General features: G+C 37.8%; 1 protein-coding gene, 1 long non-coding RNA gene and 1 pseudogene across 2 annotated transcripts; 2 read left to right on the forward strand and 1 right to left on the reverse strand.

Moving 5' to 3' along the window:
* The first annotated feature begins 24,116 nt into the window (after positions 1–24,116).
* On the forward strand, positions 24,117–24,440 carry LOC145792021 (uncharacterized). The gene has a single exon (XM_082872498.1). The coding sequence runs from the start codon at positions 24,117–24,119 to the stop codon at positions 24,438–24,440; it is 324 nt and encodes a 107-aa protein (XP_082728624.1).
* An 802-nt stretch (positions 24,441–25,242) lies between these two features.
* LOC114302420 (cytosolic sulfotransferase 15-like) lies at positions 25,243–39,327 on the reverse strand (annotated as a pseudogene).
* Positions 39,328–39,422: 95 nt separating this feature from the next.
* Positions 39,423–58,506, forward strand: LOC145791144 (uncharacterized). Its single transcript, XR_014330853.1, has 2 exons — positions 39,423–39,740; positions 58,128–58,506. It is a non-coding gene; the product is annotated as an uncharacterized LOC145791144 (long non-coding RNA).
* The last annotated feature ends 13,583 nt before the right edge of the window (positions 58,507–72,089 follow it).

Here is a 72,089-nt window from a genome sequence, read left to right on the forward strand (position 1 = left end):
TGGAAACGCAGTTCGATGGTCATCCTCGAGAAGTATAAATAGTGGAGAAGGCCCCAGAAAAGCCCCCAGACTCAGATCCAAAAAACCAGTCTTATTCTACTTATTTTACATTTTCAGTTTTACATTTCTAGTCTTACATTTCCTGTACTTTAAATTCCTGCATTGCACTTCGTTTATAGGAGTAGTTTCAAGTAGATTGTTGCTGTAAACCTCCACGAGGCTGAGTTTGGATCATTGTAAGTTTTTTCATGTTAATGAAATACTTCAATTGTTCTTCATTTAATTGTTATTTTGCTTAATTCTCCTAAATCAAGCCACCAGTAAAAGTTCTCTTCTTGAGGCTGAAAGAACTAAAGCGCAATCGTCTGATAATTGGTTGGCAATTAATTTTCTGTAAGGACTGATTGATCCTTGCTGGCACGCTCGCAATTACAATAATAACCTTTGAAAGCCAAAAAGCCAATAAATAATAATATACACAAGAGAAACTAAAAGAAGAAATTAAAAACCTCTTAGCTTAGAATAATCTTACATTTTCTACCAATACTCATGTACGAAGTCATATGATGCACTAGAAAGGTGAAACACTTTACCAAAGAGGTTTGAATGGCCTATTGACATTATAGATGGCATGTCAGCAAAGAGGTTTATCATCTTGGATGAAGTCATTTTAACCAAAGTGTCAAACACAGTACCTGAAGAATCAGCTTGGGGTGAACAAAATCCACAAGAAGCTTTTGAAACTTTCCCCGTATATAAAATAATCTGAAGAAGCATAAATGTGTGCTGTTAATCCTCATTTCATTACAAGCATTTCAAGAATGTCAAATTGTAATAAATGAAATTCTTCTTATGTTTTTTTTTTCCCCCTCAAGTGAATTTCTCATGTCCAAATTTATGGTTTAAAAAAAATCCCAGAAACCCTGCATAACAAGCCTAAACCTTTTGTTCACACAAGCCAAAGGCAGCAAATTTATTGTTCAATATCCCACTTGTGTGCTTTGCATGCTTCAAGAGCCATAATTGCTTTCCTAGGGTTTTGCTTCGACTTTGTAGTAATCTTAGCAGCAAAACTCATCAGTAGATCAAAGTCTTTCCTTCCTTGCTATCTGAATAAGAACCTCCATAATCTGCAAAATTGTGGGGGAGAAGAGTCAAAGAAAATTCAGGGTACAATATGAGATTTTAGCCCCAGAAGATTCCCCAGCAGACTGCATACACTGCACATAGTGAATGGACCTAAAGACCAACAAAATCCCTCAATATTTCTATATTTCTATATATTTGTAGTATTTGGATTCCTGTTAACAATTCTATGAAATATTTTTGATTAAAAGAATCAAGATACCTATCCCAACCATGTTAGGAACCCATAAGAAATGAGATTAAAATTTTCTAAAAACATCAATTGACTCGTCATGGCTTCCCAAATTAACTCACCAAAATTTTTCCCTGGAATCATTTTTCTAGAGATTATCAGCTATGTTTATAATATGTGTGTTGATTGCAGGTCGGTGTCTAGATGTTGGATTCATTTAATTCCCATTTTTTTATTACATAAGAAACATTGAATTGTCGATTATCCATTATCTTTCAAAGTGATATGAAGTGTTCCTATGGCCATCAACCATGCACACCATCAAGAAAGAAGAGGATAATAGTATAATGTAAGGAGTGTCATAAAATGCAACCAAGAAACAACTACTATTCAATATCAATGAGCATACTTACTTTATGAGTCACAGGAGCATCAACCTCAATAACTTTGCAGCAATTTTTAACTTGTTCAAGAATGTCCACATCATCTTCACAGCAGAGTATGAGTTTACATGAATCTGTGTAACAGTCCACGATCCATTTTATCAAGTGCTGAATGTTCTTGGAAGCTTTGTCAATATCAACGGCACTGATGAATACGCTCAATCCAAACTAGCCAACATATTGCATACCAAGGAAATCGCAAGACAGCTTAAGGTAAATATATATATATACATATTTTAATTTTTTTAAATGCTGTGACATTTTTGACGACCAAACATCATATATGTGAGACAAAAACAAAAAAAAGGATAATGTTTTCTATCTTTTGATTCTGTCTCAGTGAAAAGTGTTTTTGTTGTTACAGTCAAGAAATGCAAGAGTAACCATAAATGCAGTACACCCAGGAATTGTGAAGACTGGCATCATCAAAGACCACAAAGGATTTATCACAGGCATGTATTATTTCCATCATTAAAACTCTGAATTTTTTTTTGGAGATGAAAGATGAAAATAAAATTTTGATCTTTCTGCTCCATTTTTCTTACAGATTCTGTGTTTTTCCTCACATCACTATTCACTTCACTCTTAAAAACAAGAAAAACATAAAGATACAAATTATTATTGATACAATGTAAGATTAAGGAAATACGAGTAGAAATTATTGTACACAGATGTGCATATACATACATAATATATAAATTAGGGAAAGTTGAGTTTTGATGAAATTGCTAACCGGGAAGAGAAACAAAAAAAGGAAATCAATACAAAATGAAAATAAGTCTTGAAATTTAATAAAAAAATTCAAACTTACGCATATATGCTCAGTGTGATTGGACAAACTGAACTATGCAACAAACCCTATCTCCTAGATTCTCACCCCACCTCCATAATCCCACTTATAATATAAAAACCTGTGTGTATATCCCAGATCAAATAGAAAAAAACCCAAAAAGGTATACATTAAACACTAATTTTTTAAAAAAAGAATAAAAATATTAGTTTCACTAGAATTTAAGCCTTTTCCTTATTAAAATCGAACTTAACCAAACACCGAAAAATTGAAAAAGCTATCTCTTAACCTCTGTTTTAAATTAAACAAACCAATCTGTGAGAATTGATAGACTAATCTAAAAGATAAAAACAGAGCAACATTATTTCAAATGAGATTAAAAAAAAGCCATCTTAAACCCTATTTTTAATTTACCTAATCAATCGAACAATGTAAAAGATAAAAACTGAGGCTATCTCTTAAACCCATTTTCAATTAACCAAACTAATTCGAGATAACCAATCGACCAATCTACAAGATCAAAACTTCAACTTAGTGAAAATACATTACTAAACCCATATATATCATATTTTCAGCTTAATATTTATCGCTTTGCAGAAACTTCAACTTAGCACTCTCTACAAACAATTTATGTAGTATGATGTCTCATGCTTATGACATAGCAAAGCATGGGTTATTGAAACAAATGGATGAAACTAATGTTTTAAAAAGTAAACCCAACCTCAATACTCTTAGAAATTTGGGGAATATGACACTAGATTCCAGTGCTTTTTATTTCTTTCCTTTTTTTCCTATAGTTTAACTATTAAGGCAAACTTGATTTTAAACAACAAGAGAAAGAAAAAAAAAAAAAAAAGAGAGTAATAGTTTCCTTAGCCATTTTGATTAATGCAAGAAGTAAGACTAAGCAAAAGCAATTATGGAAAAATTCAAGTGGAACCAAATGTTGATGCCTTATCAAGTGGAACCAAGTCATTCACATTTTTATAAGCATGTTCTTCAAATTTTCCACCAAACCCTGCTAATGAAACAGGGAAGTTAATCACATTTGAATCAGGACACTGATGACAGAAACAACAATGTAATTTACTTATCTTAAAAGGCCATAATTGAGCAAATACTCCTAATGAACTAGTGATGGAGTAAGAACTTTTTGTTCTTTTCTTTCTTGTTTTCTTTTACTACTTTTTATTTATTTATTTTTTTGATTGTTAGAGGTTTATTATGCCCGGCAATTTCCAAAGACAAAACTTAGGGATTTAGTCTACAGAGCATAGCCTTGGTTAATTGGTTCCAAGGACAGATTAAGATCGTGTTTAGATCTTGGATTTGGGTAGGCAAAGGAAATGGGAAGGAAACTATTAATGAATCATAAGCTAATTTTGTTTCACATTGTCCACTACTTTTCTTTTCCCTCCTCAAATCCCTATCCAAATTCATGACTCAAGCACAACATAAGTGGAGTGTTGCTGATTGAAAATTGACATCATCAGTGCAATCATTGCTCTGTACTCACACAACTATATTTTTCCTGAGTATATTGCATAAGTGGAGTGTTGGGATGTGTTTTAAAATTGACCTAGCATGCTGCCTCAAATAAATGAATGTCATGAGTATTTCATAGGTCAAAATGCAATTGCATTAACATGGGGTCCAAAATTTTCTGATGTTGAACAGTACAGGCCTAGGTAACATGATGCAATTTTGTGAGATAACATGATGCAATTTTGTGAGATCTCGAATCTTAGCTAAAGGTTTGATTTTAAAATAATAATAATAATAATTAACAGCGATTTTAATTTGAAATCTAAAAACAGAGTAAAATTAGCATGAATTCCAATCACTGTGCCCACTGATGTTCAATGGGAAAATGTTTGGTGTAGAAGCATTTTGTGGTATTTTACACGTTCATGCACAGTTCAACTAACCACAACAAGAAAAACCGTAAAACAAGATCTATTAGTATATATTTTGGAGAAACTAGAGTTAAGCTGCGATTTAAATAAATTTCAGGTTAGGAACGCGCACCATCTGAAATACACAATCCCCAAAGAACTGTCACGACCCCAAACCGCCCCTAGTAGTTTGGTGCCGTGATGGCCAGTAATACGAGATTACCGAAGGCCAACCTCCAAGATTCACACACAACAGAGTATAATATATGGGGCTCACAAGTACGGAAGCGATGCATACAAATCAGATTAGTCCATAAGAGCTGTGCATAAGTCAAATGAGATAGCAACCATTCTTCACATGGGTTACAACTTAATTACAAATGAAGCAAGGTACAAATTACATCTTACATTTTAACAAAGGCTTCACAAGCCGACACAAGCAAAATGTACGAACTACGGGTCAAGGAGCATAGTCTGCCAGATTGCCGATATCCTTGTTGCCGACATAACATACATACAAAAACACACATCTTGATCAAAAGGCTTCTCGAGCCGACGTATGCAACATACAAGTATTACAAATCGGGAAGCATAATTTTCAAGACTGCCGAGATGAATACAAGTCAAGCCGACATAACAAAAATCCCAAAACAAGCTCCTGAATCACATCTAGGCGTCACCGCCCTCTTGCTCATCACCTACATATATATAGAGAGGGTGAGCTTGGATACTCAGTGAATGGTATAAATAATAAAGAGGTTTGCATGAATAATAGTCGAAGTCCTTACAAAACAACACAAGTCAAAACTTTATATAACAAGGGATGGACCTCATCCATCTAACAAATCTTCAAAGCTTCAAGGGATGCTTACTAGCATCAACATATTACAAATGATGGCATTCCGGCAAGCACATCCACGCGGTAAACCGTCAGTGGCAAAACAAGACAAGGCAAGGGAGATATCTCAAACAAGGGTGCTACGAAAGTTTAGAGTCCTCTAGCACAAGGGACCTATGTTACAAAAGCCCGTAGCCCTTTAACACGAGAGTACTACGAAAGTTTAGAGTCCTCCAGCATAAGGGACTTTCAAAGCAAGATGTGCTGCGAAAGTTTAGAGTCCTCCAGCACAAGGGCACAAGGGACTTTCAAAACAAGATGTGCTGCGAAAGTTTAAAGTCCTCCAGCACAAGGGACTTTCCAAGGAGGTCATCAAAGCAAGTATAATACAAGATACAAAACTAGGGACAATCATTCATGCTTAACAAATACTTTTCAAAACAAAGCAAAGCAAAGCTCATCAAAATATTGATAACATAGCTTTATTCAAAATACCACTCACATAGTTCTGCAAACGTCGGGGTCAAGGCAAGTCCAAGTCCTACAAATACATGGCAAAGCCTATTGAATCCACTACTCAAAACAAGTCTAGCATACATGCAAATGACTTCGGCATTCTTCAAAACTAAGTCAAATCAAATCAAAACACAGTTTCTTATCTTTGGAAAAACAAGCTGGGCAACTACCAGGTCTAGGCTGAGGTCCCACACCTCCTTGCCGAGGTGTGGTCTTGATGGCCACATTCAAAAGCAAAGTCGGGAAAATCTGGGTTTCCCTCTTGATAAACATGAAGAACATGAACATGAGGAAGATGAATGCAAAGATCAAAACTTGCTATTACAAAAGCTGAGATTTCATGCTATAATTTCAAAAACATAGACCTGGGTACCCATACTCAAGGATCTTATCAAAACAAACACAAAGACATGAGCCTTAATGCAAACTTTCGGATCAAACGAGGTTTTTCTTCAAAAACACATGAAAACCATTTTCTCTTTCTAAAACCAACTTTAAATCAATGCATGACGTGCCGGACAGGTTTGATCGTGCAATGCAGCTAGATGATCAATAAGAACAACGAGAGTAGGTTAAGATTCTAACCTCAAAACTCGAATCTAACGGTTCAAGCTCCAACGATCAAGCTTGGAAGTTCACTCTCTCTAGCTTAAACTTCTCCTCCTTCTTCCTAGAGTTTCTCTCTCTAAAAGGCAAGATTGATGCAAAATGATATGTTTCTCTCGACAGTCACTAACTTAATCCCTCTGCTGGGACACGTGGCATTGGTTAATTGGCTCTACTCAGAAAGGTGACTGACTTGACAAGACAAGACCAAGACAAAGTGTATTCAACAAGCTAGGCAGCAAAAGAATTCCGACGAGTAACGACATCGGCTAACAACAAGACTCTGGCAAGCAAGTGGCAAGGACATCGGCTTGGAAGGACAACACTTGACTAAGCTGTGCCACACCTTGGCCTAGATGTGCCACACCTCGGTCTAGGTCATACCATTCCAGGAACAAAATCGCTAGTGCAAGGATCAAGGATCTAGAACGCCTAGGTATTAACATCTCGGCCTAGATGATGCACATCTCGGCCTAGGCGACGCGCACCTCGGCCTAGATAGTGACATCTCGGCCAATATGCCAGGGTGGAGATGGAGGTCAACCGAAGGGATTCCACAACAGTTCTAAGTGGAAAAGGTTTCGAATGAGTCTAGGCTTAAGATGACCTCGGCAACACACCAGACAAGAACAAAGCATGCAAGCAAAACAAGAAAAGATTTGCAAATGCACATACCAAAACAAGATCATTCATGAATGTATGCAAGTATGACTAAGTTGAAATGAGGGTTGTTACATCCTACCGCCCTTAAAGAAGTTTGGTCCCCAAACTTGAGTTACCTTGTTCCAAAAACAATTCTGGATGTCGGACTTTAATTTCCTCTTCCATTTCCCATGTAGCATCCTCACCGTAATGCTCTTTCCATTCAACTTTCACCATTGGTATCGACTTGCTTCTCAACTGTTTCACCTGTCTGTCGACAATCCGTATCAGCTCCTCATCGTAGCCTAAATCTTCATTAATTACAATTCTGAAATAGTCGATCACATGTAGCGGATCTCGAATATACTTCCTCAACATCGAAACATGAAATACATTATGGACTTGGCTCAATCCTGGCGGTAAAGCAAGTTTGTAGGCAGCGAGGTTAACCCTCTCAAGAATTTCAAAAGGCCCGATGTAACGGGGTGCTAACTTACCCTTCTTCCCAAATCTTGTAACTCCCTTCATCGGCGAAATCTTTAGGAACACATGGTCCCTGACTTCAAATTCCAACTCTCTCCTTCTCTGGTCAGCATAACTCTTCTGTCGACTCTGTGCGGTTTTGATTCTTTGCTGAACGAGCTTAATCTTCTCGGTTGTTACTTGAATTAACTCAGGACCAAGCGGAGCTTTGTCTCCTACCTCGGTCCAACATATCGGTGACCTGCACTTTCTTCCATACAGTGCTTCATACGGTGCCATGCCAATGCTAGCTTGATAACTGTTGTTGTAGGTAAATTCCACCAAAGGCAAATGTACTCCCCAATTTCCTTGGAGGTCTAATACACATAGTCTAAGCATATCTTCAAGTGTCTGAATCGTCCTCTCTGTTTGCCCATCAGTCTGGGGATGAAAAGCTGTGCTAAACCTCAACTCGGCTCCGAAAGCTCGTTGTAGGCTCTGCCAAAATCTGGAAACCAACTTCGGATCTCGGTCTGACACAATTGACATCGGCACTCCATGAAGTCCAACAATCTCATTCATATACAACAAAGCAAGTTTATCGGCGTTGAAGGTGGTCTTAACAGGCAAGAAGCGTGCTGACTTAGTTAGTCTATCTACAATAACCCAAATCGAATCCATACCCTTTTGTGTTTTCGGCAAACCAACCACAAAGTCCATGGAGATGTGCTCCCATTTCCACTCAGGAATCGGTAAAGGTTGAAGAAGTCCTGCTGGCCTTTGATGTTCTGCTTTCACTTGTTGACAACACAAGCACTGCGACACGAATTCGGCTATTTTTCCTTTCATATTCGGCCACCAAAACGTCTGCTTCACATCCTGATACATCTTGGTGTTCCCTAGGTGAACAGCAAACTTGGAACCATGAGCTTCCTGCAAAATTTTCCTTTTCAACTCTGGGATGTCGACCACACACAATCTTCCTTCAAACTTGAGCACTTGATTTTCTATGGTGTACCCTGATCTCGGCTTTGTGACAATCTCATCGGCTACCTTCTTGAAGAATTCATCCTCCATTTGCCTTGTCTTTACTTCCTGAACAATATTCGGCTCCACTGAGATCGTGGTTAGACATGCCAAATTTCCAACCGCCTTTCTGCTCAAAGTGTCGGCTACGGTGTTAGCTTTTCCTGTGTGATATTGAATCTGCATATCGTAATCTTTCAACAACTCAAGCCATCTTCTCTGCCTCATATTCAATTCCTTCTGAGTGAACAAGTACTTTAAACTTTTATGCTCTGTAAAAACCTGACAAGAAGCTCTATACAAGTAGTGGCGCCAAATCTTCAAAGCAAATACCACGGTTGCTAATTCTAAATCATGGGTGGGATAGTTCTTTTCATGTGGCTTCAACTGACGAGAGACATATGCTATAACTCTACCTTTTTGCATTAATACACAACCCAGACCCTTATGCGAAGCATCACTGTAGACATGAAACTCTTCATTACCTGATGGTAGTACAAGAATTGGTGCTGCGACTAACCTCGTCTTCAACTCCTGGAAGGCTGCTTCTCTATCTTTAGTCCATTCGTAAGCCACTCCCTTCTTAGTCAGTTGTGTCAACGGAATTGCAATCCTTGAGAAGTCCTTTACGAATTTTCTGTAATAACCAGCCAATCCCAGAAAGCTACGAACGTCGGACACATTAACCAGCCTCGGCCAATTCACAACGGCTTCAATTTTACTAGGATCGACCGAAATACCCTCTTCATCAATTACATGACCCAAAAATGAAATAGTGGAAAGCCAAAACTCACACTTGTTAAATGTAGCATACAATTTCTGATCCCTCAAAGTCTGTAAGGTAAGTCTCAAATGCTCCTCGTGTTCGGCTTTACTCTTAGGGTAGATCAATATATCATCGATGAAGATAACCACAAACTCGTCTAGATATGGCTTAAAGACTCTGTTCATCAAATCCATAAATGCTGCAGAGGCATTGGTCACTCTAAAAGGCATTACTAAAAACTTGTAGTGGCCATACCTCGTCCGAAAAGCGGTCTTCTCAACGTCCTCGGCTTTAACCTTAAGCTGATGATAACCCGACCTAAGGTCAATTTTGGAAAAGACTCGTGCTCCTTGCAACTAGTCAAACAAATCGTCTATCCTCGACAACGGGTACTTATTCTTGATGGTTACCTTATTCAGTTCCCAGTAATCAATACATAGACGAAGCGTATCATCCTTCTTCTTAACAAACAAGACAGGTGCTCCCCAGGGTGAAGTGCTCGGCCTAATAAAACCCTTATCTAGCAACTCTTGTAGTTGAAGTTTCAATTCCTTAAGCTCGACGGGGGCCATCCTATAGGGTGTTTTAGAGATGGGCTGGGTTCCTGATATGATGTCAACAGTAAACTCTACCTCTCTATCGACTAAGTGACCAGGCAAATCATTTGGAAAGACGTCGGGGAATTCATTAACCACTAGGACGTCGGCTAACTTAACACTTCCATTCAAATTACTTAATATGCTACACAGATAATCTTGACACCCTTTTTGGATCAATCTACAGGCTTTCATGGATGAAATTAAGTAAGGTGGGGATACTACCCCTTTTCCCTGAAACGTGACCTCCTCTAGGTTTGGGGGTTTTAACGTGACACTCTTAGAAACACAATCTATGGACGCGTGATTTGCCACTAACCAATCCATCCCCAATATAACGCCAAAATGAGTTATGTCCAGTGGCATTAAATCAGCTAACAGTTCAACATTCCCAATCACAACAACACATGCTCGATAGATGGATGCAACATTCATAGATCTCCCAGATGGAGTAGATACAGATAATACATAATCAAGGGGTTCTAGTTTCCTATTAATCTTCTCGGCAAACTTAGCAGAAATAAATGAATGCGTAGAACCTGAATCAATCAATACATATGCATTTTGAGAGCAAATTGGAAGTATACCTGACACCACTGTCTTAGCATTTTGAGTGTCTCCTGGTACCAGTGCAAAAACTCTGCCTTGCCTCATTGGTCCTTTCCCCCCGTTACCCTTCTGTACGGAGCCCAAGGTATTCTTATCTTTCTTACCTTCATCCGCCCTCGTCTTTGGACAGTCCCTCACAAAATGACCTATTTTACCACATTCGTAACAAGCCCCAGACGCCCGACGACAGACCCCGAAATGTGGCTTCCCACAACTAGAACATGTCGGCTTAGTGCCACTCTCCTGTCTTAGGTTGCTTGAACTACCGACGTTCACTTTCTTCTTGATACCAAACTGTGCTCGGAGATTATCATAACTCTGCCTCTTCCTCTGGCTCTCTCCCGAACTCTGGTATCTGTTCAAGTTAGCTTCGGCCAGAATGGCTTTGTTTAACACTCCGGCGTAAGTCGGCATGTTGAGCATGTTAACCCGGTCTTGTATCGGTCCACAGAGCCCACTTTCGAACTTCCTAGCCTTCATATATTCATCATTGACCATGTGGGGTGCGTACCTTGCCAACTCGGTAAAGGCACGGTCATATTCAGCTACTGTTCTACTGCCTTGCGTCAAAGTCTGAAACTCGGTAGCCTTGCGATTTTGAACACATAAGGGAAAATGCTTGGTGTAAAATAATTCTAAAAATCGGGTCCAGGTCAAGTCTGGATTGCTTTCTCGAACCATCATCCACCATCTGTGGCCGTTGTCATCTAGTGTAAAAGCTGCTAATGTCACCTTCTGGGTGTCGGTGCTGAGAAAGATCTCGAACAACTTCTCCATTTCCAAAACCCACGCTTCGGCTTTCATCGGCTCTATACCCCCTTGGAATCTTGGTGGTATCATTTTCTTGAACTCTCTGATCAAAGCTATCGTGTCGTCCCCATATAAAGCTGGCTGTGGGGGCACTTGTGGTACTGGGGGAGGTGAAGGTGGAACTGTATTTCGGCTGTTTGTCTGCTCGGCCTGAGTCGATGTAGCACTAGCATACTGCTGTCTTGCCTACCTTAACTCGCGGGCCAAACCTTCAACTAACCTTTCCAGTCTGTCCAATCTGTCCTCGGACTGATCTCGGCCAACTGGAGGTCTACCTCTCCTCATGATGCTATGAGTATGCAAAATGTGACTTTTAAACAAAATGAACAAATAATCACGTAGGCAAGTAACAATTAAGCATGCCGAGATGATGCACACCTTGTCCACATAGCAAGCAATATGATGCAATCCTAACATCCTTCTAAGGGGAAATCCTATGCTCTTTAGGACTCAAAGTGTGTGAATAACGTATACCAAGGAACTTGTGCTCTAATACCATTCTATCACGACCCCAAACCGCCCCTAGTAGTTTAGTGCCGTGATCGCTAGTAATCCGAGATTACCGAAGGCCAACCTCCAAGATTCACACACAACAGAGTATGATATATGGGGCTCACAAGTACGGAAGCGATGCATACAAATCAGATCAGTCCATAAGAGCTGTGCATAAGTCAAATGAGATAGCAACCATTCTTCACATGGGTTACAACTTAATTACAAATGAAGCAAGGTAGAAATTACATCTTACATTTTAACAAAGGCTTCACAAGCCGACACAAGCAAAATGTACGAACTACAGGTCAAGGAGCATAGTCTGCCAGATTGCCGATATCCTCGTTGCCGACATAACATACATACAAAAACACACATCTTGATCAAAACGCTTCTCGAGCCGACGTATGCAACATACAAGTATTACAAATCGAGAAGCATAATTTTCAAGACTGCCGAGATGAATACAAGTCAAGCCGACATAACAAAAATCCCAAAACAAGCTCCTGAATCACATCTAGGCGTCACCGCCCTCTTGCTCATCACCTACATATATATAGAGAGGGTGAGCTTGGATACTCAGTGAATGATATAAATAATAAAGGGGTTTGCATGAATAATAGCCGAAGTCCTTACAAAACAACACAAGTCAAAACTTTATATAACAAGGGATGGACCTCATCCATCTAACAAATCTCCAAAGCTTCAAGGGATGCTTACTAGCATCAGCATATTACAAATGATGGCATTCCGGCAAGCACATCCACGCGGTAAACCGTCAGTGGCAAAACAAGACAAGGCAAGGGAGATATCTCAAACAAGGGTGCTACGAAAGTTTAGAGTCCTCTAGCACAAGGGATCTATGTTACAAAGGCCCGTAGCCCTTTAACACGAGAGTACTGCGAAAGTTTAGAGTCCTCCAGCACAAGGGACTTTCAAAGCAAGATGTGCTGCAAAAGTTTAGAGTCCTCCAGCACAAGGGACTTTCAAAACAAGATGTGCTGTGAAAGTTTAGAGTCCTCCAGCACAAGGGACTTTCCGAGGAGGTCATCAAAGCAAGTATAATACAAGATACAAAACTAGGGACAATCATTCATGCTTAACAAATACTTTTCAAAACAAAGCAAAGCAAAGCAAAGCTCAGCTCATCAAAACATTGATAACATAGCTTTACTAAAAATACCACTCACATAGTTCTACAAACGTCGGGGTTAAGGCAAGTCCAAGTCCTACAAACACATGGCAAAGTCTATTAAATCCACTACTCAAAACAAGTCTAGCATACATGCAAATGACCTCGGCATTCTTCAAAACTAAGTCAAATCAAATCAAAACACAGTTTCTTATCTTTGGAAAAACAAGCTGGGCAACTACCAGGTCTAGGCCGAGGTCCCACACCTCCTTGCCGAGGTGTGGCCTTGATGGCCACATTCAAAAGCGAAGTCGGGAAAATCTGGGTTTCCCTCTTGATAAACATGAAGAACATGAATATGAGGAAGATGAATGCAAAGATCAAAACTTGCTATTACAAAAGCTGAGATTTCATTATAATTTTAAAAACATAGACCTGGGTACCCATACTCAAGGATCTTATCAAAACAAACACAAAGACATGAGCCTTAATGCAAACTTTCGGATCAAACGTTGCTTTTCTTCAAAAACACATGAAAACCATTTTCTCTTTCTAAAACCAACTTTAAATCAATGCATGGCGTGCCGGACAGGTTTGATCGTGCAATGCAGCTAGATGATCAATAAGAACAACGAGAGTAGGTTAAGATTCTAACCTCAAAACTCGAATCTAACGGTTCAAGCTCCAACGATCAAGCTTGGAAGTTCACTCTCTCTAGCTTAAACTTCTCCTCCTTCTTCCTAGAGTTTCTCTCTCTAAAAGGCAAGATTGATGCAAAATGATATGTTTCTCTCGACAGTCACTAACTTAATCCCTCTGCTGGGACACGTGGCATTGGTTAATTGGCTCTACTCAGAAAGGTGACTAACTTGACAAGACAAGACCAAGACAAAGTGTATTCAACAAGCTAGGCGGCAAGAGAATTCCGGCGAGTAACGACATCGGCTAACAACAAGACTCTGGCAAGCAAGTGGCAAGGACATCGGCTTGGAAGGACAACACTTGACTAAGCTGTGTCACACCTTGGCCTAGATGTGCCACACCTCGGTCTAGGTCATACCATTCCAGGAACAAAATCGCTAGTGCAAGGATCAAGGATCTAGAACGCCTAGATATTAACATCTCGGCCTAGATGATGAACATCTCGGCCTAGGCGACGCGCACCTCGGCCTAGATAGTGACATCTCGGCCAATATGCCAGGGTGGAGATGGAGGTCAACCAAAGGGATTCCACGACAGTTCTAAGTGGAAAAGATTTCGAATGAGTCTAGGCTTAAGATGACCTCGGCAACACACCAGACAAGAACAAAGCATGCAAGCAAACATTCGAGCAAAACAAGACAAGATTTGCAAATGCACATACCAAAACAAGATCATTCATGAATGTATGCAAGTATGACTAAGTTGAAATGAGGGTTGTTACAAGAACTGGGCCAGCTAGGAACCTGCAAGAGCAAACTGTAAGAGAAAACAGTAGAAGTGCTGTAGTCACTCAACCCACAAACTCACCCTCTCACACAATATAATGGGGTGGACTCACATCACTCAAGCTTTGATACCAAAGTTTTAGCCCTAGCCACAACCAGGCTATCAGGTAGGTCCTTGAATCGATCAATAACAGCCTCCTCTCCCCCTTTTATTTCAACAATGTCCGACCACTTAGTCTGAAGCAGGTTGAACGCTGAAGTGCAGGAGCGGATATTTCCTCTTGAGCAAGTTCAATGGGTACCAGATCCTCCCTCGAAACCCCCAACATATTTGCAAACAAATGGTGTTGAGCCTAGCCCGCAGGTCCTCAATAGCCTAAGATTGAGAAATTACCACATCCGAACCCCGATTTAAAACCCTACCTCTAGTTGAACCTCACTCATCAGGACCAAGAGCATCCATCGCAACAATTTCTGATCGAAGGCCCTCCATAGAAGCAACGAACGACCTCGAACTAGGGCTAAGAATCCCTTCACCCCCCATCATCAATTTGTTAACACTAATCGAAGGAACCTCCTCAGAGGAAATTTTCGATTCCCCTTGCTCTAAGCTCAAACCTCGATTCAGTTTGCCCCAAACCAAATAACGCTGGTGATTTCTAATCCCTAACTACATCCTTAGCTATAGACAAAACCCCTTTGGTAAACTGTGGAGACTCCATTGACATCAATGAGCTATTGAAACCCTAGAATTTTAGGAATTCCAGAGAATGAAAGAGCTTCTCTCACTAACCCATGCCACTAATGGCGTTCTTTGTTCTTCCTTTATGATTAGAACCATTGGCTATAGATTGATCTTGAGAGTCAGGGCTTTTGATTTTTTTTTTTTATTTTTTGATCTTGTGAGCCAGGGCTTTCAATTCCCACCTTCATGTTTCAAATTTCCCTTCCAAACTTTTGGCGACCAAAAGACCAGATTAGTCGCAGAAAAAGTACATTCGCCGACAAACTTTTTTAGTCGCCAAATCTCAATCAACGGCGACCAAAATATTTGTTAAAAGTACTAATTTGGCGACTAATTTTTTTTGGTTGCTGAAAGTAAGTTTTTGGCAACCAATTTTTTGATCGCCAAAGAAAAAAAATAATTTTTTATTTTCTATTTGGCGACTAAATTGTTTTAGTAGCCAAAACTCAATATATGGCAACTAAAATATTTTTTGTCGGGGAAAATAAGTTTTTGGCGACTAAAATTTTGGTCGCCAATTCCACAACTAACTTATTTTTTATCTTCTACGACCAACTTATTTTTTGGTCTCCAAAATGTGACCTTCCGCGACCAAATTTGTAGTTGGTTGCCAAAAGCATACCACTTTCTGCGACCAACTCATTTTTTAGTCGCCAAAATATGACCTTCTACGACCAACTCATATTTGGTTGCCAAAAATAATGATCATTCACGACCAATTAATATTTGGTCGCCAAAAGTTAACTTTAGCTACCAACTTTTATATTGGTTGCGAAAAGTAATCGCTAAAAGTGCAAATTCTTGTAATGTACACACTAATGGAGCAATTTAGAGTAAATCCATATAAAATACATTTTTACTGTGTTAAAATAGCACAAATTGGGTTGACCCACATATTTTTAAAACAGAATGTTGCCTCAAGGGAAACTTTCAAAAATCCCTTTTGTTTTCCTTTTTTTTTTTTTTTTTTGTTCTTCAGTATAAAAAAAAATTTCCAAAAAATATTACTTTTTAATTTTGTTTTATTTTCACTGATCCTCCATTTACCTAATAACAGACATATAACAAAAAATATATATTGAAAAATGACAAATTTAAAATTAAAGATTAAAAATGTAAGATTTTTAATTGTTGGCAAACATAGAATGAGAGGAAATAATAATACAGTGTAACTTTAAAAGAAAGATTTCAAATCAATGATAAAATTTATAAATTTTAATAGTTAAAATTTTAAATTTTTTGTAAATCTTAATTACTTTTAAAAAAACTATCACTGAATTCTAATTTTCCCTAGAATCAAGGCAGTTAAAAAGAACTCAACCAGAGAGAGAGAGAGAGAGAGAGAGCAGGTTGTGTGTATAGACAGCTGTGGAATTGCTGGTTTGGTGAGGGGGGTCTGGTCACAAACTTTCGGATCGGTAGGCCCAGATCCAGATTTTAGATCCACTTTGGCCTTTTAATTGAAATACTTTAACCTTTTTATTTGGGTCCCCTGTTTGGATGAACAGATTATAAATTCATAAACAAACATGGCCTTAAAGATCATAAATTCATAACATCAACATCATAAAATAAAGGCCAAATCCCAAATAAGTGGGACAGTGGAATTTTTTTGAGGAAATCATCCTTAAGTGGAAATTTCAAAAAGTAATTACAAATTAATGGAAAATTGATAATTTTAATTATCAACATTTATAAAGTTTACCACTTATTTGTAATATTTTTTCAAAAACATACACTGAACTGAAATTTCTCTAATTTTTTTTATTTTTTATTTTTTTTCTGTACATGATGCAAATTTTTTCTGTATATCATAATTGCACCAAGAAAGATTTCACCTGTAATGCAATTATTTTTTCAATATTCCACTGAAATGTAATTGTTCACTGGCTCTATTTGATTTGATTTCAAAATTTGTTTTAATAATTTTTTTCTAAAAAATAAAAATTTATTTAGTTTAAAAAAATTTAAAAATTAAAAGCACTTGTTATTCTTACATAGTTTTTATCTTTTGAAAGGACAGAAATAATTTTAAAAAATTTAAAAATATATTTCTAATATTTATTTTTATCAAATTAATTTCTATTTTTTTTTAAATCTTGAAATAATTTTAAAAAACCAACCCAAACATGTGACAATCATGGCATGTACATATGTAGTACGAAATGAAGGACAATAAAAAGAAGGATAGCCCAACAACTGTATTGCGTGTGTTTGTAACAATTAATTTTTCAGTTTCAAAAATTGATCATACCTAACCAAACAAATTATTGAAACTTTGATTCGGTTGGAAGAATAGAGGAGGGCAAACAAGTTGCATAATAAATGCTTGCTTGCCAAACAAGCCATTGTTTATTAACAAAATCCTATTGTGTGTCGGCTACAAAGATTTGTTAGTTGGAAGGTCGGTATTATTCCATCTACCATTGAATCCATCATTCAAAGCTCAAAAGTTCACTCTATAAAATTAAAAATTAAAAAAAAAATAAGTAAAAAAAAACATGGGAAAAAAAGATTTTCAAGCTGACCCCAAACACTTTTTTTAATGAATAATTTTTGAAAAATGATTTACTGAAAGAATTCATTGAGAATTGTTTTTTTTTAAATTATGTATAAAAAATCTATTTATTGTCATAGTTGTAGTTGCAAAGGTTTCATTCACTCTGTTTGTTTTTTTTTTTTTCAAAAAACCCTTTTTAAATATTATTTATTATATAAGAAAAAGTTTAAAGAAATAAACACAAAATTTTTCAATTTTAAAAATTGTTTTTTTCTCAAACAATGGAAACCCATATGAAAATAGTGTTTTTTTTTATAATTTTATTTACCAAATTAGTTTTTTTTTTAAAAAAAAATTAAATAAGAAAAGAAACAAAAAAACCAAGAAAAAACTAAATTTTAAAACCAAATCAAACAAAGTGATTAATTGCCATTAAATTTACTTGTGATTATGTAATGTGACAGCCATAGTATAAAATGGATCAAAATGGACCCCAACCAAATATATGTTCCATGACTTTTGAATTAGTGTCTAAGGAGAGGGGTTGTCATTGTCACTTTCAAATTCATCATCATTTTTAATTAAGGGGTAACTAACAGGTTGATAGATGACCTTCCAACTATGGTTAACTTGAAGCCTAGTTTACATGTTTTGCATGTTTTTTTTTTTTCTTTCTTTCTTATAAATATTTTATTTTGTTGGCCTTCCTTCTTTTGAACCCACAAGAACAATCTACCAACCATCATATAATGGCCATAAACAATGACCATCAAACCCCTTTTTTTTATTTATTTATAATGCGGGTGTGAGAGTTGTAATATATTTTTTGGGTTGGGAATTTTCTTTTTAGTATAGGGATAGTTTTGTACTTGTCTTCTAGTTAGGGTTTTGTATGTTATTTATAATGAGTTTGGGATTCCACTAAAAGAAGTTATATATATATATATATATATATATATATTTTGTGATTTTATTTTTAATTTTGGTCATTTTTTTTTACTTTTCAAGTCTTGTCTAGTATAGAAGGATCTACAAGTTTTTTTTAAAAAAAAAAAATTTTTTTTTTTGAAAAAAAAAACTAAAAACAAAAACCAGCTTATTTTACACCCTTTATTTATTTATAAAACTTTACTTGCCATTTTTTAATTTTAATTTTAATTTTAATTTTTTTTTACTTTTCTAGTCCATATAGTAAAATAAATTATGTTAATGCAAATAATCTGTCATTAGATCAATGCAAGAATTCCTCACCTTTGTTTACAGAGTGGAGTTGATGAATTCTTACTTGCAAATAACCCATCAAGTTTTATTATCTAACCTATCCAATTCAATTCGCTCACTTTCTCAAACCACATGAGTTCGATTTGGGTTATGCAGTCAGACGATTTTTTTTTGGAACAACCCTACATAAAAGCAAAAAGTGTAATGAGACATTATTATCTCGAAATGTAAATATAATTCTTAAAGGGTAAATTACACTAATAGTTTCTATAATTTGGGATTTGTGTTACTTTAATATTTAACTTTTCAATTGTGACATATTTGACCTTGAATTTTGAATCTTATTTCAAATAAGGACAATTGAAAATATCATTACTCAATTTCAAGGGCAAAGTTGTCAATTCGATAAAACATAAACCAATTTGATAAAAATAAAAGTCAAAAAAATATTTTTAAAATTTTAAAAAAAATTTCTATCCCACTAAAGATAAAATTATGTAAAATTGATAAATCTTTTAAATATTTATTTATTTATTTTTTATCAAATTGATTTTTATTATGTGTTTGGATAATAATCATATAATGAGTGGTTGTTAGGATTTTAATATGTAATCGATATATTTAATATATGAAATGTTTTTAGTTTTGAATTTTTTGATTTAATGGATTGATTTAATAATGATATCAAAATTGTCGCAATATTTGACTTTTGAAAAAATAAAAACTAATTTAATGAAAATAAAACAACCAACCATTACATGATTATAACCCAAACACATAATAAAAATTAATTTAGTAAAAAAGAAATAAATAAATGTCTAAAAGATTTATCAATTTTATATCATTTTATCTTTAGTGGGTAGAAATAATTTTTAAAAATTTAAAAATATTTTCGACATTTATTTTTTATCAAATTAGTTTATATTTTATCAAATTGACGACTTTACCTTTGAAATTGAGCAATGGTATTTTTAATTGTCTTAATTTGAAACAAAATTTAAAATTTAAGGCTAAATATGTCACAATTGAAAAATTAGAGACTAAAACAACACAAGATCTAAACTATAGAGACTCTTGAAATGTGAAATAAGACCATAGTTCATATATTCGAACTCTTGACTTGCTAATGCTAGTAGCAGTCCAAACTTTTTGGAAGTCTTGCCACAATGAAATCTTAACTAACTTGGTCCTCAATAATACTTCGTATTTTTTAAAATTTCTTGCGACAACAGTTTAATCAGTTTAATAGTTAAACCACTTATATCGCCATACCCAATTGCCAATTAATTTTAAATACTGTTAATGTTAGAAAAATTCCAATGACAAAGTCATACGGCTTGTCAAAGTTACTTTTGACTATGCATCTCAAAAGTTTATTTCTAATGGTGAACTAAACGACTTTACTTAAAAATGAATAAAATTTTACGTAAAATTTGGTTTAAAGTTTGACAAAATTATTTTTGTCGCATCAACAAAGCTAAATTATGACCACAAACGACTTGTAAGAAGTGAATCCAATGAGAAATTTTGTGAAATCTTGTGCAAAATTTGGTTTGAAGTTTGACAAAATAATTTTTTCCAATTCTATATAAAATTCTTATTTATATATCATTAATAATAAACAGAGTGTAATTATACTTGCACAAAATATTTTACCATATTTTGACCATAAAAACAAGTATGTCATGGTGATTCAAATTTGATATGATAAGAGTCCCACTTGAGGTAAATTTAGACCACACATTAAATTCTTGATAAAATTCTAAGTATCATTTTCTGGATTTTTTAAAAAACCCATAAACAAATAGCTAGAAAGATTTACTTGTTAGCTTATGAAATGTCCCAACACAAAATGGCAAAACTAGGAGGCTAGGTAGGCATCCAAGGACTTTGCTTGTCTCATTTAGTTCAGGGTTTGAATTGGACCATCTTGAAGCTTGTGCAATGAACTTATCAAATTTTAACTTGTGGGCTGGTTTGATTACCCCCATGAAAATTAAAATAAATAAAATGGTTAATTAGTCAAAGCATTAGAATAAAATTTAAACTAATGTCAGTAATTCTAAAATTCTACTAAAATTTTTATTAAATGTCTCACATGGGTGTGAGATCTACAAATTATGGGTTGTATGTAGATCTCACACCTATGTGAGACATTTAGTAAAATTTTTAGTAAAATTATTTAAATATCTAACATTTTTGTAAAATCTAACTACTACTACTCTTGATTTTGGCATTCATTGTGAAAAACTCAACACATTAGTTTGTGGCCGACCATACATATACATACACAAATTCAGGAGCCATGTTTCCAGTTGGGTTGGCTCCTCAAAAACAAAAACATGCAAAACAAAATGCTTTCTAAATTTTTATATTCAATGTTTTCTTTATTAACTTTTTTGATATAATTTTTTTAAAATGCTTATGAGCTAAGGGAACACATTGGAGACCAAAAGTTGGTTTAGGTCAAGTTTGGCAAGTTAAAAAAAAGTCAAAAAATAAAAAGTTACTCAAAAAGTTAAAAAGTTATCACTATTCACCAAAAGTCAAAAATTACGGCTGCACAACTCTCAATCTTAATTTTTCCCTACATACTAATTTATACAATTTTTTAATACACATTTTTCTATAAAAAGTCAAAAAGTTAACTCAAACAACCATATTTTTTTCAACTTTTTAATCCAAAAAGATAAAAAGTATACTTATTTAGGACACCTCAAATAACCCCAGTACCATTTTTTTTTTTACTAGGCGTGATGTTAAGAATTGAGTCTTACCATTGTGGGAAGCATGTTTTCCAACATGTTGATTTATTTCCCACAATGCTTGATTAAATTACCTTAATACGAAAAGAATCTCTTTTTTGTGCTTTTTTTTAAGTTTTAACATTCATTCTTCCTCTGCTTCAACATCAAGAAAAGCCTGTTTTTTTTTGGCTTTTTGTTCTTTTGTAGAACAAGAAAAGTGTCTTTAGTGTGCTATGAGATCGAAGGATCAATGGGTGTCTTTTGGTGTCATTTTCATTTTTTTTTTCGTGTTCACAGAAACAAAAATGATGAAAAAGTTTAAAAGCACCCATCTTTTTCATTTCTATTTCAAAACAATTTTCGAAAATTTAAGAACATTATTTTGATTACTTTTTGAAATTTTAAAAGAAAAAATTAATGATCAACCGTTGAACAAGGCCTCATCATGAAAGTTTTACCAGATCATGTACCCACAAAAACAATAGTAAAATTTTAGCTGATGAGTGGTTGGGCTCCCCATTCACTAGTCCAGAAGTCTAGCCCATTAGGCCCAGACTTTCTCATGGGTTATGTGCGGCCCTTTGGGTCGAGGACTCACAGATGGATCAAAAAAGTAGTGACCCATATATATATATACTTTTTCTTTTGGTAAATTACACTGACACCCCTTGAGGTATTTATTTAATACAGATCTCTCGTCACATTTAAAAACTTACACTTACCTCATGTCAAATTAAAATAACATATTTGTCCTTTAGCTTTTTTACATATAAAATAATAAAATAATACTAATATTTTGTACATGTAATCTCAAAATAAATAGCAATCATTTTCTTTGTCCCTTAGCTTAATATTAAATAATACTAATATTTAATACAGATCTCTTTTCACATTTAATTTTTTTTTACTCTTTAGATACACCTAATCTAGGTATGCCTAAGAAGTATATATTTTGTAATTTTTTTTTTAAATTCACCAAATACAAAAATATAAAAATTTAGTAATACTGTAATAAATATAAATGACGGTGTTTGGTAATAATGTAATAAATGTGGGTGAACAGACGACAAAGAAAAATAATAGTAGAAATAAAAATGAAAAATTCTATTCATATATAAAAATTTATACAAAAAATATCATAAAAATTTATACAAAAAATATCATAAAAATATTGTAATAGTGATATTGTAATTATAAATCATGTTTATGGGTATTTTGTTTTAAAATGAATGGTCACCATTAAGCTATATTATTGTATTTGAAAATTTTATATAAAATTTATGTTAGTACATTATCACTCAATAAGAATATGTTCAGGTAAGATTTAATGATGGAAAGTTGTAGAAAGTAATCACAATGATAGGGAGAAGAAATGGTAAGAAAATGGCAAAATGGTCATTTAGAAAATTTTTAGACATGACATCAACTGGCTAGGGAACAATTTCCAATGAAATTACAAATCTTAGGAGAAAAATGTAATTTTTTAAACATAAGAGAAGAATCTGTATTAAACAAAAATCTCAGGGGGTGTTAGTGTAATTTACCCTTTTCTTTTTCATAAGATAATTATCAACGGGTGCTATGGATTGGATTTATTTACTTATAAATTATGATTTTTTTTTATACTTATTTTCCCTTGGTTTTAAATGAATTTTTTTAAAGATCTTTTAGATGTATGTCTTGTGTTTGTGAAATAATCATTTGTTATTGGTAACGATACTGAGAAATTTATCGAAATGATGAATGATTGGAATATTTTAATTTTTGTTTGTGAATTTTGATTTATTTTTAATTAATTTTTGTTAGTTTGTACTGAAATATAATGTGGAAAGTGTAAATAGTTGAATTGTATTTTTTAAAGAAATTTTTATAATGATAAGTTTATCATAGAAATTATTTGTGACATCAGCTCAAAAAAAGTTGACAATCGGAATATAAAAAATTATTTAAATATAGCTACTAACAAAGTAAAAAATAAATAATATATTTTTTAAAACACATTTATCGTTTATTTTTTTTTAGAGACAAACAGAATAAAATAAAAAAGTTAAGATTATTGAATAAATTTAATTTAATTTATTTTTTTTATAAATGAACACAATGCTCTATAAAATGAACGGTCTTGAACACCTCTAATCCAAATTTGGACCTGAAGCATGCCCAATCTTTATTTTGTTTTGTATTTTTGTAGAGAGATTTTCAAATAACTTGTAAAGGTGTTTTTCTAGTGAAATTTTGTTAATTACCAAATACTAAAAATACCAAAATTATTTTTTTAAATAAATATTTTATGTTGAAACAAATAAAACATTAATCATTAATTTACTATTCGAGTGTTCCAAATTCATTTTTTCAAAACCAACAAAACTATGACATTCTTGTTCTACTATCAAATGGACATGTTTGAATCCATCTGACTCTTTTTCTAGTTTTGACAGGAAAAAATTAATTCATTTTTCTGAATTTTATCCTAAAAATTTTTCTTCAGTGGAGCTCATGGTACTTAATGATTAACTTGATACATATATTATCGACATGCTATCCAGTAGTGAGTTCTTAAAGTTGAATGAAATTGTCGATCTTGCTAAGAAAGTGGTGGAGACTAGAAGAGACAAAGTATATCTATCAGTGCATTTGCTCTTGACCTTAGCATTAATCTTACCTATTGCAACTGCTATTGTTGAGAGGGTATTTTCAACTATGAATATTGTGAAGAATCGGTTGCAGAACCGAATGGGAGATAAATGGATGAATGATATCTTGGTTGTCTACATTGAGAGAGATATTTTTGACGGCAATGACAATGATACTATCGTGGAAAGATTTCAAAAGATGAAAACTCGTCGGGGTCAATTGTAAAAGTTTAAAATTAAAAACTTTTTGTAATGAATATTAATTTTTAATGTTTAATATTAGCTCTAAAATTTTTTATTATGTTATTGTTATTGATTGGGGAAGAAAAAATTTTAGATTATAATTAATAGGTGCCCCTTATATTAAATTCCTGACTCTGCTACTGTTAGTCCTCAAAATATTTAAAATTTATGAAACTGCTCAATCAAAAATAATTCAGCAAATCAACATAATTTAATGTAAGATTTGGAGTCACAATCAAACAATAGAATTGTTTTCGGATTATATAATTGATCTAATCTTGCCGACACTAATCATATATCACTAATTATTGTTTTGCCAACTGAGTATAATAAATGTTTTAAATATTATAAAAAATTTAACTTTTTATGTTGTTGTGCCATCAAATTTGTGACATCATAAGCGTACATTAATTAGTGGAAAACATCAGGGGAAAAAAATAAATTAAATTATTACATGCTTGTAAGGAAAGTGAAATGCAAGTTAAATAAATCATTCACTAAATTAATGAAAATGATAAATTTTATTTTTCTTTCTTTTTTCAAGAGAACATTATATTATCGAAGAGTCTTACTAGAGATCCTAAAATATCATCCTTAGATTTACTGATAATGCCTGGGTAATGGATTGTGTCATAGAAGTTTGATTCTTGTACAAATTAGCATCTGACATGTAATAGTGCACATCATTTAAAATAATATCAGAGGTCAGAATTTACAGCTCTCTCTTTTGTTAACAACAAAAGCTATGTGTAATAAGATTTATCCCATACATTAGTGATATCACATCATCTACAATGAAGTAACATAATTGTTTGAAGATAATCACTTAGAAGAGTTGTAATAAAATAGAATTGTTGAAATGAACAACAAACCTTTATTTGAATTAATGACAATCACAAACCTAGGAGCCTTAAAATTTTAGCCCTAATTTAGCGAACTTTTGTTCATCGATTTGGACTTGGCGGCCGACCATCTTATCTATCAGATAATTCTTCCAATCTCTGACCTCACCATGTCGAAAGAAGGTTTTATTCTCATCTGAAAAATCTAGAAATCCCCTAGATGTTGATTTGTGATTATGTATCAATTTTAAGCAGTATATAACAATCCCAATCAAACAATCAAGACAAATCGACACAACGATTTTATGTGGAAAAGCCACAATTGGAGCACCCTCAATTGTGATAAAAAAATCACAGGCAACAGCCACAAAACAATCCACTAAGAAGATATAAAGGAATTGCACAGGTATACTCTCAATTACCTAGTAAATCCATGCCCGAATTGAACCAACCCCTATGTGTCTCTTCCAATCCCGACTTCACATTGGAATTATCTTGACGATGAGCCACTTCAGAATCCATCAAAGCTTCAGGCTCGAATTCTTCAGAATCCACCAAAGAACAACTTTCTCTTTTGTGTAGAACAAACAAATAATCCTTTGATGTATACTCTTTAAACCATGAGTTGAATACTCAATCAAAACATCAAAGAAAACTAGCAAAATATCTCCAGATATAAACCCTAGAACCTAAGAAGAAGATTTGGAGGCATAACCCTAGATTTGGAGCATAATGCGAATTTATAGAATCTGAAATCGTGAGGTCCGCTCGAGCGTGGGAATGGACGCTCGAGCGGGGACACTATATGACGTGTTCCAAACCAGGATGTACGCTCGAGCAGGTAAATGGACGCTCGAGCATGAAAACACGGATCACAGTATATTTGCAGACTCACCAAACTTCTAGAACTCAGTATTCTCCGATCGAGCGGAGGAATGTCCGCTCGAGTGGACAGGCAACTCGATCCCCGTCATAATCAGCGAAGTGGCAATCTTGAAAGAATTAACATCACAAATTTCTCTGCAAAGCACAATTCGAGTTGGATTCGCATCTAAAACACATAGCCTCACTGAAATAAAAATACGACAACAAGTACAACTGAAAGGAGTTTTGTCAAACGGGATTGTCAAGAATAAAAACCTAACATCCTCCCCTGATGACAACTTTCCATTCTTGTTCATCTCCAAACTACTCAAATTATCAAAACTACACAACCTTAAGATCTCATCCACCACCCCTAATGTCTCTTTCTCTAGAGAAAACGGGCAGCCCAAGAACTCAGCTAATCTCTTTGGATGAATAGTGGGTTCTTCTTTCTTCTCCTCATACTTTAAAAAAGTACTTTTTCAGGTTTCTCCAAGCTCTCCTTCCAATAACCCAACACATGATCCCAAAAGGGTCCACATAGGCACACTCCCCTACAAAACATATCAAATACATCTTCAAGTATATTTGGTTCAAGGCTAGGAGGTCTAAGCTTGTTTGTGAAGTGATAAAGTGAAACAAAAGTGTCCATGGGGTTCCTGCATAGATAGACAAGCTTGCTTGCCGAACACGTCACAGATTCAGGTAAGGATAAGAATGGTAAATGGGTTGCAAATAGCCTCGGAGAAGTGAAAGAGGTGAGATCAGGAACTTGTTTGTCAACATAGAGCTTGAGTTCCAAGAAAGAGGCAAGATCATGGGGATTGTTTGCAAGCAATGGGTGTCGGTTCATGTCGAGATAATGTGTCCGGTTCTCTATTGCGAACATGATTGTCTTCAGCCAGGTGGTGTCGGATTTAGGGGTGGTAACGAGAAGGATATCGATGTCTTGAGCTTGAAAGTGTTGTTGACATGCAATTACTCCTTGCAATATCCTAGATGAGTATCAAAACCTTGGTATTGATAGCAATGAGATACAACCCACCCTTTTTCTCTGGGTAGAGAAGACAATAGTTTCTTGCTGTCATGACCCGAACCTGCCCCCGTGGGTTAAGGACATAACCGGCCAGTAATCATGAGATTACCTACGGCCTCGAACCAAACCAAACATATTTTAATAGAGTTAAAGGGCGCCAAACAGAAGCAATTTAAAACTTTGTCCATAGAGCTGTGCTTACATGGCACATCATAACAAACCATACATATACATATTAATAACTCACAACAAAATATGTACCACACCAGGCTCTGTACATACAGGATCATAATAGTCTAAGTCAACCCATCAAAACTATATACAACAGATGCAAAGTGTTCACCAACATGACAGAATATAAATGCATAACAAAAGGGCGAAGACGGGTCTCGTGCGTGAGACACAAGGGCTGACTCTCCAAAAACCTTTGTTGCTCCTCACATACTTCACTGGGGCTAGGTTTGGACTCCTCTTGGCTCACCTACAAACACATGAATAAGCGTGAGCGATAGCCTAGTGAATAATATCAAATACATAAGTTATACAAACGATATGTAGAATAACATGCTTCAAACGGCCTTGGGCCCAATTCATATTTCTATTTAACATATATACACGATTCAGGTCAAGTGACTGCAGTTCCGAACTAATTGGCCTTTGGCCCATTTAAACTTTCATTTGTATCAAAACAGCCCTTGGCCCATTCAGATGATAAACTGGCCTTTGGCCCATCCAAACTTTCATTTGTGTCAAAACGGCCTCCGGCCCATTCATTCATGTCAAAACGGCCTCCGGCCCATTCTTTCATGTCAAAACAGCCTCCGGCCCATTCTTTCATGTCAAAACGGCCTCTGGCCCATTCATTCTATTATTCAGAACAGACTGGCCTCTGCCCCACTCATTTGATATAGCAAACGTTGTCCACCAATCGAATCAATGAACTTATAAAACTTACATGGAAGTAAGCAATTGGACAACAACATATTTCAAATATCTCTATTAAGATATTACTCACAGTGATCGGTTGGTTGGTTTGCCCTGGAGCTCGACCCTACACATTTCATGAACACAAAAGGGTCACAAATAATTCAATCCATTCTAAATTCACATTTTCCTCTTTAGGCTTCATTCTTATCTCTTTAACTCAATTACAATGCTCAATGCATGCCTAAGAGTACTTGGAAGTGAAAGAGAACAGAAAATGAAACACAGAATGTCTTTACAAAATTTCAGAAAACAGGGTCCCTGCTCGAGCGTTGACTTCCCCGCTCGAGCGGACCCTTGAGGCTTGCAAAAGTACTGGATGTGTCAAGTTTACGCTCGATCGCGAACTATGGCGCTCAAGCGGAAGGCCTCACTGCATGGCTTCCTGCTCGAGCGGACACCATGTTTGCAAAAAGTGCTGGATGCATCAAAATTACGCTCGAGCGTGAAGTCTGGCACTCGAGCTGAAGGTCTGTCTACATAGCTCCCCGCTCGAGCGTGAACTTACCTGCTCGAGTGGACATCCAAGTCTGCAAAAATACTGGGAACACGAAATTCACACTCGAGCGGCTGTTTCCTCGCTCGAGCGGACATCGAAATTTTGGAAAACCCAGAACATGTTCTTGAGTTTCAATTCGACATTCCATCCAACATTTCTTGCATGCAATAGCTCAAACTTCAAATATACTTGTACTAACATGGTATAAACCCCAAATTACAACCCAATGAAGCTCAATCTCATGAATCAAACACATGAATGTCTCAATTTAACTCAAACTCATCACCAACACATTAAATTCAAACATGCAAGACTCAAACTCCCATGATTTGTACTTGTATGTAAAATATACACAATATCCTCAACTTAATTAGTGAAGCGATGATCAAATACATGGTCATTAATCAAAACTCAACATGGATTATACACATTATGCCCAAACATGGAAATTTCTTACATGTGTGTTCTAAGACTTTAAATTTAACAAATACAACTCAATTTCCTTACAATCAAACTAATTCATGTTCTTGACCATTAATCAAACTTGAATTCACAATTCACAACATTAAACTCATGAATTCACTTACCTAGATGCTCAATTCTTTCAATCTATGGCAAAATCTTGAGTTTAATCCTCCAATTCTCCAAACCTTGAGCCAAGATTACACAATTCTCTCCCTCTCTCTCTCTCTCTATAGCCGACCCTCTCTCTATTTTTGAGTTCAAATCAGCCAAATGAAGTTATAAGGAGAGAATAGAGTGTGTAGTGCCTTATTACAACAAACCCCACTAATTTCAATTTAATAATAATAAATAATTGGGCACTAATTCATCAATTAAATTAATTAATTCTGATCTGAATCAATTTCCAATTAAATTTCACCGTAGGCTCTAAAAATTACGCTAATCACAATAGCGCAATCAATTTCGGGTTTTGTGATCGATAAGACCTTCAATTTAATTTCCCAAACAGATAATCGAACAGATATTCCTACGGTGAACAGACAGAAATTCAAAACCACATATTTTCATATAATGGCACACAAAATCATATTAAACACATAATCATACTCTTATTAAGGACCAATTAACATATTACGGAACAGGAATATCACAGTCTTCCCCCCTTTAGGAAGTTTGGTCTTCCAAACTTAATTTACCTTCGTCGGGAAACAAATGTGGATAGCGTAATCGCATTTCCTCCTCTTTTTCCCATGTAGCATCCGTCCCATAGTGTTCCTTCCATTCCACTTTCACCATTGGGATGGACTTGCTTCTCAATTGTTTCACTTGGTGATCAACAATTCGTTCAGCCATTCAGCGTATTCCATATTTTCATCTATAGCTACCCGGCGATAATCAATCACATGAAACGAGTCTCGGAGGTAACCCCTCAACATCGACACGTGAAACACATTATGGATTTGTTCAAATCCCGGTGGCAAAGAAACTCTATAAGCAACTGGACCAAGCCTTTCCAGAATCTGAAACGGCCCAATATAACGGGGCGACAACATGCCCTTCTTTCCAAATCTGACTTGGCCTTTCATCAGAGATACACGGATGAACACATGGTCACCAACCTCATACTCAAGAGGTCTTCTCCGAACATCTGCATAATTCTTTTGTCGGTCTTGAGCCTTTGCCGAATCATCTTGATTTTCTCAGAAGTGTCTTGCACAATTTCAAGCCCAAGTAAAGCTCTATCCACGACTTCTGTCCAACAAATAGGTGATCTACACCTTCTACCATACAAAGCCTTGTATGGTGCCATATCGATACTAGAGTGGAAGCTGTTATTGTATGCAAACTCTGTAAGTGGCAAATAATCTTCCCAACTCCCCTGAAAGTCTAAAGCACACATCTGAAGCATATCTTCCAAAGTCCGTATTGTTCATTCTGATTGCCCATTAGTCTGTGGGTGGAATACAGTACTGAATCTTAGTTCCGTCCCCATAGCTTCCTGCAAACTCTTCCACAATCTGGATACAAACTTCGGATCTCTGTCCGACACAATGGATACCGAAACTCTGTGTAGACGGACAATCTCATCAACTTAAATGGTAGCCAATCTATAAGCATTAAATGTAATTTTGACAGGCAGAAAATGTGCAGATTTAGTTAGTCTATCAACTACAACCCAAATAGAATCCATACCTCGAGAAGTCCGAGATAGACCAACAACAAAATCCATCGTCACATGCTCCCACTTCCATTCAGGAATAGGAAGAGGTTGAAGTAGACCGCCTGGTTTCTGATGTTTAGCTTTAACTCGCTGACATTGAAGACACTTGGACACATATTCTGCAATCTCTTTCTTCATTTTAGGCCACTAATAGGTTTGTTTCAAATCTCTATACATTTTATTATTACCCGGATGCATAGCAAATACGGATCTGTGGGCTTCATCTAAAACCCTCTTCTTCAGTTCTGGAATGTCTGGGACACACATTCGGTTTCGAAATTTCAACACTTCATTTTCAATACTGAACTCTGCCTTTGGACTTGTCTCAAATTCATCAATCACTTTCTTGAGGAATTCATCCTCTTTCTGTTTCTGTTTGATTTCATCAATGATTGCCGGCTCAGCTGTAATAGCGGCTATCAATCCGCCCTGTTCACACATTACCACTTCAATTTCAGACTTCTCAAAATCTTGCAAGATCTCTTTCTGTTCAATAAGCAAACAAGCTATACTCCCCGTTGATTTTCTGCTCAAGGCATCAGCAACTGTGTTAGCTTTCCTGGGGTGATACTGAATCTCTAAATCATAATCCTTTATCAATTCCAGCCATCTCCTCTGCCGTATATTCAACTCTTTCTGTGTGAAAAAGTATTTCAAACTTTCGTGATCTGTGTAGACTTCACACTTTGCCCCATATAGATAATGCCGCCAGATTTTCAAAGCAAAAACAACTGTGGCCAATTCTAGGTCATGTGTTGGATAATTCTTCTCGTGTGGCCTCAACTATCAGGAGGCGTAAGCAATAACCTTTCCGTTCTGCATTAACACACAACCCAAACCTTTATAAGACGCATCACTGAAAATCACAAAATTCTCCGTACCTGAAAGTAGTGTCAAAATTGGTGCAGTGGTCAATCTTGTTTTCAGTTCATGAAAGGCAACTTCTCTTTCGTCGTTCCATTCAAACGGTTGCCTTTTTCGTGTCAATTGGGTAAGAGGCACAGCTAATTTCGAAAAGTCTTTCACAAACCTTCTGTAATAACCAGCTAAGCCCATGAAACTGCGAACTTCTGTCACATTTATCGGTGTAGGCTAATTCACAATTGCCTCTATTTTCTGTGGGTCGACTGAAATTCCTTCCTTGTTGATCACGTGCCCTAAGAAAACAACTTCATCCAACCAAAATTCACATTTCTTTAGTTTACGAAATAATTTCCTTTCCCGAAGTATTTGTAGGACAGTTCTCAAATGATGTTCATGTTCAAGTCTATCTTTAGAATATATCAAAATATCATCAATAAAAACCACAACAAATTCGTAAAGATAGGTTTTAAAATTTTGGTTCATTAAGTCCATAAATGCTGCCGGAGCACTAGTCACTCCAAAGGGCATAAAAAGAAACTCAAAATGTCCATACCTCGTTCTGAATGCGGTTTTCTCAACATCCTCTATCTTAACTTTCAACTGATGATCCCCGGACCTCAAATCAATCTTAAAAAACATCTGTGATCCCTGCAACTGGTCAAATAAGTCATCAATACGGGGTAGGGGATATTTGTTTTTTATTGTTACCTTGTTCAATTCCCGGTAATCGATGCACAAACACAAAGTTCCATAATTCTTTTTCACAAACAATATTGGTGCACCCCAAGGCGAAGTGCTAGGTCGAATAAACCCCTTGTCAAGCAGGTCTTGCAACTGTTCTTTCAATTCTTTCATTTCGGCAGTAGTCATTCTGTAAGGAGTTTTAGAAATGGGCTGGGTGCCTGGCACCGTTTCAATAGTGAACTCTATTTCTCTATCTACCAATTCCCCTGGTAATTCATTTGGGAACACATCTGGAAATTCTCTAACAATAGGGATATCATTCAGTTCAACATTCACAGATTGTTTAGACAACACATAGCACAAATAACCCTAGCACCCTTTCCTGATCAGTTTACATGCTTTCATTACAGATATCAAATAAGGTGGAGGCACTACCCCATTACCCACAAACACAGTCACTTTCTGTTCTGGTGGTTTAAACATAACTCGTTTTGTCACACAATCAATGGTGGCACAATATTTGGTCAACCAATCCATGCCCAAAATTACATCGAAATGCCTAAAGTTCAAGGGTAACAAATCCACATATAGGATAGCATCCTCAACATGCATATCACAAAACCGGTATATAGATTCACACAATACAGATTCCCCAAATGGAGTAGACAGACATAACAAATATGGCAGTAATTCTAAGGGTGTATTCAGTCTAGATGCAAATGCATATGTCACAAAAAAGTGTGTGGGTCCGGAGTCAATTAACACAAAAGCATCTTGATGACATATAGAAATAGTACCTGAGACAACTGCGTTGGCATTCCGTGTATCGTCCAGAACAAGCGCAAAAACTCTCATCTGTCTCACGGTATCCCCAGTGGTAGCAGATCTCAAAGTATTTCCCGGCTTTGGGATCGATGCAGTGGAACTAGCAGCTATCTTTCCACCATCTTGATTACAATCTCGGGCCATATGCCCTTGTTTTCCACATTTGAAACAAGCTCCTGATGCACGGTAACAAACTCCACGGTGCCTTTTGCTACAATTGTTGCACATGGGAGCTGTTGCTCGGGAAGAATTCGAAGTATTTGAGGAGCCCGTATTTTGCCTTTTCAGAAATTTCTTCTTTGAAAAGAAGCCTTTCCTTTTGTTGCCTTTCCATTCTGTTGTTGGCTTAGCCTGTCTAGCTATGTTAGCCTCTAATATGACAGCCTTGTCTTGCACCCAAATGTAGGTTTCCAGCTTCAAGACATTCACCCTCTCTAAAATGTTACTTCAAAGCCCACCTTCAAAATGCCTCGCTTTCTTGTAATCGGTATCAATCACATGAGGTGCAAACCTGGCCAATTCAGTGAATTTGGCCTCATACTCGGCTACAGTCATACTGTCTTGCCTCAGTTCCATGAACTCTGCTACTTTCCTATCCCAAACACACTGCGGGAAGTACTTGTCATAGAAAATTTCCAAAAATTTCACCCAATCAACATCCTTGTGATTTTCTCGCATTAACATCCACCATCTTCTTACCTCGTCTTCTAGCATAAAAGTGGCTAGAAGCACCTTCTGGGTCTCCGAGCAAGGGAACACTTCAAACAATTTCTCGATACCGAGAACCCAAGCTTCGGCTTTCAACGGATCTAATTCACCATGGAACTGTGGTGGTTTCATTTTCTTGAATTCTTTGGCGAGAGCTATTATCTGATCATCATTCTGATTATCTGGCATGGGTGGTGCCGGAGGTAGAGGTGGCGGGTGTGGTTGCTGCCACTATTCTTGCCACTCCTGTTGCTGTCTCAAAGCTTCTGCCATTTCCTAAATCAACCTTTACATTCTATCTATTCTGGCAGTAGAGGACTCTTCTATCTCATCACTTCTTGTTCTCACCATCTGATTAAACTTACATTATATTTTGTACAAAAGATTCACAGGTATGCATATATTAAAGAGCATACATATTCAAATAATTTTCAAAGCAAGCAAATCACAAACTTATAACACATAGTTGTTCACATTGAAACATTTAGATGCATTCTTGATACTATCAAAGTCATGCTTATCACATGAATGCATCCTATATCTTTTCTAGACTCTTATTGCTCTTTGGACAAGTGTGTGAGTTATTAACTCGTGCTTTGATACCACTCTGTCATGATCCGAACCCGCCACCGTGGGTTAAGGACATAACCGGCCAGTAATCATGAGATTCCCTATGGCCTCAAACCAAACCAAACGTATTTTAATAGAGTTAAAGGGGGCCAAACGGAAGCAATTTAAAACTTTGTCCATAGAGCTGTGCTTACATGTCACATCATAACAAACCATACATATGCATATTAATAACTCACAACAAAATATGTACCACACCAGGCTCTGTACATACAGGATCATAATAGTCTATGTCAACACATCAAAACTATATACAGCAGATGCAAAGTCTTCGCCAACATGACGGAATATAAATGCATAACAAATGGGCGAAGACATGTCTCGTGCGTGAGACACAAGGGCTGACTCTCCAAAAACCTTTGTTGTTCCTCACATACTTCACTAGGGCTAGGTTGGACTCTTCTTGGCTCACCTACAAACACATAAATGAGCGTGAGCGATAGCCTAGTGAATAATATCAAATACAAAAGTTATACAAACGATATGTAGAATAACATGCTTTAAACGGCCTTGGGCCCAATTCATATTTCTATTTAACATATATACATAATTCAGGTCAAGTGACTGCGGTTCCGAACTAACTGGCCTTTGGCCCATTTAAACTTTCATTTGTATCAAAACGGCCCTTGGCCCATTCAGATGACAAATTGGCCTTTGGCCCATCCAAACTTTCATTTGTGTCAAAACGGCCTCCGACCCATTCATTCGTGTCAAAACGGCCTCCGGCCCATTCTTTCATGTCAAAACAGCCTCCGGCCCATTCTTTCATGTCAAAATGGCCTCTGGCCCATTCATTCTATTATTCAGAACAGACTGGTCTCTGCCCCACTCATTTGATATAGCAAACGTTGTCCACCAATCGAATCAATGAACTTATAAAACTTACATGGAAGTAAGCAATTGGACAACAACATATTTCAAATATCTCTATTAAGATATTACTCACAGTGATCGGTTGGTTGGTTTTCCCTGGAGCTCGACCCTACACATTTCATGAAAACAAAAAGGTCACAAACAATTCAATCCGTTCTAAATTCACATTTTCCTTTTTAGGCTTCATTCTTATCTTTTTAACTCAATTACAATGCTCAATGCATGCCTAAGAGTACTTGGAAGTGAAAGAGAACAGAAAATGAAATACAGAATGTGTTTACAAAATTTCAGAAAACAGGGTCCCCGCTAGAGCGTTGACTTCCCCGCTTGAGCGGACCCTTGAGGCTTGCAAAAGTACTGGATGTGTCAAGTTTACGCTCGATCGTGAACTATGGCGCTCCAGTGGAAGGCCTCACTGCATGGCTCCCCGCTCGAGCGTGAAATTACCCCACTTGAGCGGACACCATGTTTGCAAAAAGTGCTGGATGCATCAAAATTACGCTCGAGCGTGAAGTCTGGCACTCGAGCTGAAGGCCTGTCTACATAGCTCCCCGTTCGAGCGTGAACTTACCCGCTCGAGCGGACATCCAAGTTTGCAAAAATACTGGGAGCACGAAATTCACGCTCGAGCGGCTGTTTCCCCGCTCGAGCGGACATCGAAATTTTGGAAAACCCAGAACATGTTCTTAAGCTTCAATTCGACATTCCATCCAACATTTCTTGCATGCAATAGCTCAAACTTCAAATATACTTGTACTAACATGGTATAAATCCCAAATTACAACCCAATGAAGCTCAATCTCATGAATCAAACACATGAATGTCTCAATTTAACTCAAACTCATCACCAACACATTAAATTCAAACATGCAAGACTCAAACTCCCATGATTTGCACTTGCATGTAAAATACACACAATATCCTCAACTTAATTGGTGAAGAGATGATCAAATACATGGTCATTAATCAAAACTCAACATGGATTATACACATTGTGCCCAAACATGGAAATTCATGGCAATTTCTTACATACATGTGTTCTAAGACTTTAAATTTAACAAATACAACTCAATTTCCTTATAATCAAACTAATTCATATTCTTGACCATTAATCAGACTTGAATTCACAATTCACAACATTAAACTCATGAATTCACTTACCTAGAGGCTCAATTCTTCCAATCTATGGCAAAATCTTGAGTTTAATCCTCCAATTCTCGAAACCTTGAGCCAAGATTACACAATTCTCTCCCTCTCCCTCTCTATAGCCGGCCCTCTCTCTATTTTTGAGTTCAAATTAGCCAAATGAAGTTATAAGGAGAGAATAGAGTGTGTAGTGCCTTATTACAACAAACCCCACTAATTCCAATTTAATAATAATAAATAATTGGGCACTAATTTATCAATTAAATCAATTAATTCTGATCTGAATCAATTTCCAATTAAATTTTACCTTAGGCTCTAAAAATTACGCTAATCACAATGGCGCAATCAATTTCGGGTTCTATGGCCGATAAGGCCTTCAATTTAATTTCCACAGCAGATAATTGAACAGATATTCCTACGGTGAACAGGCAAAAATTCAAAACCACATATTTTCACATAATGGCACACAAAATCATATTAAACACATAATCATACTCTTATTAAGGACCAATTAACATATTACGGAACAGGGATATCACACTTGCATTCTTGGGTTAAATCATATTCTTGCAAGTGCTTGGGAGGAAAAAGAGGAAGTTAAGATATTGCCATGGATGGAAAAGAAATTTTGGATTCTCACCTTTTTTTTTGTGATGTCCAAGCATTATGCACAAGTATATATATATATATATAACTAATTGGCATGAGATTCTTTATTCTTAAAATTTCTATCTTCTATAACCAATATGATACGAAATCTTAAAATATAATATTCTTGAAAGTCAAGACATAAACATACAACTAGAAGTGCATTTGAAATAGGAGAACGAGATTTTAAGATTAGAAATGTTGTGTATTAAAGCAAACACCAAAATAATCTAGAATTTAAATATATAACATATATTTACACTTAATGGTGTGGATCACACTCAAATTAAATTAAATTTTCACATTTTAAAATTCTTGACACTTTATAAAATATTTTAATGAATACATAACATTGCTATTTTAGATAGAGAAACCCTAGCCTAGCCTAGCTCAACCTCACCCGCTGCTACCAAATAAAAAAGAAATATATTTATTGAATATATATATACATATATATAAATTGGAAGACCAAATCTCATGTAAAAGGCATAGAGATTTTGTTGACTCATTATCTATCTACCCTATTTGTCCTCAAGCTCGCTCAACTACTGTGCTCAAATTGATTCTCATGAAACACAATATTATAATTAGAGCAGTGTAAAATATAATCTAATTTGTTAAAATTGTACTAATTTGCATCGATCTATCTACTAACCATGGATTGTACTTTGAAATTTATTTACTTATAAATTCTGATTTTCTTTTTTTTTTAAATATATTTTCCCTTCGTTTTAAATGATATTTTTTAAAGATCTTTTAGATGTACGTTTTGTGTTTGTGAAATGATCATTTGTTATTAGTAATGATACTGAAAAATTTATCGAAGTGATAAATGATTGGAATATTTTAATTTTTGTTTGTGAATTTCGATTTATTTTTAATTTATTTTTGTTAGTTTGTACTAAATACGATGTGGAAAGTGTAAGTAGTTGAATTGTATTTTTTAAAGAAATTTTTATAATGATAAATTTATCATAGAAATTATTTGTGACATCATCTCAAAAAAGTTGACTATCGGAATATAAAAAATTATTTAAATATAGCTACTAACAAAGTAAAAACTAAATAATATATTTTTTTAAAACACATTTATCATTCATTTTTTTTAGAGGCAAACGCAATAAAATGAAAAAATTAAGATTATCGGATAAATTTATATTTTTTTTTATAAATGAACACAATGTTTTATAAAATGAATGGTCTTGAACAACACCTCTAATCCAAATTTTGGACCCGAAGCAAGCCCAATCTTTATTTTATTGTGTTTTTATACAGAGATTTTCAAATAATTTGTAAAGGTGTTTTTATAATGAAATTTTGTAAATTACTAAATACTAAAAATACCAAAATTATTTTTAAAATAAATATTTTTTGTTGAAACAAATAAAACATTAATCATTAATTTACTATTCGAGTGTTCCAAATTCATTTTTTCAAAACCAACAAAACTATGACATCGTTGTTCCACTATTAGATGAACCTTCATAGTGTCCTCCAAATATTTAAATTTTATGAAACTGCTCAATCAAAAATAATTCAGCAAATCAACATAATCTAATATAAGATTTGGAGCCACAATCAAACAATCACTACAACAAAAAAGGTCTATGGTGACGAAAACACACGACGAAAAAATATTTCGTCACCAAATATATATGTTTTAGTGATGAAAATAAGATTTCGTCTCCAATTGTACTATTTTTAGAGACAAAAATCAAATTTCGTCACCAAATGTTTAAAATTAAATAAAACAATAGGTGAGGAAATTTTAATTCGTCTCTAAATATTATTTTTCGTCACAAAATAATTTCCCGCCCTTGAAAAATTTGGCAGAAGATTTGGCACCATTTTGGAGACAATTTTTCATCACCATTATAAAAATATTTAGAGAGGAAATAATTTCGTCTCCAAATATATTATTTTTAGAGAGGAAAACTAAATTCTGTCACCAAATGCTTCTAATCAATAAAAAAATAAAACTGAACCAAGAGATAGATATCTCTCTGTTCAGATGCATCTATTTTACTTTCTATATCTCTGTCACTCCCTCACCCATCTATCTCCTTCACACCGTCCATCCATCTTTGTCGCACTGGCTAACCAGCACGTTGCTTGTCTACGCTCACTACAATAGGTATCTCTCTCTCTCTCTCTCTCTCTCTCTCTCCCTCCAAAGAAATTTTCCCTAACTGTTCTACTTTTTGACCATTGAATTGCACAACTGACTATTTATTTTTCCCATTATAGAATCCATTACCTTAAAACAGAGGGTTAGCATTGGTGTGATATCACCATACAATGCTTAGGTTATTGCAATTCAAGAGAAACTTGGAACAACATACAGTACAGATGCAAAGAGTGACTTCTTTGTGAGTATTCGCTCAGTTGATGGGTTTCAAGGCAATGAGGAGGATGTGATAATTATTTCAACTGTCAGAAATAATGGGAATGGGGCTATAGGTCAAAGAGTCAATGTGGCTCCCCACTAGAGCAAGGTATTCTTGTGTGTGCCAAAAAATACCATGTTTGAGTCTATTTAGTTTATTGTTCACGGTGTTGCAAGTAAAAGGCATTATTGCTTCCTTTTTATAGGTATTGCCTTTGGATAGTGGGCAATGGTTCAACTTTAAGAAATAGTGGGTCAGTTTGGAAGAAACAGATCATTGATGCCAAGAACACACACAGATACACAGTAAGAAAACTAAAAAATGAGAGAAAATACACACTAATTGTAACTCGATCTTGTAAGATTTTTTTATTTATTTTTGTTTTATTAGCTACCTCCATTGCATAAGAATTTCACCAAAAACACAATTTGAAGTCTTTCTTTCCCATCTATTTCAGTCAACTAGAACATTGTTGAAGATGCATAAAAATTCTAATGATTTGACAATGTAGTGGCTTTTAGAGTCTAAAATAAAATGTGTACAAAGGTCTACAACTTGATGAAAAACATCCCTATGTTATAAAACAATTTCCCCACCCATTGCACTGCTTTTGTTTCCTTTTTCCATTCTTCTGCAAACCTTAAGTTGATAAACTTTTAAACTTGGAACAAATAGTCTCTCACTAGGATATATAGTAAAATTCTAGTTCAGGTCTAAGTTCTGATGTTTACATTGAAATGATGTTATTTTAACACAGTTTCTATCCCTTTTTTCAATTTCTCATTTTCCTTTCTTTCTTTGTGTAGACACCCCATTTTTGACTGACCTCAAGACTTGGACGTCATCATTTGTGCACTCGATGATTGTGCTTGTTTATGCTTGTTTTGAGCGCCCGAAGTTCTCGGCGGAATGCCTTGTCTTTGAGCCTCTAAACCCATTTTGTTTTGTGCTTGTTTTTGGGCCAAACCTTGTTGCCTCTTGCCTGGAAGGGGAAGGGGCCTTGTCGGCCACTTTTTGTTCTTGTCGACCACTTGAAGTGGCCGGTCGGCTACTTAGAGTGGCCGACGGCCATTTGTCTCATTTTTCAGATATTTGTTTGCCAATTGTGCCAGCTGTTGCTCACTTAAGTGCATCTCCATACACGTGTATGGCGAGATGAATACAAGCTCTAAGTTTGTTTTTTTTCTATATATAGGGGATGCTCTCCCCCATTTGGAGAGGTGGGACATTTTGGATCAAAATTTCCTCTCTCTCTCTCTCTCTCAAGAATTCTCCCTCTCTCTCTTCTTATTTTGTGCCTTATAGTTAGATTTCTCTACACTTTTACACAAGGACCCTTAACCAAACATTCTCACCTTGGTGCTGAGGTTCTTTGAGGTTTAGTTTGAGCTCTTAAAGGAGGTTTAAGCTGGAATTTGTGCCTGTTTTGTGTTGTGCTTCAAGGGGTATAAGACTTACCTTGTAGGCTTTGTTTTGATTACTTGTTTTGCCATCTTTTTGTACTATTTTTGGCCTGGTTTTCAACTACTCAAAAATCTGATTTTTGAGCCTTACCATGATGGTTTGAGGTCATTTTGTGTAAAGGGGTAGTCTACCATTCTTGTTGCCTAATTGTGAAGCTTTCAAATCAAACTTTTTGGGCCTTTAAACCATTGAAATTTAGAGTTATTTCAGTGGTGGAAAACATGTTTTGAAGTCCAAAAATGGAGGGGTTAGCCTCCTCTCCTTGTGTCTCACTTGCATGCCTAGTTAACATCACATGGTAGCATGTTTTTGTAGCCTAACTTGGCTTATTTCCAGCATATGTTTGCCTCTGATTTGGAATAATTTAGCTCTATTTTGGGCTGCTTTGGTCATATGAGTCTTGTTTTGCATAGTTGTAGTGCAAATGGCTTCACTAGTTTGGTGTTTTAGGCCTTTAAAGATGATTTGCTTGAGTTGGTTGCATGCTGTAGTGTCTTTTTACATGTAATTTCAGCATATATAGCTGTGTCACATGCTCATTTGTTTCACTCTTTCTTTGCTTTTTTAGAGTTGCTCTTGAGTCTTGTTTGCAAGCTAACATGTGAGCATGTTTTTCTAGCACTTTGTACCTTAATCTCAGCATGATTTAGTCATTGTTTTGACTAGTTTTAGCTCTGTTTTGAGCTGGTTTGGCCCTTTAAGGCTTGTATTGTGTGGTTGTAGTGCAATCTCTTTCACTAGCTTAATGTTTTAGGCTTTTAAACATGAACTGCATGAGTTGCTTGCATGATTTACTGTCATTTTCACTCCATTTCAGCATTGAAATCTCTACAATCTCCCTTCATTCTTCACTCTTCCATTTATTTTTGAAAGTGACTTTGAACCCCTTGTTGGCTTAAGTATGAAATTGAGACACGTATGCTTAATGGTTTTAATCCTCTTTTGAGGGTTTGTACTAACCAATGGCATGAGAACTCTTTCATGCTCAAGGCACTTGTGGTTTAAGCCTACTTTCAATTAGAGGACACTCATTTTTGGATTAATCAATTAAAGAATGGATTGGTAATATGAAATGAGTAAACAAAATGAACAAAGTAAAAAAGGCAAGATTAAGCAACTTTGTATTGCATTGCATGTGTTCGGATCGGACGTTAATCCGAACACGAGAAAAATGGGACGTTTCATACTCAAAGTGATGAATCGTGCCACTTTTCTTGGTCACCGTCACCCTTGATCATGCATGATAGGGTGGTGGTTATTTTGGTCTTGTTTGTGCACTCATTAAGCTTGTACAAACTTGGCTCTCTAGCCATCATGCATTGAAAATGCTTGATTGATGGTTGGAAGGCCAAGAGTCACCCTCCTTTGAGTTTGTGCGATGATAAGGAGGGTAGCAGTACATACATTTCTTGAAAATACATTGCTTTGCCTTTGTTTGCTCACTGTTGCAGCAAAAGGAGAAGTCTAAGGAAGGAGTGGCCTACTGGCCAGTTGTAATAGCCGACAGCCACTTTTTGTAGTTGATCGGCCACCAGCGAATTTTTGCACAAATGTGCTCCTGAGTTGGAGCAGAGGCATTCTGGGAGTTGGTACAATTTTCAGAGATCAAACGAATGCAAACAGCGATGGCAAGGTAATGGCATTTTCGAGTGGGTCAACCGAGCATGCATGCATCCCTCGCCCTCGAGGCCATTTAGTCACTTTTTTTAACTTAGACTAAGTTAGCTATTTCATTCATACAAGTGTTGTAATTAATTAGCTTAATTCGTTTTGTAATATTTTATCTATCTTAGAATAGTTAGTTAATTTATTTCAATTGTGTTGTAAGAATTAACTAAAATAGTTAATTAGTTTTGTGTTGTAATAGTTAGCTTAATTAGTGTCGATAGCTTAGCTTATTCATTCGGACCCTCCTTCGCGAGGGCATAATGTTGTAATAAGTGCGCGTGCGTGTGTGTATGTCTTCTAACCCCACGTCTTTTTCCCTTTTATTTAATCGCTTTTGATGGTTAGACTAGGAACATTTTCAATTAGCATACCTTATGCTTACATGTTGGCATCCATTCATTTGTCTTGCATGCACCGAGGCTCGGTGCATCATTCAAACTGCATTGTTAATTCAATACTTCTTTGAATACATGTTTCAAAACATGCTATCAAAGTGTTGCAAATGTCATATTAGTAGTCGAGCCTATTAATTTCATATTGCATGTGTTGTATTAGGCATCTTATATAGTTAGGATCATGCATTGTTTCTAACTAGTTTTTGTTTTGACTTGGAGTACTCAGTGAGTTTTATGATTTAGCATACTTGCATGCTTGCCATGAGGCTATCTGCTTCAATGCTAAACTGCATGAATGCCTGTGGATGAAGGCTTTGTTGCTTGAATTGGAACAGTTCAATGAATGTGAGTTTTAAGCCTACTTTGCGAAGTGGCAAATCATGTTTTAAGCCCATCATGTTTGGTAGCAAATCCGCATTTTAGCCAACTTAAGGGTGGCAAATTCAAACCATTTTCAAAAGAAAAACATAAATTGAAATTTTCCAATTCTTGCGATTTTAGTCTATACTTGCTTGTGTGCGTCACATAGTAAAGTTAGCTAAAAACCAGAATAAGAACATATGAGGTTTATAAAACAACATATCATGATTAGTAGAGACCGATCTTTGATCGGGCGAGTGGGGGTGCTCATTTCAGGACTTTCTCCTCTCGTACCTAAGTTCCTGAGCCGAGGCAACTTTGGTGATGACGGACACATGGCCTTTGGCATGAGTCAGGGTTTCCTAAATTTTCCTAAAAATAAAATATTTAGGTGGCGACTCTGTAATCTGACAAATCGGTCTAGTTTTGGCATTATTTGATCTAAAATCAAATTTTCAAAATGATTTGCCGGATTGGACTCTTTGGTGTTTATTAGTTTCACATTGCACTTGTGAGACTAGATTCAGAACCACAGGTAGAGTCCAAACTATGTGGGCCTTTCTTTTCAAACCCTTTTCCAAAAGGCGGGGGCACAGAAAAAGGAGAGCCCACAATTTATGGCAACTCTGCTGGAGATTTAGAGAACTTGACTTGAACTCATGATATGTTGTTTTATCTACACTCATGTGTTTCTTTGCATTTGCATTTGCATTGGTGCGCCTAAGTCACAGTGTTTGCCATATGTTATTCCTGAGCGGTTTGGCGGAGGCTTGCTTGGAAAAGCTTGCCAAAATGGCTGACCGGTTGCAGGCTCTGCCACGATGGGAACACAACCCTTGGATCTGGACTACCGTTGTACCGTTTGATCCTCCTTTCACTTCTTGGTGTTAGGTGTAAGAGGTATATTAGATAGTCTTGCTGAGGTACCCCTTTTGACCAATCGACCTAGTTGCATATCGGAAGCCATAGAGATTGTTCCAAACTAGGACAGGATGCTTACCCGAATGTAGGATTGTGTGAAGCCACTTGTTGTGTGTAGTGAACCCCTAGTTCCTGACGAAGCTAGGATAGGGTAACCTTACCCTCTCATAGGGGTGTTTTGGCTCTCAATTAACTGGTATGTGCTTTACAATGAAACTGTACAGGGATGTGCATATCAGTTGCCAAGTTAGTATTTGTTTTGGGGGTAGAATTCAGTAGAGAACACAGTTATTCAGCTATGCTCATATCTGTTCTCGTGAATTAGGATGAGATGTTACCTGTTTTCTCTTTTGTAAGGTAGTCTTGGAACCATAGCTTCAGAAGTCTCCGATATCCTCCGGGTACATTGGACTTGTGTTGATAGACTTTGTCAGGTTGGAGATTTAGTTCAAAGGGCAACCAATGTTTCCTTCGCCAGTGGCAGAGCAAAGAAGGGCCAGACAGGGCTCATTGGTTCAACTGATCCGACAGTCACCAGTTACATCACCTTTGTTCAACTCAGCAGACCCGTGATGGTGCAGAGTCCGGAAGAAGTCATGGCCATGATAGCGGCATTAAACTGGGGAATCGCCATGCAGGATGAGACCAATACTGAAATGCAACGCCCATCTGGGGCACCTACCACACATCTAGTCTCGAGACCCCAGTCGAACTTTGACCCACTTCCGCCAGCTGAAGATTCACAAGGTCCGGATCCCCAAGAAGGGTTGGCTCAAGCTCGAGTTTTCACACCTCTGATGCAGCCTAATAAGAGGCTTTATTCCCTTGATATTAATGAGCCTGACTCGACCTCATTAAAAATTGCTAACCTTGAGAAGCAATTCAAAAAGGCACAGGGCCATAACTCTATTCCTGACATTGAGGATGGGTACATTGAGGCTGTTGTATGACTTCTAGACAAATTCAAAATGCCACATATTGACCGTTTTGATGGGTCTGGAGATCCTATGGTACATATCCGGCTTTTCTTGGACATCTTGAAATCAATGGGTCTGACTAAGCCACAGAACCTCTCTCTATAGGGAAGAACCCTGTCGGGCATAACAGCCACTTGGAACGCCATGTTGGAGGATAAAATGAAGCAAAATTGGGAAGAATTGTCTGAGGCATTTGTCGATCAGTATTCTTACAATACCCAAGTTGAAATAACCACTCAACAGCTTGAAGCAACCCACCAGAATCCTACAGAACCTTTTGTGGAATTTGTTACAAGGTGGAGAGCAAAGGCAGCACAGATGACAGATCGGCCTGCTGAGAGGGACCAAGTGCGGATAATGGTGCATAACCTTGAGCCTGATATGTTACAAAAGTTAATAGTGGCTCCATTATTCACTTTCAAAAGTTTGCATGAATTAGGGGTTCAAATCGAGAGTGCATTCAACAGAGGGATTATTCTTAGAACAAGTGAACCAATAATGGGGGTTTTTTCAGAGAGTACCAATGTTGGCGGTAGCACTATTCCCAAACCCACTGAAATTAACACCATCGCCACTAATCCCAAAATTGCTGACCCATTTTCTAATACCAACCCACAAATAGTCGGCCTAACCCGAGCTGAGGGCAGAACTTTCGCCCCTCTCTATATGAGCTTAAGCAGCGCATTAAAAGTCTTGATGGAAAGAGGGTATCTCAAACCCCTTGATCCTTAACCTCTGCCTGACCCACTCCCTGCTAGAGATAACCCCACCAAATACTGCGTGTATCATCAGCAGCGCGGTCATGGCACCGATCGTTGCTACCGCCTTCGTCATGAGGTCTAGAATCTCATTGACAACCGGACGATAGCTCCACCTCAAGACTCCAATGACCAAGTATCTCATCCACACCTTAACCTTATCCATACACTACTTCCTACCTACGATCCCAGCGTATACATCACCCCACTCCATTTACCCAAGCCTGAGGTGTTCATTCCAAAAAGCATGGACTTGTGTATGATGGATGCACTCGAGCCCCAATCATCTCAAACCCGTGAACCCATTACTTCTGAGCTGATGAGAATGATTGAAGATCTTTAGTGAACTGTGGCAGATCTGGCCTTGGGATATTGGCTTCGTCATCGACCACATCACATGCCAGAAATTTCATGCCCAAAGGCTCCCCAATCTTGGGACAGACTGCATTGGAAGAAGGCCAATCCCTTGGCAAAGTGGAGGCAAATGGAAAGAACAAGGTAGGGGCAAGTATTGGTCCCTATGAACACCTTCAATGGGCTGTTGAGGCTTTGAAAGTTGAAGGATTGAACAAATAGCAAGTGCTCGCAGTTGTTGCAAAGACTGTGGATGACGCTTTTGCCATATAGGATGAGAGAATTCTGAATCAAGGGGCAAGCCAGGAAAAGGGATGTCGTACCGGAAATACCCCTTTCAGCTCCAATCCTACACTCAGAAGAGATCAGTAAACCTAGTTAACACCTGCCAACCCCTTTGCCGATACATCCAACATAGCTCCACAAACCTGGAAGCACCAACCCCGAGGCCAAAGGGTCTTCACCCCGCTTTACATGTCCTTATCCAAAGCCATAGGCATGTTGATCAAAAAAGGCCATCTCAAACCCTTTGAGCCTTGGCCTCTCCCGGATCCCCTTCTAGCTAAGCATAATCTGGCCAAGTACTGTGCCTTCCATCAACAAACCGGCCATCACACTGACAGTTGTTTTCGTCTTCGCCACGAAATACAAGATCTGATTGATAAAGAGGTCATTGTCACACCAAGTCCTGCAAAGTCTATCGGCACCGGATCAATGAACTTGGGGGATAATGTGATTATGTGATTGGGGGATGAACCACCTATTGATGGCCCACATTTTTACTCTAGATGTGGTGGATAGCACGCACTGTTTTGAGAAATTTACAAATGCTGTTAATTGTACTTTCTGACTTGGGTATTGGGTCAGTCTTGTTGTGTTGTTTTGAGTTTGTCTTGTTGTATCGAGTCAGTCCTGTTGTGTTAGAGTCAGGTGATTTCGGGGGTGTTACCTCAGATATCACTATCTCATTTTGTGTTTGTCTTTTACACTCTTTCTTTTACGTTTGTTTCTACCATTGAGCCAGTTATGCCAAAAGATCTGAATGAAACGGCAGAGATTTTCACCTACTGTTCTGTGCCTTGAAATCATTGCATTGACCAAAGTTTTTCAAAACTTTTCTAACATTGTGGTGAAAACAAAGAGGAAGGAATTCCTCGGGATTTGCAAAAATTGATCAATTGAGAGAAAGAGAGGCATGCTAAACCCTTAATGATTGAAATCATGTTTGTTAATGTGAGTACTAAGAAGGATCCTTACTTAGTCCAAATTGGTTCTGTATTGTCTTCAGAGGAGCCTGAGTGACTAGTTGTTTTCTTAAAAGATTTCAAAAAATGTTTTGCGTGGTCCTACAAAGACATACGTGGAATTGATCTTGAGATTGTACAGCATAGAATCACTCTTGGCCTCGAGACTGGACCCTTTTTGCTTTCAAACCTTGAACCTTGACTCAGAATGTTCAAATGATCAACCACAATATGAGGCTTGTATGGCCAGATCGAAAGCAACCCTTGAACTAGGGGCAAGAAGGTCAGATCAAGAAGGTCAGATGTCATCAAAGGAAGCTTGCAAAGTTGGATGACAAGCATCCCTTGAGCTAGGGGCAACAAAGTGTCTGATGTGCTCAAAGATTCAAAGATGGGTCATTCCGCAAACCAATGAAGATTGGCAAGAAAGCCTAATCGTAGAATTTGAAAGAAGAAAATTTATTGCTGAAGGACAATCGGGTTCCTATCCACAACACTAGGGGCAAATTCAAACCCGATTGAATGGACTCATACATCATCAACGAACAACAACCATTCTACTGGATTCAGATGGCTTCAAGATCTCAAAACCGATCAACATGGACAAGTTAAACTTTTCTATCCTTGAGAGGCTCGCTGGGTCGAAAATATAGAAGGGTGACTCAGGCAAAAGTTAGAGCAAATGAAAAAGAAAAAAGAATGAATGCAAAAAAAAAAAAAAAAAAAAAGAGAAAGAAAAGAAGAAAAGAAAAAAAACAAAGAACAAAGAACAAAAATGAAAAAAAGAAAAAAGAAGAACAAAGAAAAAGAAAAGAAGAAATAGAGCTCGCAAGGTTGAAAACCTAAAAGGGCGGCCTTAACAAAAGTTAGAGCGCAAAAGGAGAGCGTTAACACCTGAGAGAACCTCAAACCGGAACTACGTCAGGCCTGATTCCCATCTTTGGGGTACGTAGGCAACTTCATCCTGAAGTTCGACCCCAATCATTTTCAGCCTGCTCGGCTCATCCATTTTGATTGGTTTATTCTTGTTCAACTCGGCTATCTTGTCCATGTACAAATTGGCTTGTCTTCGCTCAAAATCAGTTGTTCTATTCCGTTGGAGGATTCAACTGCAAGACAAATCAAATTCAGATCTGAGGTTGTGCATCTTAAGAGTAAATTCTATGTTGGTCAAGCAGTGGCCATTTGCAAAAATAGTTTTTTGAGAATTTTTAATGAGGTTGACTAATTCTCTCAAAAATTATTCAATTTTTCCAAAACTGGACCATTTTTTGGACCCAAAAAGGAAAATTTTCAGTGCTCACAACCTGACTTGCATGATTTCAAAATTAGAAAATCGAACAAGTATGTTAATCTAACTCTTATATTGGTCAAAATTGTTTTAGTGGAAAGCCAAAAAACAAAAAATGGTCAAAATGATGAACTAGGAGCACAGTTGGGTTAGGTTTTCTGTCTTTTCCCCGTTGTCAACATACTTGCCAGAAAGGGCACTATACTCACCAGAAAGGGCACAACTAAAGCTAACAAGCAAAGGGCCGAAAGCTCTCTCATCCTTCAAGCAGCGAGGTATTAAACCAAGTGCGACGCATGAATTAAAAATGGAGCAGGGTATTCATTCCCTCATCTAGACAGGTCTAATCACATCCAAATTGGCCAAGGGCATCGTCAACCGATGTTAGTTACAGATCTGCTACACATCTAGTCACACCCCAACTCCTCTGTGGGGTAGCTCACTAGTTGTGAACGAAAGAAGAATAATCTGGTAGAATACCAGGGGCAAGAGCCCACAACTTCCTTCTTATCCATCAACCACCCAGGGGAGGGATAAAAAAATAAGAGACATTGAAGAATAGAGAGATGTGCGTTGAGAGGAAAAAGTGAGAAAATGGCTGTTTTAGAAAACTAGAGATTGAGTGCCATAGTGATGTGAGGATCACAAATGAGAAAGGGTGGGAAACAATACCCAGAAAAACAGGCTCCTCGTGGATCGAGAGGTCTCCCACCAATGGATAGCAAAATGTCCAAATGTTGTGTTTGTTGTTTTTGGTTTGTCTCGATTCTTGTTTTGAGTCGTTCTGAGTGTTAATAGATGTGTTTAGGTTGTTTTACCTTTGTTTTTCCTTTGTTGAGTCATTTTGAATATCTTCAGTCGTAGGCTCAATACCCGGTTAAGAACTCATTCTCACTCTCAATTTAAAAAAAAATCGTTTTGTGCTCGGAGTGTTGTGCTATTCTCCACATTTGTGCAAAACAAGATTTGTTCTTTCATAAAACTGCAGGGTTCAACCTAGGTCATGTGAGAACAATAAAACCAGGACTTATCTGAAGCTATATGGGTTTTGGACTACAAAGCAAAAGAAAAGAGGAAAAATTTGGAGCATCTTAGCATGTTTCAACTTCGGTAAATTCCGAGACTGCATTCCAGGTGCACCTTCTCAGGCCTCGCCTTTCTTTGGAGTATGAGTGTACCTCGACCCTAAGTTCAAGCCTACTTCCAGTCAAAATGGCAGTCTAAGCAGCACCCGTGGTTTTCACATGCAGATGTTTCCCCTCGCCAATATAAACAGGATGTATCCTTTTTGAGTTAAGCATGTTGCAAAGTCCTTCGAGAGGTAAATCAGAGGCATCAAAGTACATATTTGCCTCCCTTCTTGCATAGAATGTGCACTTTCATATACACTTCGGTTACATGCACGCCACGCATCGTTTATGATTCTTGCATAAAATATGCTTTCAATGTTGCATAGAATATGACTGTCTCTTGCATAGAATATACTTCCAATATTGCATAGAATATGCTCTTGTTTCATGCATAGAATATGCTTTCAGTGTTGCATAGAATATGCTTTTATCTCTTGCGTAGAATATGCTTGTTTCATGCATAGAACATGCTTTCAATTAACATCATGCATCTATCGCACAATAATCTCACTCAGTGTATCTATTTCACAATTTCATATCACTCGTAGTGTCTTGTGCACCTTGTGGTTGTGTATCACTCGCACTGTCTTGTACACCTTGTGGTTGTGTATCACTCGCACTGTCTTGTGCACTTTGTGGTCGTGTATCACTCACACTATCTTGTGCACTTTGTGGTTGTGTATCACTCGCACTGTTTTGTGCACCTTGTGGCTGTGTCTCACTCGCACTGTCCTGTGCATTCTTTGGTCTAGGAGAACTTAAAATCCTGCATTTACACTCGCGCTTTCCTACGCATCCCACTTTCTTGTGCAATTTACACTCGCGCTTTCTTGCGCATTTATTCACTCTTTCTCCACTCGCGCGAGGTGCGTTTGGACGCATTTGCACTTTTTTGTGCATTACACTCGTGCTTTCTTACGCATCGCACTTTCTTGTGCAATTTACACTCGCGCTTTCTTGCGCATTTATTCACTCTTTCTCCATTCGTGTGAGGCGCGTTTGGACGTATTCGCACTTTTTTTGTGCATTACACTCACATTTTCTTGCATATCGCACTTTCTTGTGCAATTTCGCACTATCTTGTGCATTTCATTACATGCTCTCATCTTGCATAGAAAATGCTCGTATCTTTTGCATAGAACATGCATCGCGCTATTTTGCGCACCTCATCTGTACTTGTTAGTGCATTGCATCGCGCTATTTTGCGCACCTTACCTGCACTTGTTAGTGCATTGCATCGCGCTGTTTTGTGCACATTGCATCGCACTGTTTTGTGCACCTTGCATCGCACTGTTTTGTGTACCATGTATCGCACTGTCTTGTGCATTCACATCTGTTTCATGCATTCAATCTTGCATCGCACTGTTCTATGCACCCTGCATCGCACTATCTTGTGTACCTTGCATCGCACTGTCCTGTGCATTCACTTTCATTCGCACTGTCTTGTGCACTTTGTATCTTTATATCGCATTATCTTGTGCACTCCCTGGTCTAGGAGACCTTAAATCCTCTAAAGGTGCAATTCCTTTGGTGTTTGTCGTGCCCGAACGACTTTCGGTGGTCTGGTATAGCCACCTGCCTGTGTTTGCGATGAGTTCCTAGGAGACCAACTGCGACGGTGGACACTAGAGTTCAAATGGCCGATGCCTAGAACGCAAAGGTTCGGGATTTCTGAGACTAAATTCTGGCTTAAATACCCAGGGGTGTATCCTCGGCTTGAAATCTGTATGGCAGCCCCATAGGTTGAGGTAGTGTGTATTCACTTCAACTCTGGATACTGAACCAACCTAGTCTGTCACCATGTTGGAGAATAGGGAAAGTTGGGAACATGGCCAGGAAGAAAAGTAGAGGAAGATCCCCAGCAGCATGAGGTGAGTCATTGCCAATTGCCCCTGTAAGGTACCTTTACTTCCTAGCTGCATCATCATATCTATCATAATCTATTACTTCTGTCGCATTACTTTCTGTTGCATTGCATATAGCATCTAGCGCATGCATCTACTGCATTATCCATATTATCATTTGCATCCTTTCCATGTTAAGCTTAGTTTGGCATGTGCCCATACATGTCTTTCGTTGAAGCATGGTTTGGTGATAATGTGTACGTGCCTATTCCACTAAGAGAATTGTGGTCTGAGGGTTTCGGCACCTTTTCTGTGTTAGACGTGGTTTGTTTTGTGTCCATGTCTTTTCTCGGCAAGATGTGGTTCGGCCTACGCCTTATTCATTGCATCCATTGTATCGTATTTTGTTTTGTTGCATTCAGCATTTAGGATCACGATCTTTCCTCAGTAGATCACTCCTCACTTATACCATCCCACCCAATTACTTGTATTCTTTTTACGAAACACATAGTTTTGCATGTGTGCACACCTATTCCATTAAGAGAATTGTGGTTTGAGGGCTCCGGCACCTTTTCTGTGTTAAACGTAGTTTGATTTTGCATCTCCATCCCTTTATGATATTTGTGTGATTTTACACTGCTTGTGGTTTGATGATTCAAATACATTGTATATCATGTGCATTATTTCATTACATTGTTTCGTTGCATTGTGTATCATTCGCATTCTGCCCCTAAACTACGTTGGTTTGATTCCTTGTAAAGGGATACATAGGCAACCTTCGGGTTCAACCAACTGCATTTACATTTTGTTTATTTGTCCAAGTCTTCGGCCTTGTCAAAAATGGGTCGTCTCTAGGTTTTGACATTTACTCACGTCATTTCATGACTTCCAAGTTCTGTCAAAGAAGGGAAACTGTAGACATCTCAATTTTGATCGACCTCAAGACTTGGACGTCATCGTTTGTGCACTCGATGATTGTGCTTGTTTTGAGTGCCCGAAGTTCTCGGTGGAATGCCTTGTCTTTGAGCCTCTAAACCCATTTTGTTTTGTGCTTGTTTTTAGGCTAAACCTTGTTGCCTCTTGCCTGGAAGGGGGAGGGGCCTTGTTGGCCACTTTTTGTTCTTGTCGACCACTTGAAGTGGCCGGTCGGCTACTTAGAGTGGTCGGTTGGCTACTTAGAGTGACTGACAGCCACTTAAAGTGGCTGACGACCATTTGTCTCCTTTTTCAGATATTTGTTTGCCAGCTGTGCCAGCTGTTGTTCACTAAAGTGCATCTCCATACACGTGTATAGAGGGATGAATACAAGCTCTAAGCTTGTTTTTTCTATATAAAGGGGATGCTCTCTCCTATTTGGAAAGGTGGGACATTTTGGTCAAAATTTCCTCTTTCTCTCTCTCTCTCTCTCTCTCTCCTTCTTCTTATTTTGTGCCTTATAGTTAGATTTCTCTACACTTTTGCCCAAGGACCCTTAACCAAACATTCTCACCTTGGAGCTGAGGTTCTTTGAGATTTAGTTTGAGCTCTTAAGGGAGGTTTAAGGTGGAATTTGTGCCTATTTTGTGCTGTGCTTCAAGATGTATAAGACTTACCTTGTAAGCTTTGTTTTGATTACTTGCTTTGCCATCTTTTTGTACTGTTTTTGGCCTGGTTTTCAACTACAAAAAACTCTGATTTTTTAGCCTTACCATGATGGTTTGAGGTCATTTTGTGTAAAGGGGTAGTCTACCCTTCTTGTTGCCTAATTATGAAGCTTTTTGTGCCATCTTTCAAGGCTTTCAAATCAAACTTTTTGGGCCTTTAAACCATTGAAATTCAGAGTTATTTCAGTGGTGGAAAACATGTTTTGAAGTCAAAAAATGGAGGGGTTGGCCTCTCCTCCTTGTGTCTCACTTGCATGCCCAGTTGACATCACGTGGTAGCATGTTTTTGTAGCCTAACTTGGCTTATTTTCAGCATATGTTTGCCTCTGATTTGGAATGATTTAGCTCTATTTTGGGCTGCTTTGGTCATATGAGTCTTGTTTTGCATAGTTGTAGTGCAAATGGCTTCACTAGTTTGGTGTTTTAGGCCTTTAAAGATGATTTGCTTGAGTTGGTTGCATGCTGTAGTGTCTTTTTACATGTAATTTCAGCATATATAGCTGTGTCACATGCTCATTTGTTTCACTCTTTCTTTGCTTTTTTAGAGTTGCTCTTGAGTCTTGTTTGCAAGCTAACATGTGAGCATGTTTTTCTAGCACTTTGTACCTTAATCTCAGCATGATTTAGTCATTGTTTTGACTAGTTTTAGCTCTGTTTTGAGCTGGTTTGGCCCTTTAAGGCTTGTATTGTGTGGTTGTAGTGCAATCTCTTTCACTAGCTTAATGTTTTAGGCTTTTAAACATGAACTGCATGAGTTGCTTGCATGATTTACTGTCATTTTCACTCCATTTCAACATTGAAATCTCTGCAATCTCCCTCCATTCTTCACTCTTCCATTTATTTTTGAAAGTGACTTTGAACCCCTTGTTGGCTTAAGTATGAAATTGAGACATGTATGCTTAATGGTTTTAATCCTCTTTTGAGGGTTTGTACTAACCAATGGCATGGGGACTCTTTCATTCTCAAGGCACTTGTGATTTAAGCCTACTTTCAATTAGAGGACACTTATTTTTGGACTAATCAATTAAAGAATGGATTGGTAATCTAAAATGAGTAAACAAAATGAACAAAGTAAAAGAGGCAAGATTAAGTATCTTTGTATTACTTTGCATGTATTCGGATCGGACGTTAATCCGAACACAAGAAAAATGGGATGTTTCATACTCAAAGTGATGAATCGTGCCACTTTTCTTGGTCACCGTCACCCTTGATCATGCATGATAGGGTGGTGGTTGTTTTGGTTTTGTTTGTGCACTCATTAAGCTTGTACAAACTTGGCTCTCTAGCCATCATGCATTGCAAATGCTTGATTGATGGTTGGAAGGCCAAGAGTCACCCTCCTTTGAGTTTGTGCGATGATAATGAGGGTAGCCGCACATACATTCCTTGAAAATATATTGTTTTGCCTCTGTTTGCTCTCTGTTGCAGCAAAAGGAAAAGTCTATGGAAGGGATGGCCTACCGGCTAGTTTTAGTGGCCGGCTCCACTTAGAGTGGCCAACTGGCCAGTTGTAGTAGCCGACTGCCGCTTTTTGTAGCAGATTGGCCACCAGCGAATTTTTGCACAAATGTGCTCCTGAGTTAGAGCAGAGGCATTCTGGGAGTTGGTACAATTTTCAGAGATCAAACGAATGCAAACAAAGGCATCCGATGACAAGCCAATGGCATTTTTGAGTGGGTCAACCGAGCATGCATGCATCCCTTACCCTCGAGGCCATTTAGTTGCTTTTGTTAACTTAGACTAAGTTAGCTATTTCATTCATACAAGTGTTGTAATTAATTAGCTTAATTCGTTTTGTAATATTTTGGCTAGCTTAGAATAGTTAGTTAATTTATTTCAATTGTGCTGTAATAATTAGCTAGAATAGTTAATTAGTTTTGTGTTGTAATAGTTAGCTTAATTAGTGTAGCTAGCTTAGCTTATTCATTTAGACCCTCCTTCGCGAGGGCATAATGTTATAATAAGTGTGTGTGCGTGTGTGTATGTCTTCCAACCCCACCTCTTTTTCCCTTTTATTTAATTTCTTTTGATGGTTAGATTAGGGACATTTTCAATTAACATACCTTATACTTGCATGTTAGCATCTATTCATTTGTCTTGCGTGCACCGAGGCTCGGCGCATCATTCAAACTGCATTGTCAATTCAATACTTCTTTGAATACGTGTTTCAAAGCATGCTATCAAAGAGTTTCAAATGCCATATTAGTAGTCGAGCCTATTAATTTCATATTGCATGTGTTGCATTAGGCATCTTATATAGTTAGGATCACGAATTGTTTCTAACTAGTTTTTGTTTTGGCTTAGAGTACTCGGTGAGTTTTATGCTTCAGCATACTTGCATGAGTGTGATTGCCATATTGCCATGTTTCGCATGCTTGCCATGAGGCTATTTTCTTAAATGCTAAACTAAATGAATGCCTGTGGATGAAGGCTTTGTTGCTTGAATTGGAACAGTTCAACGAATGTGAGTTTTAAGCCTGCTTTGCGAAGTGGCAAATCATGTTTTAAGCCCATCATGTTTGGTGGCAAATCCGCATTTTAGCCAACTTAAGGGTGGCAAACTCAAACCATTTTCAAAAGAAAACATGAGTTGAAATGTTCCAATTCTTGCAATTTTGGTCTATACTTATGTGCGTCACATAGTAAAGTTAGCTAATAATCGGAATAAGAACACATGAGGTTTATAAAACAACATATCATGATTAGTAGAGACCGATCTTTGATCGGGCGAGCGGGGGTGCTCATTTCAGGACCTTCCCCTCTCGTACCTAAGTTCCCGAGCCGAGGCAACTTGGGTGATGACGGACACGTGGCCTTTGGCACAAGTTAGGGTTTCCTAAATTTCCCCAAAAAGAAAATATTTAGGTGGCGACTCTGCAATCTGACAAAGCGGTCCAGTTTTGGCATTATTTGATCTAAAATCAGTTTTCCAAAATGATTTGCCGGATTGGACTCTTTGGTGTTTATCAGTTTCATATTGCATTTGTGAGACTAGATTCAGAACCACAGGTAGAGTCCGAACTGTGAGGGCCTTTCTTTTCAAACTCTTTTCCAAAAGGCGGGGGCGCAGAAAAAGGCGAGCCCACACTTTGCCTTTATATTTTTTTTATTGACGAATTGCAAAAGGTAAGAATACAACTTGCAGCTCATTCAGGTCTAAGGTAGTGTCAATTCCAATTCGAGAGCATTTTTGCAAGGAGTATCAATGGTCACAGGAAATAGATTGGAACTAATTACAAGACTGCTTCCCCATCTAATATTCCCTCTTTGTTGGAACTTTGGATTTTGTAATGGAATTGGAGAATGAATTCTTTCATATGGAACTGTGGGATAGTAGAAAAATAGCTTCTTAAAGCTAAAGCATTTATGGGTTTTGGGGTAGAAAACAATGATAGAAAGAGTGATGTTTTGTAAGGGATTTGAAGCAACTTGCAGGAGAGTAGGATAGTCATCTTTTCACATGCATTTAGTATGGAAGGAACCCTCTGAGGTTCACATTTTCAAACTCCTCTGAGGTTCAGTATCCGAAACTTCAAACAATCCCATATTTCTTTATAATGATATAATAACTATTTTACCCCATAAGATGGCTAGTTCTATTGAAAAATCCCAGACTAAATATCCTTACTGGTAGGTAAGTTTTGTCACAAAATTCCTTCAATATCTTAAATTTCATAGAGACCAAATGATGGTTTGGAGTGAAGTGATGGACAATAGTAGGCTTTAACATAAGTATTTATATTTATGTCAATAACCAAAACAGGGACACAAAAATAATTAAAGAACTATTTACAGAAAAAATCAAAAAATCTCATTAATCTACCACTCGAGACCTATTATAGACTGGAAACCCATATTTCACCCACTTTATTGAGTGAAAACATATATCTCTTATATGAACTAAATGAGAGTGGATAAGTTGGATGAATCAATTTATCCAAATCCACTTATGGCCCAAAGCTTAGCTATTATGAACTAACCCAACTTATTTTATGATTTTTATAAAATCAAAAAATCATGTGACATTAGACTGACATTTTTTGGACAACTTTATACAACTTTTAGGCTAACTAAAAAAAAATATAAATTTATAATAGAAAAAATAGGAAATAATTTATTATAAATATCAAAGCCCAAGCCCGGTATATATATATATATATATATATTTTCATAATAAAAACGAATATTGACCTGTAATAGGTTACTTCATAAATACTGTGATATTGTGAGTTCTATTCCCATGTGAATGAGAGTAGTTTATTTATGGAGTAAATTATTGAAGTATTCTATGATTTCCATCAAATTTTATTTATAATTTTTTATTAGTTGGTGACATGAAATTGATGAGTCCCTTTTGTGTATTATTTTATCTATTTCGTTTTAAATTTTGATTTGGTTTGGTTTGTTTAGGTAAAGTTAATTGCATTTTTTTGGTGCTATGTATAGATACACAACTGTTGGGACAAAAATTCTACCAAAGATAAAAACCAGGGATGTGATTAGATCTACAAAGCTAATGGAAGTTCAAGATCGCCTCGTATTGCCAGATGAGAATTGATCTGAGGTCTTTCTTCTCATTATTTTGATTTCATTGTCAACTTCAGATGGCAGCCTGGTTTTCTATGTAGGTTGTATTGTCAGAGTTGCTGATTTCTTACTTACCCAAGAAAAGGTAATTTCTTCTGTTGGATGATACATTTGTATATTATTTGTCCCTTTGATAATTACAAGTATTATTTCTCATAGTTTTGGGACCAAACTATGTCATGACCCTTTTATTTTCAACTCTAAGAAATGAAGATGAAGGAAATACTATCTTTTCGCATATTATGAGTCACAGATGTGCAAACTTACAAAACAAGCATGTGGCTCTCGATTTGAAAACTACTTTGAAATTTGAACTATTCCAATGCTTAGGCACGAAAATAAGTCTTGGAGAGGGAGGGAAGCTTCAAATAAGCTCAAAAAAGCTCGGGAGGCATCATGAACACTTTGAAAGGAACAAATGTAAACTAAGTCAAAAAATGCACGGGACTCTCGGTTTGAAAACCAAGTCCCAAAATGCACTTTTTCACAATTAAGCTTGAAAATAGGCCATCGGAGGCCAAAATTGTGTAATAGTCACGAGAAGGCCCGAGCAACACCTCAAACATCTTAGGAGGGACCAACGTAAATTGTGAAAATTTACGGAACTAGCACGGGACTTCCGGTTTGAAAACTAAGTCGAAAAAGGCACTTTTTCACACTTTTAAGCTTGAAAATAGGCCATCGGAGGCCAAAATCGTGCAACAACCACGAGACAGCCCGGGGAACATCTTAAACACCTCAGGAGGGACCAATGTAAGTTGTGAAAATTTACGAAATTAGCACGGGACTCCCGGTTTGAAAACTAAGACCAAAAATGCATTTTTTCACACTAATCTTGAAAATAGGCCATCGGAGGCCAAAATCATGTAACAGCCATGAGACGGCTTAGGGAACACCTCAAACACCTCAGGAGAGACCAATTTAAGTTGTGAAAACTTACGGAACTAGCACGGGACTCCCGATTTGAAAACTAAGTCCAAAAATGCACTTTTTCACACTTAAGATTGAAAATAGGCCATCGGAGGCCAAAATCATGTAACAGTCACGAGAAGGCCTGGGAAACACCTTAAACACCTTGGGATGGATCAATGTAAGTGTAAACCGCCCGAACCTCCTCCGCGCGCCCCCCTTTCGGAGAGGGCGCAGATTTGGGTTCATAGCTACTACAGTTTGGACTCCTGTTACGGTTCTGAATCTAATCTCACAAAGTGCAATGTAAGACTGATAAATCACCAAAGAGTCCAAATCTGGCAAATCATTTCGGAAAATCGATTTTGAATAAAAAGCGCCAAACATAAACTGCTTTGCCAGATTACAGAGTCGCCACCTAAATATTTTGTTTTGGGAAATTTAGGAAACGCTGACTCGCACCAAAGGCCACGTGTCCGTCATGACCAAAGTTGCATCGGCTCGGGAACTTGGGTACGAGAGGGGAATGTCATAACATAAGCACCCCCGCTCGCCCGATCAAAGGATCGGCCTCTACTGAGCATGATATGTTATTTTATAAACCTTATGTGTTCTTATTCCAGTTATTAGCTAACTTTACTACGTGATGTGAATAGTATACAAGTATAGACTCAATCACGAGAATTGGGGCGAAACAACTCATGTTTGTTTTTGAAAATGGTTTGGAAGTGCTACTCGCAAGTAGGCTAAAGCGCGGATTTGCCACCCTCAAGTGGGCTTAAAAACATGATTTTGCCACCTCAAGTGGGCTTAAAACTCACATTTAATGAATTATCCCAATTCAGGCAATCATGCCTCCACCCACAGGCATTCAAGCAGTTAAGCATATAAGCAAATAGCCTCATAGCAAGCATGCTATCACGGCAACACTCACACACATGCAAGTATGCTAAAGCGTAAACACTTACAGTGTACTCCAAGCCAAAACAGAGAACTAGCTAGAAATCATGCATGATCCTAACTATGTTAACAATGCCTAATACAACACATGCAAAAATGTAACTAAAATAGGTTCAGCTATCTAAGATGGCATATGGATGCAACAATTGATACATGCTTTGAAACACGTATTCAAGTAAGCGTATTGAAATACAATGCATTTTGAATGATGCGCTGAGCCTGGTTCATGCAATACAAATGAATGATGCATGCATGCAAGCATAAGGTAAGCTAATTGAAATATGCCATAATCTAACCATCAAAAACGGTTAAATAAAAGGGAGAAAGAAGTGGGGTTGGAAGACATGCACACACATACGCACCCTTATTACAACATTGTGCCCTCTCGAAGGAGGGTCCGAATAAATAAGCTAAGCTACACTAAGCTAAGCTACTTATCACAAACCAACTAATTAACTAACTTAGCTAATTAATTATTACAAACCGATTTGAATAACTAGCTATACTAAGCCAATTAGAATATTATAAAATGAACTAAGCTAAATTAATTACAGCACATGTAATTAACTACAACTAGCTAATAAAGTGATAAGGATGGCCTCGCGGGCGAGGGAGGCATGCATGCTCGATTGCGTCCTCCCGAAAATCCACTACTTTGCCTCTAAATGCCTTTGTTTGCACATCTTTGGACCTCTGAAAATGGTGCCAACCTCTAGATTGCTTCTGTTTTATCTCAAGAACACACTGAGGGATAATCAGCTGGAAATGACGGCCATCAGCCACTACTTATGGCCAGTCGGCTTCTTTGATGGTCGGTCGGCCACTGATCTCCTGAACTTCCTCCTTTTGCTGCAACAGAGAGCAAACAGAGGCATGGCAGTGTATTTGCAAGGAAATATGCATACTGCTACACTCCTTATCATGTCTCAAGCTCAAAGCAATGTAGCACTTGGCCCTCAAGCCACCAACCAAGCACTTTCAATGCATGGTGGCCAAAGAACCAAACTTGTACAAGCTTGATGAATACACACATAAGACTCAAAGAGCCTCTACCCTATCATGCATGATCAAGAGGGATGACGACCAACAAATGTGACACGTTTCATCACTTGGAGTATGAAACATCCAACATTTCTTGTGTTTGGATTAACGTCCGATCCAAACACATACAATGCAACACAAATGCTTATCTTTCATAAGTTTTACTTGGTTCATTTTTGTTTACACATTTTAGCTTACCAATTAATCCCTTAACCGGTTAAGTCCAATGTGAAAGTCCTCTAATGAGAGAGATGGCCTAAGCCGCAAGCACCTTGAGCATGAAAGAAGCCTCATGCTTTTGGTTGGTAAAAACCCTTAAGAGAAGGCTAAAACCATTAGGCATGAGAGCCGCAATTCCATGCTCAAGCCAACAAGGGGCTAAAGACCTCTTTCAAAGTGAATGAAAGAGTGAAAAATAGAGTGCAATCGCATATATTTCAGCACTGAAATGACATACTAAATGACTTAAAATCATGCAAACAAACCATGCACAATATGTTAAGAGTCAAAAGCATTGAAACTAGTAAAGGACACAACACTAGAGGTATGCAATACAAAGCTCGAATGACCAAATCAGCTATGGACATACCTAAAACATGCCAAATCAGTGACCTAATCATGCTAAAACGTAGACACAAAAGGCAAGAAAATCATTGTAGACCGCCCGGAACTCCGATCCGCGCGCGAGGGCGCGAATCGTTGTTCTTAGCTACTACAGTTTGGACTCATGTCACGGTTCTGAATCTAGTCTCACAAAGTGCAATGTAAGACTGATAAATCACCAAAGAGTCCAAATCCGACAAATCGTTTTGGAAAATCAATTTTAGTCAAAAAGCGCCAAACATGGACTGCTTTGCCAGATTTCAGAGTCGCCACCTAAATATTTTATTTTGGGAAAATTTAGGAAACCCTGACTCGTGCCTAAGGCCATGTGTCTGTCATCACCAAAGTTGCCTCGACTCGGGAACTTGGGTACGAGAGGGGAAGGTCTTGCAATGAGCACCCCCGCTCGCCCGATCAAAGATCGGCCTTTACTAACATGATATGTTGTTTTTGAAAACACATGTGTTCTTATTCTGATTTATTAGCTAGCTTACTATGTGATGCACACAGCATACAAGTATAGACTAAATCACTCAAGTTGGAACAAAATATCTCATGTTTGTTTGTTTGAAAATGGTTTGAAGTTGCTACTCGCAAGTAGGCTAAGTCGCGGATTTGCCACCCTCAAGTGGGCTTAGAAAACATGATTTGCCACTTTCAAGTGGGCTTAAAACGCACATTTCGATGAATTGTTCCAATTCAAGCAATCCAACCTTCATCCATAGGCATTCATGCAGTTAAACACTTAAGCAGTTAGCCTCATGGCAAGCATGCTAAACATGGCAACACTTACACACATGCAAGGATGCTAAAGCATAAACACTTACAGTGTACTCCGAGCCAAAACAGAAGCTAGTTAGTAATCAATGCATGACCCTAGCTATGTTAAGATGCCTAATGCAACACATGAAAAAAATGCAACTAGACGGGCTCGACTATTCTAAGATGGCATATGAAATGCAACAATTGATACATGTATTCAAATTGGAATTAAAATACAATGCAGTTTGAATGATGCGCCGAGCCTGGTGCATGCTAGACAAATGAATGGATGCAAACATTTTAGCATAAGGATGCTAATTGAAATATGACCCTAAACTAACTATCAAAAGCTGATAAGTAAAAGGGAGAAAGAAATGGGGGTTGAAAAACATGAACACACACACGTACGCACCCTTATTACAGCATTTGCCCTCTCGACGGAGGGTCCGAATAATAAACTAAGCTAGCTAAGCTAAGCTAATTAACTAATCTAATTAAACTAATTAGACTAATTATTACAAAACAAAAATTAATTAACTACTCCTAGTTAACTAATTATTACAAAATGAATCAATTAATTAAACGCATTAACTGATTAATTACAACACTTTCATAAATGAAATAACAGTTTATTTTAAGTTAACAAAAACACTGAAATGGCCTCGTGACAAGGGATGCATGCATGCTCGGTTGGTTTCGCTCGGAAATCCACTACCGTGCCTCGTGTTGCCTCTGTTTACACATTTCTGGACTTCTGAAAATTGTGCCAACTTCCAAGAAGCTTCTGATGACCATGCTGCGGGGTGGTCGGCCAAGAGGAGTGGCCATCGGCCAAAGAAAAATGATCATCGGCCATTTTGATAGCCGATCAGCAGACTTTGATGGCCGGTCGGCAGCTCTGATAGCCGATCGGCCACTGTTTCCTGCAATTTCTCCTTTTTGCTGCAACAGAGCACAAACAGAGGCATGACAGTGTATTTGCAAGAAAATGTGTGTGCAACCACACTCCTTATCATGTGTAAAACTCAAAGGAGTATAGTGCTCGGCTCTCGAGCCATCAATCACACATCTCAATGCATGATGGCCAAAGAGGCCGAGTTACGCAAATCAATGTTTAATGAATGCACACAAATAACACATTAGACTCGATGAGCCTTCATCTTATCATACATGATCAAAGGTGTCGGTGACCTAAGGAATGAGGCACGTTTCATCACTTTGAGTACGAAAAGTCCCTCGTTCCTCTTGTTTGGATCGACGTCCAACCCAAACACGATGCAACACACACAACATGCTAACACAATGTAATGCCAACATGTAACCAACATGAGCATTCAACAACTTGCAAACAATGTGAGCATACAACAACATGCAAACAATGTGAGCATGCAACAACATGCAAACAACATGAGCATGCAAGGGCTATGTAATGCAATACTCAATGGACCAAACCAACCTCGAACAAGCCTCATGCATGCCAAGACAATGGCCAAAACATGCTGAAAATGAAGTCCAAAAGCAAATACAAGCATGCGTACACATTGGTTGACAAACAAGGCATGAAGACACAACTCTCAAACACATTGAAGGAGTGGAAAATATGAGAGTGTGGCAATGAAATATACTCTGAAATCATGTAAGGAATGATGCCAAATCATGCACATAACACAAGTATAGCATGCTATGAGGCTCAAAGCTTAAGGCTAGCAAAGGGACTTGTGCCATAGCCATATCAAGCAAGCCCCAAAGGGCTAAGGTGACTCAAAATAGTCCCAAGGCAGGACAAAACAATGCCAAAAACATGCTTGAACATAGCCAACACAAGCTAAAATTAAAGGCATGAAGCATGGAGCATACTAGGCCAACAAAGAGGATTACACTACACCTACCAAAACCAAGCATGAGATGACTTCACCAACTAAAATCAGAGTTATATCATGAAAAAATAACACCCAAAACACACTGATGTGGCAGTCCAAAAGCTTAGGCAAGATGGCATACATATTGGCTCATGTTTAAGGCATAAGGCACAAGCCCTCCAAAGCATTGAAAGAGTAACACATGTGAATGTATGACTATGAAACATACTCTGAAATCTCATACAAAATGATGCTAGATCATGCAAATAGCTCAAGCAATGCATGCTAGTGACTTGGAAACTCAAAGCTAGTGAGTAAGAATGCGCTATAGCTATACAAAGCAAGGAATGCATGACCAAAAAAACTTAAAACAGAGCTTTAGCATGGAAAAACATCATCAAAAATGTGCTAGAATGGAGCCAATACATGCTAAAATAATAGGCTACAACATCAAGTATGTAAGGCTAGCAAAGAGGATTTACACTACAAGTGCAATAAGCATGCAAGATGTGACCAAGACAGCCAAAAATAGAGTTATGGAAGGTTTGAAAATTCACAAAAATGAGCCTAAACAAACCCACAAAGAAGTAAAAACACATGCTCATTTGGTTGGCCATCAACACAAGTAAACAAGAGAATGGGAGGGGGGGACAACCCCTTCCTATTTTGAGCCTCAAAACAAGCTCTCTACCACTGAAATTCCTCTAGAATTTAGTGATTTTAAGGCCAAAAAGAAGTTGTTTGAAAATCTTGAAAGTTAGTTCAAAAGGCCATACAAGCCAAGAAGCAAAATAGAGGAAACACCCCCTAGCCAAACAAGGCACAAATCAACACTTTTAGGACTGAAAAATAGAGGGAAAATAGAGGTTTTTGTAGTTCAACACCACCCCAAAAACAGCCCCAAAACAATGGAAAAAGGGTGGTGAAGCAAGTGTGCAAAACAAATACAAAAGAGGAGAGTTATACCTCTTGATGCACAGCAGCAAAACAGCCTCTTTGTTGGCTCAAATGACCTTCCAACAGCCCAAAAATAAGCTCCAAGGGACCTCAACCCACTGATATGCAACTTTGATGAAGGATGCTTGGGCAAACTAGTTGTGTTTCTCTACTTCTATGCACAAAAGAGCAAGAGAAAGAGGCTTTAGAGAGAGAGAGGCAGAGATTAAGCTCTGAAAATTGTAGAGAGAGAGGGAGTTTAGTGAGAGAAGCTCTCAAGCTTGTTCAAGAAGGTTGTCCTTTGCAAAATGGGAGATATATCTTCATGTATAGCAAAAGCAAGAGTTTTGGTCGAAAATATCTGATTTGGGATAGCTTGAGCAAGCTGGAAACAGTTGAAGGAGAAATATCTTCAAAAAATTTGAATTTGCGTCACTCTTGGCCGATCGGCCATCTTTGGTGCCGATCTGCTACTTGTGACGGCCGATCTGCTACTTTTTGGCCAACTGTGCACATTTGTGGCCGATAGGACATTCTGCTCTACAAGTCCAATTTCAAACGGCATAACTCCTTCATATAGAACCATTTTCAGGTCATTCTTGTGTCCAAATTGACGCCCCAGAAGTAAGATTTCCAATGGTGGCAGCCTTGCATCAAAATTCTAACTGTGCAAAAAGTTGTTTCTGTTTTGGTGAAACCGCTCAGTTTTGGTCCTACCCGGATTCATGCCGAACTTCAACTAACCATATCTCCCTCAACCGAACTCGACTTTAGGAGATTCTTGAGTGAAAAATGAAGCCCCGGAAGTCTTATTTCAAAAGGTGGTGGCCTCATAGCTTAAATCCAAGTGTATAGACAGATAGGCTTGATTTAGCGAGGACCGCTTAACTCGCTCTTAGCGATTCATACCCACCTTCTTCTTCAACTTGGTTTCTTCCATCTCCTCCAATTTTCTTCAACTCCAAACCCCTAAACAAGGTGTTTTGAAAGATTTTTCAAAGATTTCATCTCTCTTTCATTCATTTCCACTTTGTCCTCGCTCGGTTTACCGAAAAGCGCAACATTTAACAAAATGCGAGCCTCAGAACATCGTAGGAACTTTATTTCAAAAATATTTTGAAAGAGAGGGTTTTAAGGTCTAAAAACCATTCAAAATAGCTTTGGTCCAAAATGGGGTGTGAGGTTAGAATTTGACTCTCCTCTCGTCAAAGAAATTGATCCTTTGCACTGCACAACTTTTATCACCAAAGAAGCCATCAGTAGCGCCCAAGTCTTAAGAGCGGTAAAAAATGGGGTGTCTACAATCATGCGCATATGTTGGCTCGCAAGCAAGGCACAGAGCTTAACTCTTAGAAGCAATGAAGGAGTGATACATGCAAGAGTATAACAATGGTATATGCTCTAAAATTACATGCTAAATGAAGCTATGGCATGCAAACAATTCAAGCAAAGCATGCTAGATGTCTTGAATCACAAAGCTAGTGAAGGCCAACTACACTATAGCTATACAAGGCAAAGCACATATGTCTAAGGCCACTCGAAAAAAAGCTTAATCATGCTAAAACATTAGCAAAAATGTGCTGGAGTTGAGCTAATATAAGCTAGAACGATAGGCATACTCATTATGCATATTAGGCTAGTAAGCAAAATTACACTACATGTGCAAGATCCAAGCAACACGTGACTAAACCAGCCAAAAATAGAGTTAGAGTAGGTCTAAAAGTCACAAAAACATACTTGAAATGAGCTAACACAAGCCATAAAAATATGCTACTTTATAGTGCTAACAACGCATGGCATAGAGAGACAAGGAGGGGTGGCCATCCCCTCCTATTTTGGGCCTCAAAACAAGCTTTCCACCACTGAAATTCCTCTGGAATTCAGTGGTTTTAAGGTCAAAAAGAGATTGTTTGAAAAGCTTGAAATATAGCTCAAAAGGCTTTACAAGCTAAAGAGCAAAAGGGAGGAAACACCCCCTAACCAAACAAGGCTTAAACCACCATTTTTAGGACTGAAAAACAGAGTTTTCTTCAGTTCAAAATCAAGCCAAAAACAGTTTGCAAAGGTGGCAAAACAAGTGTGCAAGACAAGCTTAAAAGGGACTAGTGCTTACCCTTGAAGCACAACAGCAAAACAGGTGCAAATCTGAGCCAAAACCAGCTTTGAGAGCTCAAATAGGACCTCCAAGAACCTCAGCAACAAGGTAGAGGTGTTTGGTCTAGGGTCTCTTTGCAAGAGTGTAGGAAATTCTCACTTCTAAGCACAATATAGGAAGAGAGAGAGGCTGGAATTTTGTTTACAAAATTATAGAGAGAGAGAGAGAGAGAGAGAGAGAGATTTATAGAGAGAGGCTCCTAAACTTGCTCACCTTCCAACCCCTTAAAATGATAGATATTGCTTCAATATATAGCAAAAAGAGAGCATTTGGTCGAAATATCTGAATATAGAGACAGCTGGAGCATTTGGAAGATAGCTGGAGCAAAATATCTTCAAATTCTGAGCTTTCTGGACATTTTTGGCCAACCGGCCATCTTTTTGGCCGACCTGCTACTAATGATGGCCGACTGGCCACTTCCGTGGCCGACTGCAAATTCTGCTCTACATGTCCAACTTCAAATGGATATAACTCCGTTATCTAGACTCCTTTGCAGGTTATTCTTGTGTCTAAATTGAAGCCCCGGAAGTAAGATTTCCAATGGTGCCAGCCTCACCTCAAAATTCAAAGTGTGCTAAGAGATATCCCTTTTTTAATGAAGATTACTCATTTCCGGCTCAATCAGATTGATGCCTAACTTCAACCAACCATATCTCCCCCATCCGGACTCGGCTTTAGGAAATTATTGAGTGTAAAATGAAGGCCCAGAAGTATTATTTCCAACGGTGGTAGCCCCATAGCTGAAATCCAAGTATACAAGTGGGTAGGCCCAATTTAGCAAGCACTGCTCGTCTCTCTCTTAACGATTCATGCCCAACTTCTTCCTCAACTAGGTTTCTTCCCTCCCCTCCTCTTTTCTTCAACTCCAAACCCCCAAACAAGATGTTTTTGAAGATTTTTGAAGAGTTCACCTCTTTTTCATGCATTTCCACTTTATCCTTGCTCGGATTGCCGAAAAGCGCAACATTTAACAAAATGCGAGTGTCGAAACATCGCAGAAACTTTGTTTCAAAAATGTTTTGAAAGAGAGGGTTTTAAGGTCTAAAATCTTTGGTCAAAATAGTTTTAGTCCAAAAATAGGGTGTAAGGTTAGGATTTGACTCTCTCCTTGTCGAAGAAATTGAACTTTTGCACTGCACACCTCATCACTAAGTAAACAATCAGTAGAGCCCAAGTCTTAAGGGCGGTCAAAAATGGGGTGTCTACAGTAAGTTATGAAAACTTATAGAACTAGCACGGATTTCCTGTTTAAAAACTAAGTCGAAAAAGGCACTTTCTTCACACAAAAGCTTAAAAATAGGCCATTCGAGGGCAAAAATCGTGCAACAGCCATGAGACGGCCCGGGCAATACCTTAAACACCTCGGGAGGGACCAACGTAAGTAGTGAAAACTTATGGAACTAACACAGGACTTCCGGTTTGAAAACTAAGTCGAAAAAGACACATTTTTCACACTTAAACTTGAAAATAGGCCATCGGGGGCCAAAATCGTGCAACAGTCACGAGACAGCCCGTGGAACACCTCAGGAGGGACCAACGTAAGTTGCACGGGACTCTGGCTTGAAAACTAAGTCAAAAAAGACTTTTTTTTCATACTTAAGCTTGAAAATAGACCATCGGGGGCCAAAATCGTGCAACAGCCACGAGACGGCCTGGGGAACACCTCAAAACCTCAAGAGGGACCAATGTAAGTTGTGAAAACTTACGGAACTAGCACAGAACTCCCGGTTTAAAAACTAAGGTATAAAAGACATTTTTTTCACAATTAAGCTTGAAAATAGGCCATCGAGGGCCAAAATACGGCCCGTGGAACACCTCAAACACCTCGTAAGGGACCAACGTAAGTTTTGAAAACTTACGGAACTAGCACGGGACTTACGGTTTAAAACTAAGTCGAAAAATGCACTTTTTTCACACTTAAGCTTGAAAATAGGCCATCCGGGGCCCAATTCGTGCAATAGCCATGAGATAGCCCAGGAAATACCTCGAGAGGGACCAATGTAAGTTATGAAAAATTAAAAAACTAGCACATGACCCCGGTTTGAAAACTAAGTCCAAAAACGTACTTTTTCACATTTAAGCTTGAAAATAGGCCATCGGAGGCGAAAATTGTGCAACAGCCACGAGACGGCCTAGGGAACACCTCAAACACCTCGGGAGGGACCAATGTAAGTTGTGAAAACTGACGGAACTAGCACAAGATTCCCGATTTGAAAACTAAGTCCATAATGCACTTTTTCACACTTAAGCTTAAAAATAGGCCATCGGAGGCCAAAATGGTGTAACAGCCACGAGACGGCCTGAGGAACACCTCAAAAACTTTGGGAGGGACTAATGTAAGTTGTGAAAACTTACGGAACTAGCACGGGACTCCTAGTTTGGAAACTAAGTCTAAAAATGCACTTTTTCACAGTTAAGCTTGAAAATAGGCCATTGGAGGCCAAAATCGTGTAACAGCCACGAGACGATCCAGGGAACACCTCAAAAACTTCGGGAGGGACCAATGTAAGTTGTGAAAACTTACGGAACTGGAACAGGACTCCCGATTTGAAAACTAAGTCCAAAAATGTACTTTTTCACACTTAAGCTGGAAAATAGGCCATCGGAGGCCAAAATCATGTAACAGTCACGAGAAGGCCCGGGCAACACCTCATACACCTTGGGAGGGACCAACGTAAGTTGTGAAAACTTACAGAACTAGCGCGGGATTTTCGATTTGAAAACTTAGTCGAAAAGACACTTTTTTCACACTTAAGCTTTGAAAATAGGCCACCAGGGGCCAAAATCCTGCAACAGCCACGAGACAGCCCAGGCAACACTTCAAACACCTTGGGAGGGATCAACTAAATTGTGAATACTTACGGAACTAGCACGGGACTTCCGGTTTGAAAACTAAGTCGAAAAAGGCACTTTTTTCACACTTAAGCTTGAAAATAGGCTATTGGGGGCCAAAATCATGCAATAGCCACGAGATGGCCCAGCGAACACCTCAAACACCTTGGGAGGGACCAATGTATGTTGTGACAACTTACGGAACTAGCACGGAACTCCCGGTTTGAAAACTAAGTACAAAAAAGCATTTTTTCACACTTAAGATTGAAAATAGGCCATCGGGGGCCAAAATTGTGTAACAGCCATGAGATGGCCCGGGCAACACCTCAATCACCTTGGGAGGGACCAATGTAAGTCGTGGAAACTTACGGAACTAGCACAGGACTCCCGATTTAAAAACTAAGTCCAAAAATGCACTTTTTCACACTTAAGCCTGAAAATAGGCCATCTAAGGCTAAAATCGTGTAACAATCATGAAAAGGCCTAGGAAACACCTCAAACACCTCAAGAGGGAGCAACGTAAGTTATGAAAACTTACGGAACTAGCACGGGACTTCCGGTTTGAAAACTAAGTCGAAAAAGGCACTTTTTCGCACTTAAGCTTGAAAATAGGCCATCGGGGCCAAAATCGTGCAACAACCACGAGACGGCTCGGGAAACACATCAAACACCTCAAGATGGACCAATGTAAGTTGTGAAAACTTACAAAACTAACACGGGACACCCGGTTTGAAAATTAAGTCCAAAAATGCACTTTTTCACACTTAAGCTTGAAAATAAGACATCGGAGAAATCGTGTAACAGCCACAACATGGCCCAGGGAACACCTCAAACACCTCAGGAGGGACCAATGTAAGTTGTGGAAACTTACGGAACTAGCACGGGACTCCTGGTTTGAAAACTAAGTCCAAAAATTTAATTTTTCACATTTAAGTTTGAAAATAGGTCATCGGAGACCAAAATCGTGTAACGGCCATGAGACGGCCCGGGGAACATCTCAAACACCTCAGGAGGGACCAATGTAAGTTGTGCAAACTTACGGAACTGACATGATACTCCCGGTTTGAAAACTTAGTCGAAAAGATACTTTTTTCACACTTAAGCTTAAAAATAGGCCATCGGAGGCCAAAATCGTGTAACAGCCACGAGACGGTCTGGGGAACACCTCAAACACCTTAGGAGGGATCAATGTAAGTTGTGAAAACTTATGGAACTAGCACGGGACTCCTGGTTTGAAAACTAAGTCCAAAAATACACATTTTCACACTTAAGTTGAAAATAGGCCATCGGAGACCAAAATCATGTAACATTCATGAGAAAGCCCGGGTAACACCGTAAACACCTCGGGAGGGACCAACGTAGGTTGTGTGAATTTACGGAACTAGCACGGGATTTCCGGTTTAAAAACTATGTCGAACAAGGCACTTTTTTCACACTTAAGCTTGAAAATAAGCCATTAGGGGCCAAAATCGTGCAACAGCCACGAGACAGCCCGTGGAATACCTCAAACACCTCGGGAGAGACCAACATAAGTTTTGAAAACTTACGAAACTTGCACGGGACTTCCGATTTGAAAACTAAATCGAAAAATGCACTTTTTTCACACTTAAGCTTGAAAATAGGCCATCAGGGGCCAAAATCATGCAACAGCCACGAGACAGCCCGACGAAGACCTCAAACCCCTTGGGAGGGACCAACATAAGTTGTGAAAACTTACGGAACTAGCACGGGACTCCCGGTTTGAAAACTAAGTTCAAAAATTCA

This window comes from Camellia sinensis, chromosome 5 (assembly GCF_055761805.1).
Source record: "Camellia sinensis isolate YWXY chromosome 5, ASM5576180v1, whole genome shotgun sequence".
Taxonomy (NCBI): domain Eukaryota; kingdom Viridiplantae; phylum Streptophyta; class Magnoliopsida; order Ericales; family Theaceae; genus Camellia; species Camellia sinensis.

Excerpts from the sequence above, each read along its gene's own strand:
- LOC145792021 (XM_082872498.1), top strand. The coding sequence starts at position 24,117 with ATGCTATCCAGTAGTGAGTTCTTAAAGTTGAATGAAATTGTCGATCTT.